Genomic DNA, 70,878 nt, shown 5'->3' on the forward strand with positions numbered 1-70,878 from the left:
CCGGCTAGCAAAATCTTCCTGGTTAATGACCGTCCGCCTGGATGTCCACCGCACGAACCTTGGTGCACTTCTCGAAGGATGTACTCGGCATCTTCCCAGCTGACGCATTTTAGGAGCGGACGGGAGAAGGCCTTCTTGTAGAGTTGATCTCCTATGAGGGTGAATCGACTAGCCCTTCTCTTCAGTAAATGAGCTTCTTCCCGGTCGGATGGGGTAGCTCCCGAGCGCAAAAACTCCACAATAGTTGTCCTCCAGTCGTTCGGGTATGTGATGCCCTCCATCCGATCGACATGTGCTACTAAAGATACTTGCTCGATCGGCTTCTGAGAGCCGACCGGGGATAACGCGCTTGCCAGCTTGGCCAATTCATCCGCCACTTGATTCTCCGCCCGGGGGATCTTCTGAATAATCACCTCCCTAAAGTTGAGCTTAAGTTTTTCAATAGCCTCCACGTAGAGCTTGAGCCTTGTACTATTTATCTCGAAAATCCCTGAGATTTGCTGAGCAGCCAACTGGGAATCTGAATAGAGGATGACCCGGACGGCTCCAACGTGTCGAGCGGCCTGCAATCCAGCAATAAGGGCTTCATATTCTGCTTCATTGTTGGTCGCTCGGTAATCTAGCCGGACGGAGAGCTGCATCCGCTCTCCTTGTGGGGACAGCAAAACTATGCCAATTCCGCTCCCGTGTCTAGTGGATGATCCATCCACGAACACTTTCCACACAGCTTCGGGTTCCGGGTCCTACACCTCCGTCACAAAATCGGCTAAGGCTTGTGCTTTGATAGCCGAGCGGGGTTGATATTGGATATCAAATTCGCTTAGCTCGGTTGTCCATTTGATGAGCCGTCCGGAAGCTTCTGGATTTAAAAGCACTCGTCCCAACGGGCTATTGGTCTTGACGATAATCGTGTGCGCCAGGAAATAAGGACGAAGTCTCCGAGCGGCAAGGATCAGAGCAAAAGGCCAACTTTTCGAGTCCGGTGTAGCGGGTTTCAACATCTTTCAAGATATGACTAAGGAAATATACAGGTTGCTCCTCACCTCCCGACCGGACTAACACTGATCCCACAGCATGCTCGGTTGAGGATAAATAAATGTGCAACGGTTCACCGATAGTTGGCTTGGCTAGCACAGGTAGGTCTTCAGTTCTTCAAAGGCCCGATCGCGATCTTCATTCCATTGGAACTTTGTAGCTTTGTGGAGGATTTTGAAGAACGAAGGCTCGGCCCCGGAGATGAAGCGTGATAAGCGTAATTCACCGTCGACCTCATGACTTCCCTCATGTTTACAGGCGGTGGCATGTCTCAAGAGCCTTCACCTTGCTAGGATTAGCTTCAATACCCGTTCGGTCACAATATAGCCCAAGAACCTCCTTTGGCGCCGAACAAACACTTATAAGGATTTAGCTTGACCCCGTATTTTCCGAGTGTATGGAAGGTTTCTTCCATATCTTTGCATAAAGTGGCCGCTCGGAAGGATTTGATGAGGATGTCATCTACATAGACCTCCAGGTTGTGTCCGATTTGCTCATGGAAGACCCTATTCATCAATCTTTGATATGTTGCTCCGATTCTTGATCCGACGGCATCACCGATAGCAATCGTCCGTCCGTAACGAAGCTAACTTTCACGATCTTGGCGAGCACTGATGATAGCCTTGGTAGGCGTCCGAGATACATATAAGCTCGCATCCGATCGTAGAATCTACGAGCTGGTCGATTCGGGGAGGGTAGAAATCCTTGGGGCTGTGTTGGGATCTCTGAAGTCGATGCATACCCTCCATTTGTTGCCCGTTGGAGACGAGCACCACATTGGCTAACCACTTGGAATTGAACCTCCCGTATGTGGCCGGCCTCTAAGAGCCTTTCTACTTCCGCTCGGCACTGAAATCTCTTCTCCTTTGTTTTATTGGCCGGGCCGGACGTGAAGCTTATGTTGGGCTATGAGACACAGCAACTCATGCATCGACCAGCGAAGACGTCATGATTCATCCGGAGGCATTTGACCACTTCTTCTTTCTGTTCGTCGACGCAATAAAGGTTGTAGCCTCCGATCGGCTCGAATGGATCCGAACTCCTCCCTTTCATCATAAATTAAAGCGGGAGGTTTCTATGGCGTGTACCTCGATCCGTGGATTCGGCTCGGACCATTTCCACATAGCACTTCCGAGCGGCTAACTGATCTCCTCGTACTTCACCGATTTTGTCCTCGACCGGGAATTTGATCTTCTGATAGAACGTTGACACAGCAGCTCGGAATTCGCTTAACGCCGGCCGCCCCAGTATCACGTTGTAGGATGAAGGGGAGTCGACCACCACAAAGTTTGTTGTCCTCGTTCTCCGGAGCGGTTCTTCCCCTAAGGAGATAGCCAGTCTTACCTGTCCGACTGGAAGAACCTCATTGCCCGTAAACCCGTAGAGGGGGGTTGTCATGGGCAGCAGCTCGGCTTGATCGATTTGTAGTTGATCAAAGGCCTTTCTGAAGATGATGTTGACCGAGCTGCCAGTGTCAATGAAGATACGGTGGATGGTGTAGTTGGCTATCACCGCTTTGATGATAAGGGCATCATCATGCGGCACCTCAACTCCCTCAAGATCCTTGGGCCCGAAACTGATCTCGGGTCCGCTCGCCTTTTCTTGGCTGCAACCCACCTCATGGATTCTGAGCTGCCAAGCGCTTGCTTTCCTCGCCCTGTGTGAATCTCCTCCGGTCGGCCCACCCGCAATAATATTGATTTCTCCCCGGGAGGTGTTGTTTCTGTTCTCCTACTGCCTAGGTCGCTCATTGGACCTTCGAGAGCGATCTTCATGCCTTGGAGGGAAACGCTGTTCGGGAGATCTCCTATATGTTCGCCGACTGGACTCTTGATGCCGCTACCGGCGGTCGGGTGAAAGCGATCTACGAGGGCCACCCCGTCGTACGGGATGGGTGATTGAAGGCAAGCCCCGATAGTCGCGGGTGTTGTGGGAGTCAGTATTATGGAAAGAGCAAAACATTGGGGTTCATACCCTCTTTTTCTTCATCCTTGGCCGCTCGGCCGCTACCTCTTGGACCACCGGGGACTTCGCATGATGTGTCCGGGATGCCTCTACTCTTGGTCCTCTTGGTGGCTGATGGGCAGCGGGCTGCTTTCGTTCGGCATGAGTTCCCTTCCGTCGGGCAGCCTCCGCCTCTTCCACATTTATATACTCATTCGCCCGGTATAGCATGTGGTCGTAGTCTCTGGGCGGTTTACGAATGAGCGTGCGGAAGAAATCCCCTTCCGCGAGGCCTTGCGTGAATGTGTTTACCATCGTCTCCGAGGTGGCTGTGGGGATGTCCATCGCTATTTGATTAAACCGCTGTATATACGCCCGGAGAGATTCTCTTGGTTCTTGTTTGATGGTGAACAGGCTGACGCTTGTCCTTTGATAACGTCGGCTGCTCGCAAAGTGATGAAGGAATGCCGTTCGGAACTCCTGAAAGCTAGTGATAGAGCCGTCCGGCAGCCTCCGAAACCACCTATGTGCAGATTCCGATAGAGTGGTGAGAAATACCCGGTACTTTACGCCATCAGAGTACTAATGCAAGGTGGCGACGCTGTCGAACTTCCCCAAATGATCGTCGGGGTCGGTCGTTCCATTGAAAGCTCCGATCGGCGGTGGTGTATAGTATTTTGGTAACGGATCCCGATGTATGGCTTCAGAGAATTGTCGGTGAACCTGCTCGGGTGGTGCGTCCGCTCGGGGAGCTTTGCCCTTCCTATGATCCCGAATGGGAGGCTCATCGGATGAAGATCCTTGCTCCCCGTGGGCGGGCACGATTTCTGGGGGAGTACGGAAGAGAGCCCGAGGGAACCCTCCTGTTGAAACATATTCCGGGCGGTCTGCTGAAGCCGAGGTTGTTTGCTGTTGCGCTCGCTCAGCTTGTGCTTTCTCCTTTTGCTACGCCACTATCTTGGCTGCCCTCGCCTCGACTATAGCGTCAAACTCTTCTTGTGAGAGTGCCACGGTATGTAGTCTTCCAGCATCGTCCATTGCTTCTGCTCGGATGCAGATGCGTTCCCACAGACGGTGCCAAATTGATCCTGTCCGAATCAGAAGTCAAAGGACGCTGGGGATGTGGCGCTCCCTGCTGGATCCTCGAGTGCTCCGGCGAACCTGCAACAAAACCGAGCCGGAAGGTGTCCGGCGACGCCTCCGACGCTCAAATCAAGCGAGGAATAACAAAGAGGTGGCTTGGAGATTGAAGACTACCTCCGGTGAAGAAATGGAGACCTTATATAGACCTCTCGAAGGAGCCTGGGTCAAAGCAATCACCGCCGACCATGCCGAGGTATGGGTCTGTCAAGGGCATCCATAAGGCCATACCACTTCATATCAACCTCTCCATGATGTGACGGCGAGATCCTCCATCGTACATCTTGTACATAATCATCAAACATGCCTTTGCTGACATCCCATATCCCGAGCCGAACGAATAGGCCGCTCGGCTAACCTTTGTATCCTCGCCCTTATCCTGGCCGAACGGACCACCCGCTCGGCCCTTCGGTCCCAGCCGGGCAGACACCCGCTCGGCCATTCAGTCCTCCCGCCTTGGCGTCGGAAACCCAAGTCCATGGCTGGGTTATCTCTGGCTCCGCTCGGACCTGCTCAACTACTTGACGCGGCCATTACCCGCTTAGTCAGCCCTCCATCCGTCCTCAGGCTGGGACCCTTCAGGAAGTGGGTCCCCCATTCTTACCGCCGGATCAAATATCTAGCTCCAAGAATAGTACCACTCAACCTTATCGTCATGTCGGACTAAGTCCACCTGCAGGGTTTACATGACAATCCTTATGAGCTCCTCTTGGGGACATCATCAATCTAGATTACTAGGACACAGTTTCCTTCTATAATCAACAACACGCACTATAAATAATATCATTTCCCAACTTATCGGGCCTCTTGATTTATCGAACTAAATCTCACCTATTGATAAGTCAAAGAAATAAATACTAGATATATATGTTTGTTATTATATCAGGATTAAGAGCACACACTTCCATAATAACAAAGGTCTTGTTCTTTTATTCAGTCAGTATAAAAAGAACTTACCTTAAATGGTTCAGCTCAATACACTCTGAGTGTACTAGTGTAATTTTATAGTTAAGATAAACTAATACCAAATTACACTACGACTATTCCAATGGTTTGTTCATTTCTATCTTAGTCATGAGCTACTGTTTATAATTTATAAGGAATTGATAACATGATCTTCTGTATGTGATACCACACACCATGTTATCTATAATATAAATTAATTGAACAACCACACTTAGCATATAAATGTAGACATTTGACCAATGTGATTCTTTATTTCAAAAATAAATATTTACAAAAAGCTAGGTTTTTAGTATATACTCTAACAATCTCTCACTTATACTAAAAGACTATGTTGTCATAAATGTTGTCATACATCTGATTCTCATTCCTTCAACATGCCGATCGAAAGTTTTCACCGAAAGGGCCTTAGTGAAAGGATCTGCCAAGTTATCCGTTGATGCAATCTTAGTGACAACAACTTCTCCTCGCTTTACGATGTCTCGTATCAGGTGGTACTTGCACTCTATGTGTTTACTCGCCTTATGGGTTCGTGGTTCCTTCAAGTTTGCTACTGCACCACTATTATCACAATAAATTATGATGATTTTGGGCAAACCAGGAACATCTGGAACTTTCAACTTTTCTAATACATATAGTCCCCCTACCTACGAACATCCTTTCCATCCATGCCACTAATGCCAGTAGAGACTTCTTCGCGAGAAGTAAATGTCACAAATCTAAATCCCCTGGACCGCCCAGTTTCCTTGTCCATGATAAATCGAGCTTCAACCACTTCACCAAAACTAGTAAATACTTCTCTTAAACTTTGATCATATGTGTCATATGAAAATCCTCCAAGAAAAACTTTTGAGGATAGCATCCACCTTGCTGCTTGAAATAATGGACTGGAAGTTACAGATTTCTTCTAGGGATTATCAATTCTATTTGCAAAAAGGCATCCTTGCGTTGATGATTTGTAGAGGTCGACAGCTCAGCGTAACCAAAACTTAATAGTCATGTTTTTTAGTCGTCAAGTGGACTTAAAAAACTCAAAATCTGATTTTTACTGTTCGAAATGTATCTCTGGATGTGAAGAACATTCTCTCAAAATTTCATGGCAATCCAACGGTTGAAACTCAAGAAAATATAATTATTCTACAGCCACCTCAAATAATTCCGAAAATAAAACTATTCCACGATTCACTAAGAGCGGAGATGGAGAGATGGATTTACTCGGAGGCCATGAGAACTAACCAAAGAATGCAAATAGAATGTAAACGGTAACAAAGTGAAGGAGAGAAAGAGTTAGCCACAGAAGGAGACTAGTAAATTATATTACAAAAATTTAGGTTTACATAGCAAAAAGAAAATATAAATAGATAATAAAACCTAATTCATCATATATTAACAGTATGTATGTCCATTTATACGTTATGGTCCAGATCAACCAACCGGATCCATCGCCGGCACGGAATTGCAAAAGTCCACGGCAGAGGTGCATCTATTCTGGAATGGCGATCAGCTCCGGCGAGAATTTTGGCCCTTTGATGCCGTTCCTCGGCGACCTCCGTTGCCAATCCTGCTTCTCCTTCTTCACCCGCCTCCGATCGGCGTTATCCACTGGAAAAAACAGCGGGGCCACTGCCCGACGATCACACAGCCCCGCAGCGCCAATCAGCGCCGTGCTCGCCTTCACCGCCAGGGCCGCAAGGTCCTCAGCGCGTAGCGGGTAGTTGAGCATCGACCGCGGGAGCACGAAATAGAGCTGCCCCGAGCAGAGCTCCTGGTTGACGCTCACCGCCGACAAAAATCTCCCGATCTCCATCTCGTCCGCGTCGCACACGAAGAAGCGCGATGAGTCCTTACCCAGAGCACTCCCCGCCGTGACCGACCGGTCATACTCAAGGAGCCCCCCATCCGGCAACACCACCTTCGCCGTCCCTTCCATCTCCGTCATTACAGCGGCGTTGCACGAGGCGCAGCCCCCCATTGCCGATGAAGATGAGAACCAAATGCCGACGTATCGAACGGCCGCCTGGTCGAGGTAATCGCTGACCTTTTCTTTGTTCTCTATTTCTGATTCTTTTTCGCCGTTTAATTTGTCCGTGGAGGCGATGCGATGCGATGAGATGAAGCCCGCGAAGCGCGAGCTTTGATACAGAGAGCGCGACAAATTTGTCGCGTGTCGAGAGTATGACAGCCTGGCGTGTCATTGGAACAGCTCGTGTTGTGGCGTCTAGTCCACATAGTCACAGGACACCGAGAATCCAGGAAGACCTGGTTGGGCGGATAATGACAACGATACCCTCCGAAGAAGCTGACTTGGTCAGCTTGTCTTAATACGGCCAAGCAAGCAGTTGACAACCGGCCTGTGCCGATTAAGACGGCATACGCGATCAGCATTGGCAGATAGAAACTGGCTCCCCGTTTGGGGGTGTCTTGGACTCGTTTAGTTGGCGAGATACGTGAAGACTGAAGTCCACTAAGCTTTCGTGTGATTGTAATCTGGCTGGATCCTGGCCGACTCAATCTAGCCCAGGTCCATACCGAGCGGGGCTCAGATTGGTCTGCTTCAATTTGGTTTTTGAAAATGGTGATGATGGTGGCGCAGGTTGACTCTGTACGGCCGTGGTGTAAGCACGTGTACAGTGTGTTGGGCGAGGCACCGGCAGGGACAAGGTTGACTAAACAATGCGCCACATGGTTTGTGATTGATCCCGGCCGCTTACCATTTCTCGAATTGAATCGGCCCCCTTGTCGCCGAGCCGACCACCGTTGTTTATTTATTGGCCCCGTCGTTAATCAAGCAACGTAGAATTCGAATCTTTTGATGGGTTTTTTTTTTCCGTGGTTATGTTCTGTGTTCTGTGAAACTTCCTTAATTATATATATATAGACGTCGGTGACCAGTGGGCAGTGACCATTAGCCATATTGGATCGTGTGACCAGCAATGTGATAATTGACAAATGTAGGACCGCATCACCAACCGGGCAACCAATGAAAAATTACACACGTGTTATATGCTGGGATACGTGGATGAGACTTGAGAGAGAGACTACTCTTTTGTTGTTTGCTTTGATCTTTTGGGAAGATTAAATGGTATTTAATCTGCAAAGAGAGTTATCATTGGAGCTTTAGGTTGCTTTAAGAACATGGGTGATGGAAGTTGAATATGGCTAATGAATTACGCATGTGAAAGCCAAAGGCTAAGGTATTTTAATTGTTTCTTAAAATGCATGACAGCCCACAGACACTGACCCAAATTTGATCAACTAAATATTAATTGATAGAAATTGATAGAAGAGACTAGGAATGCAAATTTGGATCATCAATTGATAGAAGGGTACGTCATTATAAGATACCACAACCTGAGTGTGCTGGCTCTTGAGGTCTGGTGATTTCGTGCCTCATAAGGATGACCTTCAGCTTAATTAGTGATCGATGATACTAGATGTGAGATGAAGAAATTCCTTAGATCTGAGACACGATTATAAAAACCCCATCTCTGTGGTCCAATTTCCTAAAAACCGGCTTTAACAATCTTAATAAACCGTACGAAACATGGAATTGTACGAACTCTGGCTATCACCAATTTCTTCTTATAAATACATTAGATTACTTTTGAAATGTATTCTTATATATTCTTATTGAATTTGAATGCATAGGCACAAACAAAATCTAAGGCTCCGATTTTATATGACGTCTTGCTCATTGTCAATTTCGAGAGAAAAAAAAAATCATTCATTCATTGTTGGTCGCACACCAATTTCTTACACACGAATTAAATCGACAGAGGAGCGACGTCACTCCTTGCAAAATTTTTTGAGAGATCTCCGATACAATGTTAGCGCTTTCTTCCTGCCGTTATTATGTACAATGTTACGATGGTTTGTCCATCGTCAGCTCAACATTAATGATGTCGAAAGCCCACACCGATCGTTCCATGCAATCCTTGTTCCAGTACTCGTTGCCCAACTCTTAATTTCTAGCTCAACCAGCAGCTCTCCCGGCCTCTAGGCTCTAGAAGAAAATACGATCTCCGATTTGCCCTCCACTTCTTCTACTCGGCAATGGCGCTCAGATGCGGCGCAAATTTCCTCCCTCTACCAGATCTTGCCCTCTTCTTCCGCCCTTTCTCCCGGCTTCTCCGATCGCCGGCTCCCTCCTCCACACCTGCCGCCGGGAACACCAGCGGCGCCACCGCCCCCTTGCCGCATCTCCCCACCAGCGCGGCGCTCGCCTTCACCGCGAGCGCCGCGAGCTCGTCGGCCATCAGCGGGTGCTTCAGCATCGCCCGCGGGAGCACGAAGTAGAGCTGCCCCGGCAGGAGCTCCTCCTCCGCCCCCACCGCCGACACCAACCCCTCGATCTCCATCTCGTCCGCATCGCACACGAAGAAGCTCCCGGCGTCCTTCCCCAGGACGCTCCCTGCCGTCACCCGCCTCGGGTACTCGTGGAGCCCGCCGTCGGAGAGCACCACCTTCGCCGTCGCTGCGGCCGACCCCACGGTCGCGGCCTCGCTCGAGTGACAGTTCCCCATCAATCGCCGCCGAGGAAAAGGCAATGCCGCCGAGAATACTAGCTCGAGAAGGGGGCCTTCGTCCGATCGCCGATGCGTTGCTCGACCTCTTGGGATGCGAAGCTAGTTGAGTTTTTATATATAGCAGAGCAGGCGTGGACTATTTTGTCGTGCAGCGATCGACTTGACAGGCTGTATCGCGGATCAAAACACCCGAGGGTCGGGTAACGAGCAGTTGCTGGGGCTCCGAATTAGGTGCTCGATTTAGTAGAAATTACATGACCAGGGACTGGCCACTGCCCAACGCTACCGTGTCGCAACACGGTGCGCGTGCGAGTTCGTGAAAGGATGAGTCATCGGATGGGCGAATGGCGAGGTGTCGGCGTTCCCCGGCTTTGCAGGAGAGGGCTAGTTTGGTAAACTTGGAAGGGCGAGGAGTGATGGCGTGGCTCGGCGGCAGCCAGGCTAGCTGGCAGGAAGCACAGAAACGACCAGGCTCCTCGGGAGTCGCAGGCCGAAGATGAGTGGGCCACGTGGCTGGTCCTGCAAATTGGAAATTAACTTGCCTCCCTTGTCCCGCCACCCACCGGCTCTCCAGTGCTCCATGTTTCTTAATTAATAATGTAACAAACGACTACACGACTAAATTCTCAAAATCTCGTCGCTCTCATGCGAAAGATGCGTATCTGGTGTTTCGCGGTGAAAGCTGTCTTGGTCGTCACAAATGATCATGGGCCTACGTGCCTGATCGGGTCGGCCCACAAAGATGATGGCAGTGAAAGCCCAACAACCTGGGCCCAGAAACAACTATTTGTGCCCGTTCGTGTTACAGAACTTATTGACAACTAGGGAAAAGTCTCCTTGACCAGTCTAGCCGATCACTTTGACATTTAGGTGATTCATCCTTTTGGACAACTTTTATGAATTTGACCAGATATTTTGAAAAGCTGAAAATTGTGTATCCCAATTGTATTCTACAAATACGATACGTTTCCTACTGAATTAATTATATATTAATTGTTTAATTCTTCATTCTGCTTTAAAATCCTTCTCACTTTTTCAAATTCACGTGTTTTTCCATCAGCAGAATAAGTAAGCTTGGTCAAACAAAATTAAATTTACTTAATAAATATAACTATTGGAAACATTAGACCGCGCCGAATTTGTAACGTTAATTCACCTAATTAAAGATATAAAACAATTTAGAATGATTTAAGGGGTTTTATGTTGTCGTTGCATTGTGTCATATTAAATGTGATGCGAGGACATGCATCATATCGAATACTAGAGAAATTCCTCTTCCTTTTTCATTTATTCGGAAGTTTTTAAAATGCATCAATTTTAACATGGGCTAATTAATCGATTGGAACGCCTTAATTTTAATCATTTTTTAAAATTAAGATCTTATTTTTAACATATAAATAATTTGTTTATTGACATAATATAATATCAATGTCATATTATTATTTTAACAATAATTTAAAAAAATATCCTTCTTCAACCTTGAAAACGTTCTAAATATTTCTAAATTATGCTTTGTATTGGACCACCGTATCCATTTTATTTTTCAACATCTATCACTGTCATTATCCTCTCATTGTACCTCAAGTATAATCTTAACCTTTCACAATGAGTATTTCTAGACAAGATCACGATCCTTCTATCTAAGAAAATCGACAGACAAATAATGGTGATAGACTAATTGATCAAATTGAGAGAAAGTATCTTATTCAAGACTATTCTATAATGAATACAATTTTAATATTTTATCATATGATGACCTTTTAAATCTTACAACATTAAAAAAAATCCTAAAAATAGAATTAAATATTGAAGATTATCTTCTTTTTAAGATTCGATTTTTTAAAATACGTATATCGAATATAAATAGATGTTATTTTAATAATTTTTATATTAAATTAGACGTGTCTTTAGTCTTTACTTAATTCAACCATGCACTTTTATCAAATATTATTTACTTTGTGATTTATGAATGCTAACATCCATAAAGGCAAAACTTTTGGATATTCTTTTATTTAAAAAATTAAAGTTTAGGGCAACATAATTTATGAATAATATATAAAGAAAAAACAAACAGAATAACACGTTCTTTTCGTGCAGCAGTGAGCTGTCATTTTAGATCTGCCAATTGCGTGTCCTGACTGTTTTTTAAGGACCACTTGCACAATTTGCTGGGGTTTGTCGGCACGTGCCCAGGGGCATAAAACTCTTCTGCGTGCAGCTTTAGGCAGAAGCAAGCAATCGATGCAGGATCCGTTTTCCAACTCAGGGTCCGCACCTTCAACAACCATGAAATAATGCTGTATAATTGTTGTCCCCGCGAAACTTCGTATACATTACAGTTTCATAGAGATTTTCTACGCACAGACAAATATTTTCTAGCGGAGCTTGCAGTTGCAGACAAATTAAGATGAGGGTGGAGAAGGACTGACTCAGTGATCGATGTTTTGATGTTTAAGAAGAAAGTGACCGTTTTGTTTAACGTAGAGGATAACTCACCTCATGAACGGAGATAGAGAGGAGGGGGCCGCTCATGTTTAAGGAGAAAGTGACTGTTTTGTTCCCAAAATAGATTTTCCTTTTTGTTACTGTAATTTTCTACCACGATAACTATTAAGAAGAAAAAACTTAGTGATTTTTTTTTTCTTTCAAATTTATGGTTATATTTATATATATATGGTAGCCCACTTAACGGTCTCACATAGTTGGTCCAACAGTCATCTGTAAGGAGGTAAATTAAAAAATTATAATTAGTCAGTATGGAAAGTGCTATTTTTTTCCTCGGTTTTATCAAGATTCGAATCTTTACTTTATGGTATGGTAGCAACTTTGCCCCGCACTAGTTAATGCAATCCTATCCCAAAGCTATATATATATATATATATATATATATATATATATATATTTTATGATTGCATGCAACAATGATGATTTATAAAAAACAATACCACAACTTAATTATACCAGCTACCATTATGACGTTGATTTTTAAAAACATTAGGCATCAAGGTGTTTTTTTTCCAACAATACCAATGATATGGATATGTCCTAAGGACCGGGGGGAATTAGAGAGGAAGAGAGGGTTATTTTAGTCAAATCATTGTTTAGGACTGGGAGAAAGGGGATGCACTATTCACGCGCGAACGGGGGTCCGTGTTTTCGCTCCGCCGCCAGGGGACTTAACCAATGACTCTCCATCACACTCCGCTCTTCGTCGGCGCCAATTGCCGCTCCTCTCCTTTCCTTCTCCTCGACACCATCTCCCCCTCTCCTCCTTCTCGTTTTCTCCTTAGCCGCCACTAGAAACCGAGGAAGAGGCTTCTTCTTTGTCTCTCGCCGCCGCCACCAAGGAGATCCGCCGCCGGCGACCGCCTCTGGACCACCTCCTTCCTTCTCCACGTCGATGCCACTATGCCATCTCCCTCGACGCCTCTCTCCTTCACGCATGCCACCACCCTCCTCACACGAACCACCGCTCGTCGCCGCCCATTCCGCCTCGCTCTTGCACACGCTGCCTCACAATGCTGATGTCGCCGTCGTTGCCTCACCTCACGCTAGCAGCTGCCTCCACTGCCGGATAGGCTATCGGACACTGACATAGGGCGTCGGTGCTACTTCCGTCGTCCCACGACACACGTCCGTTTTCCCTCATGCGTGCCATCAACTCCCCTTCGTAGGCTTCCTCGCTCCATATCCAACAGCCACCTTCCAGCGACCCATCGCCTTGGCCGACACATTACCTCGGTCCGACATCAATCCAGCGCCCTTGCCCTTAGGCTCAATCACTACAAAAATTCCTGCAAATAACGATAGGATTACCGATTGAATTTAATTCAGTCGGCAAATGCCAACTGAATTAAATTCAATCAGAAATTACCGACTGGATTTAATTCAGTCGGAAACTATCGACTCAATTTAATTTAGTCGGAGACTACCGACGGAATTGGTTATTCCGTCGGTAATTACCGACTAATTTTTTAAATCAGTCGGTAATTTCCGACTGAAATAAATTCAGTCGGAAAATCGCCCTAGGGTCAACGGATTTACAAGTTCGGGGTTAGCGGGTTCCTGATATTACCAACGGAATTATTAATTCCATCGGTAAATGCCTCTGGTTAACGAGTATAAGTTGACTAGTTTTAATTTAACGGGTGCGGGAGGAAAAGTTACCGACAGAAAATTAATTCCGTCGGTCTTTACCAACCGAATTAAGTTTCCGTCGGCAGTTATTGACGAAATTAAGTGTCCATCAAAAAATACCAACGGAAGATTGATTCTGTCGGTAACGTAGATTAAAATTAGGGCACGGGAGCTCCCTTTCCTCTCTGCGCGACCCGTGCTTTTTCCTCTCTCGGCGATTTTCCGACTTCAGCGATCTCCTCTCCGCGTCCAGCGATCTCGTGCCCTCTCCCGTTCACTGTGATCCGCAACCAGCGACTCAGGTATGCTCCTCTCTCGTCTCTTCCTTTTCACACCCACGACGCCCGTCGTGGCCTGCCGCGGCCTGCTTGCGGCAGGCCAGCCGCCGCAAAGCGCTTGTCTACGGCATGTCGGCCGCCACAGGGCGGCTTCTGGAGGTCGACCGCCGCAGGTGCTTGTCTGCGACATGTCGGCCGCCACAGGCCGACTACTAAAGGTCGGTCGCTACAAGCGCCTACGACGCCTGCTCGCAGCCAGTCGCGGGGGCCTGCTCGCGGCCCCCGCAGAGTCCTGTTCGCGGCTGGCCGCTTTAAGCGCCTACTCACGGCTGGCCGCAGGGGTTGCTTGCGGCCTACTCTTGGCTAGCTGTCGGCTACCGCAGGAGTGCATATCGTGGCCATTGTTTGCTGCATGTTCATTATTCTATATATTAGATTTGTTTTACTTTCATATATGTATGGTTATTTTATTTAATGATGCTCTAAGCAACAACATGTGTATATTAGTTTTATTTATTTGCTGTAGTGTAGAGGAGATTTTCGATAATATGATACGAAGATCGTGAGATGAAATTGTGCACATAATGCTTTATTTAAACTTATTTCAAGTGATACAAGTTTAATAATGTTTCAAATTATAATATCATTAGGTAACAATGTATATGAACAAAACTTGGATGTACAATCGATTAGACAATAGTTTATCAGAGATGATTTTATTGCTGAAGTTGACAGTTTGTGAACTTTGCTAAAAGTCATCTAGAATGTATGAATGGTACTGAGTTACGGTGTCCGTGCAATCATAAAAAATGTCAAAATAAATCTTTTCGTGATGAGGATACTGTAAAAATACACATATGTAGAAATGGTTTTGTGTCAAATTACTACAATTAGTACTGTCACCGAGAGCCTTATTTATATGAACTAATTGGGCCTTCTAGTGGTTCGTCTTCTGGGACTACTGTTACCACTCCTAAAGCATCAAATAATATTGATATTTCAAGCAATCAATGGTTCAAGATGCGATGAATATAGTTGATTATTCGAATATAAATGAAATATCAACCCCTGAATATCACCAACTATATGAAATGTTAAAGGCTAGTGAAAGAGAAGTGTGGGAAGACATTCCTTCTGGTCATTCTCAACTATCAGCTACTGCAAGGTTATTGAATATGAAAGCAGAACATCATTTTTCTGAAAGATGTTACGATGACATTTGTCGATTGATGTCAAAGTTGCTCCCTGCTGATAACATAATGACTGATAGCTTCTATGAAACAAAGAAATTGATTAGAGGTTTAGGTTTGCCCGTAGAGAAGATTGATTGTTGTATAAACAACTGCATGATATTTTGGAATGAAAACAGTGATCTGAATGAATGTAAAATCTGTACTCACTCTTGCTTTAAGCATCGTACTCGCATACCAGGGAAGAAGAGGAAAAATATTGTTTAGAAAGTGATGTATTATTTTCCATTAACTGATAAACTTAAACGCTTGTATGCATCTGCAACTACAGCTGACCACATGATGTGGCATCATGAGCATGAGCATGAGCACGAAGGAGGTATAATGTGTCATCCTTGTAATTCTCCTGCATGGATATCCAAAATATAATCCAGGTATTTTTTTTTACATGTAAAATTAGTTATATATTACAATGTTTGAGTTATATTACATTTGCATAGATTCATTCTAATCATAATCTTTTGTATTTGACTTTTACAGGATTATATTTAGATATATGTATAGGTGATGTATCATGTTAAGTATTTTGAATATTTTGTATTTGCCGTTCACTTATTTACTTTTAGATACTTATGATTGTAAGCACTTGACACTTGGATTGTATTGTATTTTGGAAATTTTGTATTTGCCGTTCACTTATGTTTATGTATTGTATTGTATGTTGTATTTTGGAGATTTCGGATTGTTTTATATTGTGATCTTGTTGTATGTTGTGAGTATATTGTGTGGATTGTGATATATGTATAAATTGTGTTTGTGATGCCATCGCTTATGATGGCTTGTATTTATATTAAAATTGTATATGGGAAATGAGTAAAATTAGAGCAGTTTTTTAATTTTTTTTTCAATTTTTTACCGACGGAATTGTGGTTTCTGTCGGTAAAGTATCGGTAGCACAGTAAATTTTACGATATATTCCCGACGGAATCTGTAATTCCGTCGGGAATATTTCGACTGAATAAATTTCATTCGGAAATTTTTGTTAGTTGTTGTTTACTTTTTTATCGACGGGACAAGTTTTCAGTCGTTAAATTTATCGTCGGAAAATGTAATTCCGTCGGTAATTACCGACGGAATTGTATTTCTATCGGTAAATTGCATTGCCAACTAAATGACTCCCGATGTCATAAATTCCGTCGGTAATCTCAAATACCGACGAAATATTCAGTCATTATTGATAATTATTTTTGTAGTGAATGTCGGTCTAGCCCTTGTTTCCATGTCGTTCATGCATTGTTGATGCGATCCAACCTCCCCTGAGCTACCGTCGTAATGCACCTTGCTAGCGTGTTCTAGTTTCGTGCCAATGTGGTGTTCTGGCCTTCGTGTTGTTGTCACATCTCGGCCTGCGTGCCGCTATCATCTCCTAACTTGTGTGACGATATCATATCTTGGCCTACGTGCTGATGTCATATTCCGGTGTATGTGTTGATGTTAGGTCCCGATCTGCGTGTCGTGTTCCATATCCAGGTCGCGCTCGACTGGGTGCCGTCAGATCCAGCTCTTTATCTTGCTCGGAGTCATATGCTCTTCCGGATCACGACAACTCGAGCAGCGTCCCGACTAGCTCACCGATCTACCCGAGGGCGCCTCCCTGGGCTAGGGTATGTTCTCCGTTCATATCCTATACGCATTTCATTATTTTATATCTTGACATGTTACTTATATATTCGTTGGATCTGCCTCGAGCATCGGGATACTAGAGGTCGTGGCAATCTGGTCGCTGGGTATAGGTAGCGTTGACCAAAGCACTTTTGACGACTTGGTCAACATAGAAATCATCTCAGCATACACCCCCCATCGCGATTCAGTCAACATTTCATCTACCTCATTCGAAGGTCCGTCTGACTCAGATTCTGGACAAAATCAACTAAGGTGATGTTTTTATTAGCAATACTTTGATGTTGGTGTTGTTTTTTTAAAAATCAATAATACTTTTATAATACTTTAATAAAATAGTATCCCCTTGATATTGATTTTCAAAAAATTTATTTTTAAAACTAATACTATTGCGATTATTCCATGCAACTAAAGGAGAGAAATAATTTTTTTTTATTATAGATAAGAGATGAAATTTTCCATAACACTATGTTAAATTGTCTACATTGGACAGGGCCGTCTCAAGATTCCTTGAGGCCCTAGGTAAAAAAATTAAAAAATAAAATTTTTTAATATATTTTTAATTTTCTTTAACATTTTTCATTTAGATTTGGGATCGAAAATAATAATTTTAAAAAAATATTTTTAAAATTAGTTATTAAAAAGAATTAAATATTATTTTTTAAAAAAACTAATTTTTGATATAAAATTTAGTTTTCTGACGGGTATTTTGATAATAATTTTATTTTTTATTAATAAAAATATTAAATTATTTAATCTTTTTAGTTAGAATGTCAAATACACTTTATTAATTTTAATTTTAAAAAATTTATTTTTGTTAATGTATTTTACTTTTATTTTATGATAAAAAAATCTCTAATTTATATTATTATCGAGAAATAAAAAGAATGAGCAGAGAAGAAATATTATCGGCAAAGGAAGAGAAGGACGTTCTCTGCGAGTATCATCGGTGAGGAAGGAGAAACATGTAAAATTGCTGATAGAAAAAGAAAAGAGCACAATGCACTGATGAGAGAACTATTAAGATTTTTAAGAAATATTGAGGAGAAAAGAATTCATTAGGTTTTATAAGATTGCTAATTACAAAATAAAATGGGAATAGGAGTAATAATAATAATAAAAGAAATATATCAATTTAAAAGTGAATTATATTTAAGGCATAATAAAATCTCATATAAAATTATGGTAGACAATTAATGAGAAAATAAAGATAAGTACAAGGTATAAATAGGAAGTGTAATCGATAATGAATTAATTGACAAGGTGTCATTAATGAATTAGCAAGATATTTATAATTAATTAATATTAATGATATTAATTTAATTTTTTTAATATAATTAATTAATTAATAGTCCCAATAAAATTGAGGCCCTGAGCATATGCCTTAATGGCTATCTGATGTCATCTTTGATCGCTGCAGGATATATACATTGCGACAGTGAGGCAGTGTCGATCGTTCCAAATCCAAACCTCCAGATATAAATATGTAAAACATGGACTATTCCACAGTAGCTTTCTTTCGTTTTGTGATTGTCGAACGGTTAATATGTCTCTGTATCGATGCCTACGTTTTTTCGCTGTTGTCTTTTCGATCGAGGCTATAAAAATGTCCCCATCTAAATGTTATCGCAGCACTAAAATTCTGCAACAATTATTAGGTTTTTCATCCCTTCAAATGCAGTTTCTCCCTGAAAACACCTTCTTGTTTCATTTCTCCTTCTTCTCTCCCATCTACCATATTATTGTTATATATATATATATATATATATATATATATATATATATATATATATTCAAGTATTTGCACTTTATTTTTTTCTATTCTAAATTGTACTTTAAACTCATCGAGAGTTTGATTGCGAGGGGGAAAAAACAAATTAAATATATTGATAGTGGACAATAGAAGCGAAGTACAGCACTAGATGCAGCAGTTTCCGTGAATAAACTTCAACGGCCAAGTTTGGGTGAGGCGTCAGGCGAGAAAAGGATCGGTTGGAATTTTTAGGTGGGTGCGAGAGATAAATTTAGTAGCAATAATCTACACCGATTAGTTTTTCTTTTCCCAAATTTTCACTCTGGTCATTTTCATATAATCTAATTTTAGATTTTCTATATCTACTTTTTTTGTCCCACGCCTTACAGTTACCATTCTAAGTTGCATACTGACCTCCTGCCTGGTCAAATTGTGTTTTACTACCTGGAGGTCAAACACGTGCTTCACCGACGACGTGATCTCGTACAGCCAATCAGCGCTCTGTTCCACCGGGGGCCCCACCTTCGGTCTAATAATTTACTTTTCTTTCGTGTTTTAGTTTAATTTTTTTTTTCATCGTAACAAATAAAACCACGTCTTTTCGTATTTCTATTTCTATTTTAATTTATTATGGCCAAAAATAAAGCAATAATAGTCACGTTATTAATTGAAACTTAGTATATATAGTCCACCTTGCCGGATCTTCTTTTGCCACCACCACCACCACCACCAACTCGATTACTCCAGCGAACGGACCATGGCGACGGCGTCCCTCCCCTTCTCCGCCCTCCAGCCGCTCTCCTACCGCGGCAGCCACCGCGTCCGCCCTCTTCCGATCACGGCCACTGTCTCCGACAAGTCGTCCGTGCCGCCCTCCACCAAGCCGTCGAAGCTCCCTCTCCGCAAGATCCCCGGCGACTACGGCCTCCCTTTCGTGGGCCCGATCCGGGACCGCCTTGACTACTTCTACTTCGAAGGCACCGAGGAGTTTTTCAAGTCGCGCGTGCGGCGGTACGGCTCCACGGTGTTCCGCTCCAACATGCCCCCAGGCCCCTTCCTCGCCGCCGACCCGCGCGTCATCGTCTTGCTCGACGCCGCCAGCTTTCCCGTCCTCTTCGATACCTCGCTCGTCGAGAAGCGGGACGTCTTCACCGGCACCTTCATGCCCTCCACCTCCCTCACCGGTGGCTTCCGCGTCCTCTCCTACCTCGATCCCTCCGAGCCCAATCACGCTCCCCTCAAGCGCCTCCTCTTCTTCCTCCTCTCCAACTGCCGCGGCGCCGTCATTCCCGAGTTCCGCCGCACCTACGGTGCTCTGTTTCAGTCCATGGAAGCAGAGATCGCGGCCAAGGGCAGGGCGGATTTCGGAGAAGGCAACGACCAGGCGGCCTTCGACTTCCTAGCCCGCGCCTACTTCGGCCGCGACCCCAAGGAATCCGCTCTGGGCAGCGACGGCCCCGGAATCATCACCAAATGGTTGCTCTTCCAACTCAGCCCCCTTTTGACCCTGGGACTCCCTTCCTACCTCGAGGACTTCTTGCTCCACTCCTTCCGTCTGCCCCCCGCCCTCGTCCGCGGCGACTACGACCGCCTCACCGCCTTCTTCCGCGATGCCTCCAGTCGCATCCTCGACGAGGCCGAGCAGATGGGGATTTCGCGAGACGAGGCGCTCCATAACATCCTCTTCGCCACCTGCTTCAACACCTTCGGCGGCATGAAGATCCTCTTCCCTGCCATCATGAAATCGATCGGCCGTGCTGGCGCGCGCCTCCACGGACGGCTGGCGGAGGAGGTGCGCACCGCGGTGCGCGAGGTCGGCGGCGGCGAGGTCACTATGCGAGCCGTCGAGGCCATGCCCCTGGTGGCCTCGGCCGCCTACGAGGCGCTCCGTATCGAGCCGCCGGTGGCGCTCCAGTACGGCCGCGCGAAGCGCGACCTCGTGCTGACGAGCCACGACGCGGCCTTCGAGGTGCGCGCCGGAGAGATGCTGTTCGGGTACCAGCCGTTCGCGACCCGGGATTCGCGGGTGTTCGACCGGGCAGAGGAGTACGTGGCGGACCGGTTTTTGGGGCCGGAAGGGGCGCGGTTGCTGCGGTACGTGGTGTGGTCGAACGGGCCGGAGACGGAGTCGCCGACGCCGGAGAACAAGCAGTGCGCCGGGAAGGACTTCGTGGTGCTGGTGGCGCGGCTTCTGATGGTGGAGCTCTTCCTGCGCTACGACTCGTTCGAAGTGGAGGTGGGAACCTCCACGCTGGGTTCTTCCGTCAAGTTCACCTCGCTCAAGAAGGCCACCTCTTGAGCGCCGCCGCCGGCAGTGGCAATTTTGTGATTCTCATCGAAGCAAACAGGTGCTAATTGGAAGCCTAAATGGCGTTGACGAGGGTGGTCGTTGGATCTAGTGGCGTAGCGGGAGGACGAGGGTGGAACCCGCACGACGTCGAAATAGTTATTTATATAAAATTATGTTATCATTTATTTTTTTAAAAAAAACGAAGGGTTTTCTCCCTAAACGACCGGTTATTATCCAAGGTGCGTATTAAATAGATTAAAGTTTTGGACAACAAGTTCGGAGAATCTTCACTTTTGGATTATTTTTGGCGCACATAAAATTTTCTTGTTATTATTGAACAGAGTCGATATTTAATTGTAAAGGTAAGATCCGAATTGCCGCCTTCATTTTGGGGCTACTCATTATGCCCCTCTGCCAAAATAAAATTTGTCAAATTTATTCATGTTTAAGTTTAATTTGTATATATTTTATGTTATTAAATGAATATAAATCCACCAAACTGAATAAAAATCTTTTTTTATTTACATTTAAATTAAAGAAACAGCAACTTAAAATAATGTGTCCCCCCACTAAACCACGACTAAATGCACTATGGCCACCATCTGGATTCTGACAGGTGCTTCAAATGAAAGCTGCTGCCATTATTTGGAAGAGCAGCAGTCCACCTATTTAGATATCTCCAATTTACAATCTACCATGTTTTTTTTTAAAATTCTCTAACTCTATATGTTGGCGTAGTATCTATATCAATTTTCTTACTTTTATATATAAAATTTAAAATAAATAATATATTTTATTAAATTTAAATAATCATGTTTTATTATACACTATATTAATTATCCTAAAATTATTATTATCTTTAATTTTTTATTATTTTTTTCTTTTTTTAATTTTTATTATTATATTTATGAAACGAGGAAGGAGAAAAATTAAAAAAAAATATTATTTTATTTTGAAAGTAAATGTTTCATTCCTTAAATTTAGAGAATCGTTATTTATCAAATTTAAATTTAGAAAATATATAAGGTAGTTGATATAAAGATTTTTTAATTATTTTATTTAAAATTTAATATAAAATTTTTTAGATAGAATAGTTGATATAAATACTCTAATATTTATATTTATATGCATGTTTATTATAATAAATATTGGGTTAATTTTTAATGAATATAAAAAATACTTGATATATAATTTTTTCATGCAAAATACACCGTTTAGTGGCCAAGTGGCCGCTTCATTTTTTTTTATCATATTCCATGCTTTTCTAAAAAGAATAAAGGATATAAAAATTAATTTTTTTTTCAAAAAGAGTAAATTCTCTTATCCAGTGATAAGGAGGGGTCCGGGTCAACGAGATGGTCAATGACATGGTGAAGGTTAAAGTTCGATCGGGTAACCCCCTCTCCCGCTCAGGAGGAAGAGGGTCTGGGTAGATACCAGTACAGCTCGGCTCCATACCGAACTTCCGACGCTTAGGACAGACGAAGTAGGTACCGAGCGGCCAGCCCGCTCGGACGCATATCTACGAAACATTGACGACCGAGTAGGCTACATTCGGACACAGCTCCGGCCTACATAACGTGGAACTAGGACAGTGGGATGTTGGCTGAGCGGCCATTCCACTCGGCCAGAGAACAAGGCCCGTCGAACGGTCGAGGGCTGGCCGAGCGTCCATCCCGCTCGGCCCACTAACAGACAAAAGGAGGATCAACCGATATCCTCATAGAAACTCGCTCCACCGACAGACGACATGGTTGGCGGATGGATAGGCAGAAGATCGTACGGTGGAAGCTTTCACTGTCTTGTCAGATATATGCTCGGGTCGTTAAGGTATGGTGTCAGAGATACTTTTCTAACACGTCTCTTCAAAGTATGTTTTGAGGAGCGTGCATGTATCGAGGAGCGTGCACGTGTTCTCAGATAGTCATATATAAAAACCCCCAAACTTCGACGGAGGTATGCATAATTTCTACTGTAGCCACAGTTACGCTGTCATTTTGCTTCCTCGTTTCTTCTTCATCGCCGGTGTTTGACTTGAGCGTCGAAAGACCATCGCCGGGGAACCCCTCCCTGGCTCGGCACTGACGTTGCTATGGTTGCAGGCTTCATTGACGAAGAGTCCACCACCAGTCATCAGGAGCGCCACGTCCCTAGCTTCCATTGCCTCGACTCTCGGACAGGATCATTCTCTATTGTGTTAATTGGCTAATCCTCAGAATGATCGGTTTACTCATATGAAATTTTTTTATCGATCATCAAAATAAATCGAAAAGTACTCCCAACAAATAATTAATCAACCTAACATTTGCAGATCAATTGCCAATTACAAAAAAAATTCAATATAAATTCTCCAACTCTGGTATATATAAGTAGTTGAAAATAAGGATGAGCATTTTTTTTTCTCTCTTAGCCTCCTCCATTACTGTCTTGAGATGCGAACAATCAAGAAGTTCCCTGTTCTTCACCAGTTCAAAGAAGCAAAGATAGATCACCCTTTCTTTTATTTTCAATTTATTATGGAGTAAAACCCTTCTCATATCACCCCTGAAGATTTTAATTATCCCATTGGTGCAGAAAGTGATTAGCCACTCCAGCTTCTTAGCCGAACACCAGAGCATCGCATGAGGGATGTAGCTTCATCGCATTGCATTCTTTGTCGAATTGCAGGAGCTAGCTCTGAAAACTCCGTTTCTTCCATATCAGTTAGAAAAGACGTTCGAGAGGGGAACAAAAAAAGAGAGTTGGTATCTCGTTCGTCATCCTCATTGATTTCAATAATGTTGTCAATGTCATTGTCTTTGTCAGAACTTACTTCATTTTGCAGTTGAAGTATTGGTTGTCCTCATTGATTTCTATAGTGTTGTCGCTGGCATCGCTATAACTTCCTGTTGGCGTATCATCTGAAAATTTTGTAAGAAACAAAGAAAGAGTGAAGTTCTACCTGAAATGCAACAAATAACCACCGTGGTAATAAATAGATGGACATAAGAGTAGGAAAAAAAAAACAATCAAAGAAGTTTCTTTTTCTTAATTTTCTGGATTTCTGGTGGTTGATCATATGGTCCTGCAGTGAATTCCTGATGATCTGCCCATCGAATAATTCTGAGTTCCAGCACAACCTTTCTGCCTCCATCATGATCTCTACTCGAATTTCACCTTTGTTACAATCTCCACGAGCTACAAGCTCCTTCCATGAGCATGAACATCTTCTACCTTTATAGCAAGATTCCATGACTCTCCGGAAACCCTCAAGTAACCTGCTGCTGCTTCTTCTTCTGCTTCGCCCCTATGGTGAGTACTAAAACTGTATCATTCCAACCACTAGTCAAAACTCAGTTGACACTTCAAACCTTATTTCATAAGTTGTGCCATTTTTCAGGGATAGTGCTTGCTTGCTTGTCTGAGCTGCATTTATATCCGTAAGTGGGGAAAATTAGTGCATTTTTCAGAAATTAAACACTCCTATTTATTCCTGAATAACAAGCTTTGACAGTGTGACTTGTTTCCAATAAAAACACTCCAATTGCCAAAAAAAACACTGCTCTAAAAATATATCCAGTTGCAAGACTTGCAAAAGAAACAATAAAAATTAGTAGGCTGGCGAAGTACACCAACTTCAGCTACAACACACAAACAAGTTGCACATTTGACATAGCGACTATTCTTTGATCTGGCGATGCATATTCTCATCTTTCCATCCTTTTTTATTCCAATCAGCTCAATAGCACATAAATCCTCCTCCAAATTGTTATCAATGATGAGTTTACTCCATGTGCAGTGCATGTAACCCTCAACAGTCCCATCTTCTTCTACTGGTGCATCTGCAGAATACCTATGAAGCATCATCACGATCACGAAGATACACAGATCAGAAACTAGCAGGAATGGTCTAACGAAAAAAAGGGAAACATAATCAATTATGAATTGTCAACTGCCGCATCATATACCAGACTATATACATGACAAACAATTTATTGATCACTAGTTTGCAGATGAAACATCATATGTGCTGATTGATTTCAAGTAGGGATCTATTGGTAAGGCTATAAATGTGTGCAATTCTAATAAGTTGAATGATTTCCAAGACATGATTGAAAAGAAAAGGAATAATAATTCATTTGGCTTAGCAGTAACAATCTTTCTGAAACTTTTGTCTGCTTCTGTTACTACTGCAAAAATAAGGTATCTTTTGGGATTTTGAAAGCCAATTTTAAAGCTTCCTTTTGCAATGACAGTAGTAACTTAAAGGAGCACTAAATAATTCAAGCACATAGTAGCAATCAGCATTTGCTCCATTTTATCCTGATTTCTGCCAATACATTAAACTCTAACAATCATTAAGAAGAGATACATATTTCTTGGAAAAGAATTCAGGGTAACACAGTACAAAAACAAACTAAGGATACTAAAGAGAATGTAACCACAGGAAAAACCCTTAAAATGTCCAAGAATTAAGCAACGACTGAAGGTAATCCACGAAAGTTAAAACTGAAAATATCTTTTCCTGACAGAATGAAAGATGATATGGAAGAACTGATACCTTCCTATTTTCTTAGAATATATAGACATCATAAGAAAGAGAAGAAATTCCATTTGTAACAACCCTGTTATATTACATATTACTTGGAAATCTCTACATCAAGCAAAAACATGGAAATCTAGAAAAAAGTGAAGAATGAATAAGATTCACCCCTGCACTGTTCATTCAGATAAGGAAATTCTTGAATAACACCGGAGGTGCTACATACTGATTTCTTGCCAATCAGGAGAACATGCAGAAACTATGTTTGTCTATGTTTCTGAAGCCTCTTCAATGGTGGATAATCTATCCGTCTGAGAAAATGCAGGATTCAGAAACTTGGCCACAAATGCCCACATTCTGTACACATCCTCAAAGTTAGTGAGGAAACCAAGCGAAGCAGTAAGAACCTCCACTCTAATCATGGCATTTTTAGTGTTGTTCTTACTGTCTTGTCGATTGTTTGTGGGATGTTGTTGTGAGGAAGTATTGGAGAGAACTTCTCCAGGTAAAAAACTCTGATTGTCCATAAGGCTTATATGACTAAGGAAGCCAATGCCCAAGGAAATATCACTGTTCTCAGCAAGCTTTTGAACAATTTCAGGTTTGATCACTGCCCCATTGCCATCCTTTACATTGAAGGCCACAGCTGCACCCCTTTCATATTTGATCTTTGGACCATAGATTTGGACAAGAGGCAAATCATTGCCCATAGCTGAAACTGGTAATCTCAACTGCAGTAACGACATCACTAGCCAGTTGATCAAATATCTTTGTCTTAGAGTTGTTTTATTGAGACCCATCAAGTTCACATGATCTAGATGTCGACAAACAATTTCAGGTTCTAATCTCCCCCACTCTTGAGCATCATCATCATCATCATCATCATTATCCTCAAGAGTGGCACCAACATCATGGTCGCTTTCATCATCAAGTCTGTGGCCAGAAGTTTCTCCAACATCAAAATTGTGATAAGAAAATTCAGTAGTTTTGTTATCCTCTATGCTGAAGGATACCCTCCTATCCATGCTGGAGACTCTTTCATTCTCTTGCCCTCTTACCAGTTTTCCACCTGCAAACCTGTTATTATTTCCTTCTCTCCTTCCTAAGAGTCGAAACTCACCTTCCGTTTCCCTTCTTATGGCGCTCTCTTTCAGTTCATTGTGAACTTCGGGCCATATTTCTGAGGTCGAACCATTCTCATAACCATTGGAAGAAGAAAACTTAACAGACTGCTTTCTCGTTGCTTCTTTTACTTTAGGTTCTTCTTCTATCTCAGTCACTTTCTGGAAGTGAGAATGTGCCAAGCTATTTTCAGACAATCCCTTGTGTGAGCCATGCTTTACACAATCTTGTGCCTGAGAAACTGAGAGGACTGCTGCATCAAAGGATAGAGCATGATCATCATAAATAGGGCTTTTCGACATATTAGAAGAGACCTTTTGCTTATGATTCTTCTTTCCAGTAAACCATGAAGGTGGTATTGGAGAACCCAACTTTGCTTTGTTCAATTGCCCTGAATGGTCAGATCCATATGGGCTCTGACCCAAATCAATCCAAAAGGAGTTGTCAGATGATTCATCCTCACTAAAAACAGGGCTCTTCATGACCTCCCCAACAGAAATGCTCTCTGTATCCTCAAACATTGTGCTAGCTCCATCATGATCAGAGTTATTATCCTGATCCATCTCACTTTCAAACACATCTCTCACTTGAGCTGATGTAAATGCACCTGAAAATGCAGGTAACTGGGATCCTTTGTGAGTCTCAGATGTGAAAGATTCATCATTAACATTAATGTTTTCATCCTCAGTCCCATCCAGCGCATCGAGACCATCCGCTGAGTCACTCAAATACTGAGGGAACACAGGAACAATCCTCACCATGCCTGATCCAGTGCCACCATTCTGGCTCTGCAAGGTTCCTATTACAGATTTCTTGATCAGGAGGCATCCAAAACCTGTAGGATCATATCCAAAAACTCGATAAAATGAAGTGATGATGAAATCCGGACGGAAGAGTGAAAGGCCGAGAGAATCCATGTCCTTTGGACCCAAAGATCCAGCATCAAGCAACACATGCCAATTATTCTGCTGAGCCAAAGCCATCCACTGGTACGAGTACTTTGCTCCAGTCACTCTGGACTGAACTGGGAAGGCAAAAAGGCCTACAGCCGAGTCCTTTTTCCTCCTCCTCCTCTTGCATGACATTTTTTTCCTCAACTCCGTGGTGCATATCTTGAGAGTTGGCCACTTAAATGTTGCACTATACACCTTGGCTCCCTTCTCCTTAGCACTCTGGGTCATCCAATTAACAGACTGGCTTTCATGATCAAACATTGTCAACAACTTCTTGTTGGTATGAAAAGGATATGTCTCAGAGAGTAATTTGAAAGCTGAGCCTCTACTGGAAGTGAAAACTAGACTATACTCGTTCTCGGGAATATTGAGGTAGTCCATGATTCGCGTCTTGATGTCATCCTCAACAGTTCCTTTCTCACCCCCACCGTACAGAGCATGGTTGATCAAGTTAGCAGTAATCTCAGAGAGGCTAAATGCTGAAGACTCCCAGCTTTGGAAGCTCTGAATGTAGGAGAACAAACCAAAGCCACAATAGTCGAGGCATACCTTAGCGGAGGCGTCTGCAAGGTGGCAATACTCATTAAGTCTCAACTCATCGATCTTGTTGGAGGACTGGTACTTGGGGTACATGGTAAGGAACTCCGATAAAGCCTCTGCCAGGGTGAGAATGAAATCAGCAGAGGTGAATGTGCGATCGGCGGTGAGAGCAGTGGCCTGGAGGAACTCCCGCTGGGCGTTGAGGAGAGCGAGGGATCTCGGCCGGTTAATGGAGCCTTTGTCGGTGTTGTCTGAGATCTCCGGATCCATCCCCGCGTCCAGGGACTTGAAAAGGGAGCCGTCCTCGGAGGCCGCCTCGAGAGCCTCCCGGAGCTTGTTTCCCTGCAGCTGCCGAAGCATCGAGGACCCCCGCTTGGACCCTTCCTCCGACAAGCCCTTGCTGTCTCCGCCGCCACCGCCATCCCGCCATCGATTCTTCTTGTCAAGAATTAGGGCGGCGCATTGGGAGATGGGTTTCCATAGAGAGAGATGCATCTATACTGCTCGTCCAAGCCTTTCCATCTAACAACCTTTCGACGGCTATCTGAATCAGATCAAAGCCCTATAAACCACCGAAGGGTAAAGATCCCAGCTTTCTTTCGAAAACAAATTTTGAGGCGATCAAGATGGGAATTTGAGATGAATGGAGGGAATGAAGAAAAGAAATCCTCTAAGCTAAGATTCAGCGAGCTTTCACTGTTGGCGATGGTAAGAGGAAGGTAAAAAAGGGGAACATTCAAATCCAAACCTCTGTGATTCCCATTGGAAGCAACCCAAAGACGACAACTTTGAGAAGACGCCAACCCTATTTAACAAAAAGAACACCAAAGTTGAAAAAGAGAGAAAGCAAAGGAGGAAACCGGAGAGAAGAGCGGAGAAACTGAAAAGAGAGCAAACGACTACAAAATGGAGAAGACAGCCACGAGATTCACCGCCCAAATCCCCCTTTCCCTTTTCTTCTCCCCGATAAGCCGAAATTAATCAGCCAGATACCTTGGATTCAAACAAAATAAAGCTTTCGTAGAAAGAAATAATTCAACCAAACCTCCACAAATTCTCTTCGCCCACCAAAGGAATCCAACGTAAGAGGTATCTATCTCCCTTCACAAACATCGCACCGACGATCGCCATGCTCCAGTCAAGATCGAGATACTCTCTCCCTCTCCCTCTCCCTCTCCCTCTCTGGTTATCTCCACCGACCCTCTCACTGCAACAATATAAAAGCAGCCACCTTTCCCATTCGCTCATTTCTCTCGAGGTCAACCCATTACAGGCCATGTATTGATTTTTGTTCTGTTGCTGGCTTGATGATGCTACCCGACAAAAACCACCCCCACTCCCTCCCCTCCCCTCCCCTATCAATTCTTGACTCAGTAAAAAAACACACACAATAAAATGAAAATAAAAAAATAAACAATGAAATCAGAGATTAGGTTCGGGTTCTTGGATGCGCTTTGGAATATGGATACCTGATAACAGAAACAGACTGCTCATTGACTTCTCTAACTACCCAGGTCGCTCTCAACGCCAGTCATCATCATTGTGGGGCTCTTTGCTAACGAAATTGTGGCTTTTCTTAAAGTCAATCGGCATCTGCCCTGTTCGGTGCCAAAATGGCGCTCACCTAATCACTGCAAATTGATTCGGCACTAGCATTTTCTGGATCATCAATCTCTTCATGCTTTATTTATTATCTTTGTTTATTTTAAGGTGGGGCTGCAACTAGTATGTATAAAAACGTATGCTTTTGAAAACCATCTTAATGCAGGAAACAAGGTATTCAGCTTAACTACAAAAATTAAGGCAAGTTTTTCAATGGTTCATTTGAGATGTTTCTGAGAAACAAAGCGTCAAGATTAATTATATCACATTAGACCATGAGGTTGTATCATAAGTTTGATAGATTAGGTTGGTCAAAGTTGTGACATCGGGAGGAAACTTATTATCCAATTTAATATGTATTATTATAAAGCAAAGTCAGACTTATCTGCACTTACAAGACAAGATTGGGCCGCAATCTAATAGATCTTCGTTTCAATTACCATTGGTTTTCTTGTCAGCTATGGATTTCATAGTTTGATGCCTTTGCTCCTATAGTTAATATATATTATATTTCGAGCAATGGAAGTCAATTTATGTGTGTGTGTTTTTTTTTTCTTCATGAGATTGGACAAGTAAGCTAGTTTTTCAACAGATGAATTTGACATTGAGAACGAGAAGGTTGGGAAGAGTGAGCAATGGAGATGTCTTTCAGATTAATAGCTGACTGTTAAGTGATTAAAAGTGAGAAAATTTTATGTCTATGGAGAATTGATCCTAACAAATATATCATTCTCTAAGTAATTGGAGACCCCATGGGACAATTAACTAATGTATAGTTAAATATTGAGCAAGTCAATACATTGTGCCTCATTTCATAAGCGAAAAGATGGCGTTAGCGTATGGTTTCATGCGTTGAAGGAAACCAAGGTTTCTTTGTTTTCCCCCAAATATCCTGTCCTAGATCTTGGCCTTACCGTATTTTCTTTTTGAACCATGTACAGTATTGTACACAAGGTTACAAAATACTCATTTCATATATGAAAATATTTTACTGAACCATGTACATAAGTCTATGAAATACTCATTTCATGTAAGAAAATTTTAAAATACCAAATTACGTATCCATTTCTGATTTTACTCTTATCAGTCAACTGATGTTTTAGAGCAATCGAATCAATTTAGTTCCGGAACAAAATATTTGATTTTTAATCAAATCAGTTTGACTGACTTTTTTTTAAAAAAATTTATTTATTTTTTTAAAATCAAAATTGATTTTAGATTAAATTAGTTGATAGATCAAACGATCTCGGATTTATATAAAACTATGTGTTTGTCTATCTCTCTTGATTATATCCATGCTTTCAAATGTCAATTTGACGTTTGGTACCTCAGTTGTTTCAAATATATTCGTATTCAAAAAATTATTGCTTTCAATTTATTGGGTCAAATTAAAGTTTGAGAGCATGGAGATAATCAGAAGAGGTAGACGAACATATCAGAACTTGTTTCATGTCAATCTAAGATAATTTGGTCCATCAGCCGATTTTGGACAAAAATGGTTGATGGATCAAACGACCTCGAACTGACATGAAACTAGTTCCTATGTGTTCGTCTACCTCTCCTGATTATATCCATGCCCTCAAACTTCAATTTGATCCAATATATTGAAAATAATGATTTTTTGAGCACGAATTAAATTTTACAAACATATTCGTGTTCAAAAAATCATTGCTCTCAATATAGGTTAAATTGATGTTTACGAGCATGAATATAATTAGATAAACGAACATATAGGAACTTGTTTCATGTCAATCTGAGGTCGTATGGTTCATCAACCGATTTTGAATATGAATTGAATTTTTTTAACTATTTTTGAGTTTAAAAAATTATTTCTCTCAATATATTGAGTTAAATTGATGTTTGAGGGTATGAATATAATCAGGAGAACTAGTCGAACACATAGAATCTATTTTCATGTAAATCCGAGGTCATTTGGTCCATCAGCTGATTTTGGATAAAAATGGTTGATGGATCAAACGATCTCGAATTGACATGAAACTAGTTTCTATGTGTTCGTCTACCTCTTCTGATTACAACAATGCTCTCAAACTTCAATTTAACCCAATATATTGAGAGCAATAATTTGTTTAACATGAAAATATTTGAAACTAGATATCTCGGATTGACATGAATTGACATAAAATAATTTTAAATATTTTCGTGTTCAACAAATTATTGCTCTCAATATATTGGGTTAAATTGAAGTTTAAGGGCATAGATATAATCAGGAGAGATAGACGAACACATAAGAACTAGTTTCATGTCAATCTGAAGTCGTTTGATTCATCAATCATTTTTGCCCAAAATCAGCTGATGAACCAAATAATCTCGGATTGACATGAAATTAGATTTTATGTGTTCGACTAGTTCTCCTAATTATATTCATACCCTCAAACATCAATTTAATTCAATATATTGAGAGCAATAATTTTTTAAACTCAAAAATAGTTAAAAAATTCAATTCGTATTCAAAATCGATTAATGGACCAAACGACTTCAGATTAACATGAAACAAGTTCTTATATATTCGTTTATCTCTTCTAATTATATTCATGCCCGTAAACATCAATTTAACCTATATTGAGAGCAATGATTTTTTGAACACGAATATGTTTGAAAAATTTAATTCATGTTCAAAAAATTATTATTCTCAATATATTGTGTCAAATCGAAGTTTGAGGGCATCGATATAATAAGGAGAGGAAGACGAACACATAGGAACTAATTTCATGTCAACCCGAGATCGTTTGATCCATAAGCCATTTTTACCTAAAATCGACTGATAGACCAAATGACCTCAGATTGACATAAAACAAGTTTTGATATGTTCGTCTACCTTCCTGATTATATCCATGCCCTCAAAATTTAATTTGACCCAATATTATATTGAGAACAATAATTTTTTGAACATGAAATTATTTGAAACAACTATGTACCAAATGTCAAATTGATATTTGAAGACATGGATATAATCAAAAGAGATAGACAAACACACATAGAAACTAGTTTCATATAAATCTGAAATCGTTTGATCTATCAACTAATTTAATCTAAAATCAATTTTAATTTAAAAAAACAGAAAAAAACAAATCAATTCAACTAATTTAAAAAAATCAATCAAACTAATTTAATTAAAAATCAAACATTTCGATCTAGATGCAAATCGATTCGACTAGTTAAAAACACCAGTCAAATGATAATAGTAAAACTAAAAATAAATACATGATTTGATCATTTTAAAACTTCCCTATGTAAAATAAATATTTTGCAAACTCAAGTACATGATTTGGTAAAAACAACTGAAATATCAATGTTCCAATAGTTCCATTCCTGTATTGACCTCTTTATGATTTGGTAAAACTCAAGTACATGATGTTTTATTCCCTATAAATTCTCAAAAATGAGCATCCCTATATTGACAACAAAAAAAAAAGAGTTTGAAAAAAAATATATCAAATTTTCAAATAGTTTAGAACTATATTATATTCAAGCGGTATGTTTCTTCTGGGATCGATGGCTAATGTAATTTGATTTTCTAGTACTCATGACCAAACTGTTAAAAGCTTCCTTTCATAAACAACTTAAATCATGGGCAGTTTCACTACAAATTATGGGCCAAATTCCACATTGGTTCCGAAATGCCATTAGATCAAGCCAAGCACTACCCTTACTGCACATATTACTGACATCTTTTACACCTTTATAAATAGAGAGCTTACTCAAAACAGCTGCCTGAAGGATCTGCATTTTGGACAATCCAAGGATGCATCAAGATCTTATGGAGGGAGAGCCTCTTTGATGAGTCCTTCACAAGGAGCTTCAGATCCAAAAAACAGAAAAAAGCAGTCTGAGTCTCAGAAAGAATTCAGAAGTCACCCGAATTTTGTTATCGCATGAAAATTCAAGTCTTGACCACATACCTTACTAATGAGATCCTTGGCTTCAGCAGAAATATGAGGCTCAGATGGGAACTTCAAATCAACTTTCATGATCCTGTTTGATTTTTTTTCACTCAGAATAACACCGAGCGGAGATAATCAGGAAAAGAGTGAAGCATTTAAATGTTTTACCTCCGGAAAGTGACATACTCATCTTCAGCTTCAAATGGTGGAACACCATAAAGGAACTCATAACAAAGAATACCTAGAGTCCAATTATCAACAGCGTGATCATGTTCCTTCTTCTCTACCATTTCTGGAGCAAGGTAGTCGATGGTGCCACACATGGTGTTCCTCTTAGAATTTGATTGCACGGCCCAACCAAAATCAGCAATTTTAAGTCGACCCTGCAAGAAAACCAGTTATCAAACATTAATAGATGTAGACATTGATACTGAAGATGTTAGCATTCCGTTTATCAATTCTTTTAATCCCATTCAGGTGGTTAATGGAGGAACTTAAGGCACAATGATAGTCTAAGCATCCAGAGTTGGTTATGTTACTATGAGAGTACAAATAAATCTTAATGTTCATAATCTCATGACTGGGTGCAGGCATGCTTAGACTACCAGACCAACTATCTCTATGGTATACTTTTAGATATCAAAACTATTCTGAATAAATTAGTATTTTTTTTAAAAAAAAATATTTGAACTTTATGATTCACTATTTAATAAGATCTTAATTTGACAACCTTGGCTATAACTGGTTACAAGGCAATATGTGAAACATTTAATTGGATGCGGGTTAAGCACAAAGCTATATCTTGACCCTCCATTTTCTTGTTATCAGAATAATAGATCACGGACAAAGTTCCTAATGTGTTTGCCATAGCAAACTGATTCTTTTTGAGATTCAAATGTCAATATTCTGCTGAAGTGTGAAAATATAATAATAATGAGAAAGTTGACAAAAAAAAAAAAATTCTGCAAGGCAAGGAGAAAAAAAGCGATTAGATCTGTGCAGTATTTTCTGCAAATAATCTTGTGGCTACGGCTCACAAGGTTTTCTTATTACCATAAATCCTATCCGAGAGTCGAGGCGGAGGATGTTAGGGATGTGACGCTCACGTTGACTGGATGTGGACTTCGAACGACTGAGACCTGTAACCACAAAACATCAGTGCCAAGTCAGGGAGAGGTACCTCGACATTGACCCTCCGACGCTCAAGTTAGATCTCCGACGAAAGCAATAAGGAAGCGAAGAGAAACGAAAATGACAGAGTAATAGTAGCTACAATAGAATCCAACATATCTCCGTCGAAGCTTGGGATCCCTTATATAGGGCTCCCGGGAACGCGTGTGCACGCTTCTCGAGGCGTACACACCTCTCAAAGATTTCCCTAATAAGATGTGTCAGAAAAGTGTCCCTGACACCATACCTCAACAACCCGAGCATATCCCAACAAGACAGTGGAAGCTTCTATCCTACGATTCTCTGCTTGACCATGCCGCCCACCATGCTGTTTGTCGATGGCACAAGTCTCTAAGAGGATAGCGGTCGATCCTTGTTTTGTCGGTTACTGGGCCGAGCGAGATGGCCTCTCGGCCAACCTTCCTCAAGCTACCTGCCGCTCTGCCCTTCGGCCGAGCGGCGTATTAGCTCGACCCACATCCACTGTTCGCGTCGAGCGGGCTATCCACTTGGCCTATGCTTTGCTGGTACATAGGTTTTCTGACTGTCGGAAGCTCGGTTCGATGGTCGAGCTGTGATACTATCAGGTCAGGTCTTCCAATCGGGTAAGTGAATTGCCCCCGAGCGGATGATGGTATGAGGGCATTGACTGCCTTGACTTTGACCTTCCACGTGGTCATGACCCCCTGCGAGGCGGGGGCCCCACCTTACCACCAGATCACGTGCCTTCCCCTCAAGTCTAGTCGAAGGAGACTGTAAGTCCGATTGACTCGACAGTTGGGTCTGGGGATCGGTAAGCCGATCGGCCGAAATATTAGTTAGCTCCGAGTGTCGGTCGGGCCGAGGGTTGACTCTTAAGGCCGATCGGCGCCCCACGTGTTCGCACTTGGAGAATTCTTCATTCGCACCCCTGGTCCGAGAGCAATCAAAGCTGGCGTCATCCGAATCTTCTCAAAATTCGTGCAAATCACCTCATTAAAACCGAGCACATGCCCAAGCTTGATAATGACGCCCCTTAAATGCCGCCCTGTGGGAGCGTGCCACGTGTCGCCGCCACAGTCGCCGCACGTCCGAGGCGACAGCTACTGATGTGACGCTTGACGGTTTGAATTCAATGGCCGAATTTGTGCTTTGATCGCCGAGACCTAGATCCGACTGCTCCGGTCGGTCGAGTCCTATCTTTATAAAGTCGCAACACCGCCTCCTTTTTTCACCTTACGTCTTCTTCTTCCTCGAGAGCACTTGTCCCTAAGAGGATAACGGTCGATCCTTGTTTTGTCGGTTACTGTGCCGAGCGGGATGGCCGTTCGGCCAACCTTCCTCAGGCTACCTGCCGCTCTGTCCTTCGGCTAAGCGGTGTATCCGCTCGGCCCACATCCACTGTTCGCGCTGAGCAGGCTGTCCGCTTGGCCTATGCTTTCCTGGTACATAAGTTTTCTGAGCGTCGAAAGCTTGGTTTGATGGCGAGCTGTGATACTATCAGGTCAGGTCTTCCGATCGGGCAAGTGAGCTGCCCCCGAGCGGATGATGGTATGAGGGCATTGACTGCCTTGACTTTAACCTTCCACGTGGCCATGACCCCCTGTGGGATGGGGGCCCCACCTTACCACATGATCAACCACAATGTAACCTCTTCAAATGATAAGATATAACAGAGAGTCAAACTTCCTTCTTTTCTTTGATTCCTCCTCAAATAGTAAATCACTACATTGCATAAACTCTGATGTTTATGCAAGCAAAAATGTTAAGAAGAAAACTATGACACCTAGATTGTAGTTTCTTTATGGGTGAATTAATAGTCCAAATTCAGAGGCAGAAACATCTCATTAGTATTGATGGAAGCATTACTGACAGAGGGATGGAGGGAATTAAACACCAATGCTTCTCTGCAGTTGTCTTATGCAGGATATGACCAGTCTCTGTATTGTTTTCGGGGACTTTAAGCTTGCAGGGAATTATTCAGTTAGATGAATTAATGGAAATAAGAAGCTTGATTTAAGTTCTAAAGCGTCACAAGGTGATAGTGCAGTCAGATTCATCAAATCATCATGGAGAATAATACTAAATGGCATTTCTGGTATATGGGATATTGCCGTCAGATTTGACAAGGTTGAACTTCTATTCATACCTAGGATGTCCTGAATATTCAAAGATTAATCTCAACGAGTTAAGACCAAAAAACAAAGTGAGAAAGTAATCATAAAATAGAACATTTCTGTGATCTTAGGTAGGACCGATTATTTCTGTAAAAAAAAAGTGTTACAGGACTTTTCTTTTGTTTCCTGGCCTATGCCACAGTAAAGTTCTTTGATTTACATAGCTCATTTTTATATGATCATAGTTTTGAATCTTAATAATTTCCAATATGTAAATGGAATATTTGTTATTTTTGAGAAAAGAACTATATTTCCGTGTTTCTTGTAACTCAATTATATCAGAAGTTTACTTGACACAATGACCTGCTAAAACAATGATCAGAGGGAGTTGTCTATATTTTTAATGAATTGAACCTCAACAATTCTCAGTGATATACAAATTCTTTCAGAGAGTTCCACTAGCATCCAGAAGCAATCATCAACTCAACAAACTAACAAATAATTTTAAGCAATACCGACATTCTAAATATTTTAAACAACCATAAAGACTGGGAAAATAAATTATAGTGAGTTAGTGACAAGTAATTGAACAAGGAAATGTGCACCTCAATATCTAGCAGCAGATTCTCCGGTTTGATATCCCGGTGGATCACATGCTTCCCGTGGCAATACGCCAGTGCTCCCGCTAAGCTCGCAACATACTACCAATTTGAAAAAGGAAAAAAAAAAAAAAACTTTGAATCATCCACGATGCAGCAAAAGGATCTTTAAGTAACACTAATTGTTTCTTTCTCGGAACATTTCTCACGGTGGCAGTTCTCTTCTCAGAAAAATGATGAAGGCTCTTGAGTACTTTGTAGAGCTCGCCGCGGGCTGCATATTCCAAGACCAAGAAAACGCGCGTCTCGTCATGGAACCATGCGAAGAGGCGCAGGACGTTCGAATGGTTCAAGTTGTGTTGGATCTCAATTTCCCGCCGGAGGTGGGAGTGCGATCGGTATTTCTCCAGCTTCGCCTTGAAGATCACCTTTAGGGCAACCACATACCCGCTCTGGACACAGTTCCGACGCCAATGGCATCGCCAGGATGAGAAAAACCGTATTTTTTAAAGAAATTCGGAAACTAGAGGAGTGAAAACCCTAAACAATACTTGTTTCTCCCTGGCGAGGTAGACCTTCCCAAACTTGCCTTCTCCTATGAACTTGCCAATCTCGAAGTCTGCGATGCTCCATTCCTCCTTCGCCATGGAAGGACTTATCGAAATCGAGGGAAAAAGGAAAGGAGGCGGACTCTGAGGGCTCAGGCGGCGCAATCGAAATTGGTTTTTCAAATTTGGGATCAGAGATCGGATCTCGGGTCGCGGGTCGCAAACCCGTTAACCTACGGACGTGCCAGAAGTTACCAGATTCCGGTTTCAAACCCATGAAGCAAAGTGGCGTCGTTTCTACTCCCTGTTCTCCGCCTTCGCCGGCCGACTATCTGAAGAGAAATCCCTTCGCTGCCTTATACAGAAGATCTACGGTGAGCTCTTTGTCGTCGTCCTCCTCCTCACCCGTATATTTTGATCTCCTTTTCTGGTATCTTGAACTTTTTCATTCGTTAAACCTGCAAAATCGTTTTTTTCCTACTCAATTGCTACACTCCGCTTCTCTATGTTCTTCAATCTGTTATTACTTCTTGTTGCTCGCATCTCTGTCGGAACAGTTGCAATGCGATGACGTTCCAACCATCTACATTAGGATCCCTCAGACTTTCCTGGAATGATGATGGGGATGTTTTGTTCCTCTTGCATGCAGCCACTTCGTCGGGGGCCCTTACGCGATGCGGTTTGAGCATTGGGTATCCGAATGTGTTCGAAGAATTTTAAATACGAGTTATTCAGAACCTTCCGTATCGGGATCTCAGAGCATCATTATAAGCGTTGGGTATCTGTAAGGTATTCGACGAATTTTCTGCACGAGCTATTTAATTAAGAACTTTCCGTGGATGAGAGTGTTCTGAATCGGGATCTCAAAGTTGTTGGATTGAAGTACCTCAATGTGCCAATTGAAGCTATGAAGTCCCCCAACGAGATGGCTTTCTGTGCTCATGAGAAAAAGATGGGTGGTCTACTATTATTGCAAGTACTTAAGGGTGCAGCTGAATACTTTTCATCAGACATCAAGGCTATATTGTTACTCCGGTGATTTGTTTTGGTCAGATTTGATATTTGTTTTCCAAAAGGTTTATGAATTTCGCTCCGTGTATTTTTTGACATTTGGTCTGCTTTCCTGAGGGCTCCTTGGCATCTGTTTTGATTGAGCTTCTCCATATTGCTCAAGTTGTCTGCATATTCACTTTGCAAATGGTGGTATTTGGATGTTATTTCTGTGGCATTAAAGACCTTATGTAATACCTGAAGATCTAACTTGGCTATAAATAGTTCACATTCTATGTGCCTAAATGAACAGGTACTTCTCTTGTTCATTATTAGATCATTATCCAGATATGGTTTCTAACATGTTACTACCCATTCTTTATCTTTTGTCTACAATGTTTATACAAGGAAACAATTAGGGTGCGTTTGGTTTGCATGTTTTCCATTTTCATTTTTTGGAAAACGCGCATTTTCTATAAAACAGAAAATGACTTTTTGTCATTCTCTATTTTTCTAGAAAATGCTAGCTATTTTTTTAGAAAATAGACATGAAAAAATGCAAATCAAACACCATTTTTCAAAGACGCGTGTTTTTCAGAAAATGAAAATGAAAAACACACAAACCAAACGCACCCTTACTTTTGGAAACAATTGGGAAATATTGTACCTGCTTATTGGCTTCAAGGAGACAATAGTAATAAAAGGCATAGAGACAATTGTTGAGTACAAAATATACAACAAGAAACACAAATAAGATTACAAAAGAAATTGAAAACGACTTTACAATGAGGAACCTTCCTTTGCTTATTCTTTTCTTGCTTTGGTTGGCCTCTTGATGATTAGAAAATGCAGCAGTACTTCTCTCTAAAACCTCAAGAATCGCCGTTACAAAATCTTCACGAAACCCTCTTTTCTACGGATGCTTTCGGGCTGGAAAACGTCTTTCGATCGATTGGGGGGGGGGGGTTCAAATGCTTCTCATAGTCATTTTGTGCTCGTCGATGAATGCGCAACGGATCTTCAATTCAAACTTGGTCGCCACATGCACTAAATTTCGATTTTACTTGGTATTCACCTCCTTTAGGTGACTAATCTAAGGACGCACTCCTCACTCACAGCTCCACTAGTAACTTCCTCCTTCTTGGAAACCTTCTGGAGGTGGAGAAGCCTCTTACAAGTTTGAGTACAAAAAATACAACAAGAAACACAAATAAGATTACAAAAGAAATTGAAAACAACTTTACAATGAGGAACCTTCCTTTGCTTGTTCTTTTCTTGCTTTGGTTGGCCTTTTGATGATTAGAAAATGCAATAGTACTTCTCTCTAAAACCTCAAGAATTGGCGTTACGAAATCTTCACGAAACCCTCTTTTCTACGGATGCTTTCGGGCTAGAAAATGTCTTCCAATCAATTGACCTTACCCCCAATCGATAGCCATGTAGGATCTAATCGTTCAAACCTACAGAATAACTCTTTTTTGCCTAACCAATCGATTAGTGAATCATACAATCGATTGATAGCTTCCAATCATTAAGTCAATCGATTCCAAAGCCTTCTGTTCTCACGAGAAAACACTCCTAATCCATTGACTATGCTGAGTCGATAAACCCAATTGATTCAGCATCCTTCTGTTCCCTCATGAAAAACTTACTAATCAATTGACCAATTGATTCAGAGTCTCTCGAGAAAACATAGTCAATAGATTACTCTAATCGATTTCTTTGGGTTAATTGATTACTATAATCGATTGCCCAACCCTAAATTGGAATTCAAGTTTAGAGTTTACCAATCGATTATTGTCTCTCACTAATCGATTGATAACTCAGAATTCAGTCTTTCCAAGTTGAATTCGCATTTTGCCTGGCAGTCGGTTGACCTCAACCTACCAGAACTTTCTTTGCCCAACATCCAGCCATTCGTGACCTGTTGGGACTTCCCATTGCCTAGCATTCGGCCAACATTGACCTGCTAGGGCTTCTTCACCAAGTGTCTGATTAACCTTTGATTCACTTGGATTTTTCGCTTGCCAACCTTCTCGTTGGACGCCACATGGATTGCTTCTCGTAGTCACTTTGTGCTTGTCGTTGAATGTGCAACAGATCTTCAATTCAAATTTGGACACCACATGTACTACACTTCGATTTTACTTGGTATCCACCTTTTTGAGATGACTAATCCAAGGGTCCACTCCTCACTCACAGCTCCACTAAGAACTTCCTCCTCAAAAACCTTCTGGAGGCAGAGAAGCCTCTTACAAGCTTGAGTACAAAGAATACAACAAGAAATGCAAACAAGATTACAAAAGAAATTAAAAATGACTTTACAATGAGGAACCTTGCGTTGCTTGTTCTTTTCTTACTTTGGTTGGCCTCTTGATGATTGGAAAATGTTAAGTATAAAAAATTTTAAAAAAAAACACCCATGCCTACCCACGTGCACGCCCCTTCCCCCACCTCCTCCTTTTTCTTCCTTCCTCTTTTCTTCTCTTCTCCACCGAAGCCTTAAACCCTCTCTTCTTCTTCTTCTTCGTTTCTCTTCTCCAGCGGCGACGAACAACAGGGCTCTCCCTGTTCTTCTTCTCCAAGTGCAACCCCCTTCTCTTCTGCTTTTCTCTTCTCCAACGGCCACAAGCAACAAGTTTCTTCTTCCTTGCTGCTGTCCTGCTTCTCGGCAGCATCGTCGGAGCTCCTCGGAGTGTGCCGGAGCTCGCCGGACCACTAGGAAAGGGGGGAAAACAAAGCCTTAGTTGCTCTCTCCTTTTCCCCCACCAACAGCAGCACCTTACTGCCTTTTGTCTTCTCAAACCAGCAGCCCTATTTGCTGTCTTTTTCTTGACAGCACCGCCGGAGCTCGCCGGAGCTAGCTGAGACGGCCAACGACAAACCCTAGTTGCTGCCCTCTTCTTCCAGCAACCACAGTGATCCATAGAAGGTATATTTTATATACCTTATGTTGATCGAATTGTGGTTAAGATGGGTAAAGAATTAGATAATAATGGAGGTGTCTTTTAGGAATGTGAAATGGTACGAGAAAGCGAGATCAAAGTTGCAGAAAAAAAAAATTTAGATGTTCATGTCAGGGTTCTTATTAGATAGTATTTTGACTATTTGAGTTATGTTGTATTATATTTGTAGATACGAGTTTGAGTGGAGCGCGGTGACCTGCCGACACCCGCAGATTTTGCTGTATATAAGGTGGATACATCTACTCTTGTATATTTCCTTGTGCATGAATAATATATAAATTGTATTATGTATATGTTGTATCATTGTTTTCAAAATGGGGATTAAACTGATATTATAAATAGCGAAATGAGTTAAAATATTAAAATCATTGGAGGGTAAATAAGTGATATTATTTCTTGTTCATATGTGGGTTCATATTGGGATTGATATGGGAAGGGTTGTTTTAAAATTACAGAAATATTGTGAATTACTCTTCTGTTGATACCTTGTCTTTTTGACTTGCTTGACCTTTCATACTTCATGCTTTTGATACTCTATATGTTGATACTTGTAGCTTTTTATCTGTGAACCCTATAATGATAAATTAATAGACTTGATACGAAAATATTACCTTGATTGACCATTTGTTATGAAGGGAATAATTATAATAAATAGATAAAATGAAATCCTTAAAGTGAAATAAGAAAGATTGTAAATGAAGAATATTAAAAAGTGGAGACCATGAGCCTAGCTTTGTACCAAAGCTTTATACTAGAGTACTGGACCGCCCACATGTTATTGTGGTAGGGCGGTTGCCCGTGGTCCAGAGTACCTGACCGTGCACCCGAGGCGTGGTGGCGTGATGTAGCCCTCGGTCAGTGTTTATTATGTCTTCCACCGGTGAGGGCTGATAGCCCGTACGTCAGATGACGTATGCGACAGTTTTATACTCTGAGGAGGCATTTAGCCTATCCATATGATATTACACTCTGATGATATTGGCTCCGGTGATTCACTTTTTAGTTGATTTATCAAATTCAGACTATTGATATACATGTTGATATTACCATGATAACTTATAACCGAGTGATTAAATAATAAGATTGAAGAATTGATTTTATTAACGATGACAAGTGATGATAAGGTGAAGATCCTAAACTCTAATATAAAAATCTTACCTAAATATAGATAATGAGAAAATGATGATACATATATATGTATAAATGTAGAACTTTAAGAATAATCCTAAAGTTGTAACAAAAGATTGTGATTTATTCTACTTCCTTGACTTCTTCAATAAGATTAAATTCATGGACATCTTTCTTGAGTATCCACTTAGCCATTTGGCTAACTTTTTATATTCCTTGGCCTCTAGTTTTGCAGACACGGGGATCCTTTTGATATTATAGTTGATTTTGAACTTCCATAGAGTTGCTCAGAGATCTCAACGTGCTGATTTTCTGGTTTGTTTTACTTTTGTTTCGCTGTATTTACATTTTGAAATTTTATTACAGATGTCGTTTATCTGTATAGTAATTGTAGTTTACGAAAACTATGACAGATATATATAAATTTGATACATTTCGTGATTATTTTATTTCTATTTTATGTATGTTCCAGCCGTGTGGGCTGATAAATACATTGTTTAGGTATATATATTGTGATGTATGTATGTATGCTTCATATTGTCACCGGTACAGGGGAGATGCTATCGGATTTTTGTCTGGTAGGGACTCCTCTGGGGGCGTGACAGAAAATGCAGCAATACTTCTCTCCAAAACCTCAAGAACCGACATTATGAAATCTTCACGAAAGCCCTTTTCTACAATTACTTTCGGGTTGGAAAACTCCTTCCAATCGATTGACTTTACCCCCAATAGATAGCCATGTAGGATTTGACCATTTAAACCTGTAGAATAACTCTTTTTTACTTGACCAATATATTGTCGATTGATAGCTTCCAATAATTAAGCCAATTGATTCCAAAGCCTTCTGTTCTCGCGAGAAAACACTCCTAATCGATTGACTATGCTGAGTCGATTAAGCCAATTGATTCAACACCCTTTTGTTCCATCGTGGAAACCTTGCCAATTGATTGACCAATTGATTCCAAACCCTAATGTGCTCTCAAGAAAATACAGTCAATCGATTACTCTAATCGATTTCTTTGGGTTAATTTATTGCTATAATCGATTGCCCAACTCTAAACTTGGAATCCGAGTTTAGGGTTTACCAATCGATTAGTGTCTCTCACCAATCAATTGATAACCCTGAATTCAGTCTTTCCAAGCTGAATTCGTATCTTGCCTGATAGTCGGTTGACTTTAACTTACCACGACTTTGTTTGCCCAATATCCAGTCATCCGTGACCTGTTGGGACTTCCCATTGCCTAGCATCTAGTCAACCTTGATTTGCTAGGGCTTCTTCACCAAGTGTTCGATTAACCTTTAGCCCACTTGGATTTTTTCTCTTGCCAACCTTCCCGTTGGACTTTCCTTGCCTAACCTCTAGTAGGACTTTCCGTTACTTAACCTTCAGTTAGGATTTTATATTATCTAACCTTCCGTTAGAATTTCTCAAGTCAAGTATATGATCCTCCCTTGATCTATTTGACTTCTTTTTCACATATTGTCAAACATCTAAACCCAATCTGAGTTAACTCGAGTTTAGTCAAACTGGTCAACCTTGATCCGAGGACGATTGCACCAACAATCTCCTGCTTTTCAATGTTTGACAATATTTTTAAGTTAGACTAACTCATTAGCCCAACTTCCTTCTTCTCATGCCAAAGCATGAATGAGATTTCCTAACTTAAACTCTACGTTCTTTCCCTTTGACATACATTAAAAAAACTTCTCTCAAGATTCATTCCTCTTATCATTCAAACATTACAATGGAGGTTGCCTACCATCCATTGTTCCCAATACTCAACCTTGAGCATACATCCATCATCCCTCTACAAATTTCTCCTTTCTTACCCAAATCATGCTTTTAAGGTGAGCCTCCCCTCAAAGTATGTTCTAACCTTTATCATTGCACTAACAATGATTTGGAGTTCTTAAATCTTTAGGAAACTTGAGGTTAAAAATTCAACCTTGAATCTAAACCTCCTTAATTCCACATTAGTCCCCTTTAACAGTTGCTTTCTAATTTTCACCAAGTAAATATTTATCTAAGCATTTCAGAGGGTTAGAGATAGTTAAATTACCTAAATGTGGCTTAACCAATTGAAATAAAATAGGTCAATCAATTGATATCAATTACCATTTGATTACTGCCCTTGCTAATCAATTGGTGTCGCCGACCAATCGATTATCGAGTGTGTCACTCGATTGGTTCCAGTAGCCAATATACTAGTATTTCTGATATTTCAAATTCGATTTCAGTTTGAATTTTAGAAAATCACAAGTAATTCTATGATTTTTGAAAAATCATGAAATTTCAGGTAGACATTACTTATGTCATACTATTATGGAAAAATATTTTTCTATAAAAACACATATTATTTTCAAAGAATGATACAAAATTAAAAATTATTAAAAACTTTAATGTTTCACTCTAATTTTTTATCTAACTAACAATGGTGATTCCTATCAACAAATAGACTTCATTAAGGTTTTCCAAAATACTTTTGTAATCATTTTCAAAATTAATTTCCAACCATAATCTATGGGTTAAATACACATGACTTGTACATTAACTTTTCCTATGATTGGCCAACACAAAATATACGTATTTTGATGAAACTACAACTCAAATAGATGCACTAAATCAACATCTTGAATTTTATTCTTCCTCCTAACATCTCACTATTTAATGTATCTCAATACACACACAAGTTAAATCTATAGTTCTTGTGAGATGATAAATTGGTTTTCCTTAAACTAAGGGATTATGCATCTTTATTTAGGCATTTTAACTTTGATCATCCTACTTAGTATGTTAACTAATATTATTGCTCTTAATTTCAAGAAATTAAAACAATACATGATAATGATTATAACATACATCAAATACATACTTTCAAAGGAAAGATTATCATAACTTAATGATGCATGTATGACATATAGCATTTTTCATAACAATATGAATGTATGATATAATATCATGACATGTGATAGGACACACAAACATGGTAGTTGTAGCACAAAGAAAATACCAAGATTTGCTATCTAAGTTTCAATAACTAATCACTATGCCAAAATCACAATTTGACATACACAGCCCTTTCATCCTCGAATGTGTCAAAGTCCCAACTTAACACACTTTTAAATTTCATCCTATTTGCGTCAATTTGATTAATCTCAATACCTTAAATTTTTATTGGCACATTTTAAACTCTTCAAGAGTAAAAATTGAATTCCCAATTTCAAGATATCATAACACTTTGAAAATACCCTAAAATGTCAACTTCACCATGGTTGAGTTAACTACTCGTCCAATTAGAGTTGACATACTCCAAACCCATTTAGTGTGAAGAGATCACACTTTCAATACCTATTAGTGCTCCTTGGGTGTACTAGTGCTCACTAAAGATAACTTCCCTAGATACTTTCTTAAGGACTTTCCTAGACTTTTTAGAAGTCTTAGTCATACTAGTTTCCTCAAAGTCAACTCTCGGGATAGCCTCTCTTGTAACCTTTACTTGACTTTTAGATTTAGAATTAGTTCCATAACTATATAGAATTCTATGGTATGAGACCATATTTTCCTTAGACTTAGGTTTGTATCTCAAACTTTTTTTGCCCTTAGATGACTCTTGTCTATCTAAGCCTAAGTTTTGCTTTTTAGACCCTTGACATTATTTGTCATTTTTTCTAGGTCTTGTCTAATTTTTCAAGTTTTGACCTCAAAACTCGATTTTCAATCCTTAAATCCTCAAACTTTGATTTTTCATTATTGCCTTAGACATTGTTATTTTTAGGCATATATTTAATTTGCTTAGGGTTCTTGCTTAAATTATTTTCTACCTTCCTATCGTAAGGTTGTTTTAGTATGATATGATTTATAATTTTTCTTAGAATTATCATACTTCCTATTTTCATGACAGCGAGCACTAAGATGATAAAATCTATTTCCAACATGTTTTTTTATCATAGCTCAAAAGAATTGCATTATTAAATGATACCTTAGGTTTGCTTTTAGGAGCTCCCCCTTGATTTGAGTTTCCTCCTTTGCTTTTACTTGAAAGCCTCCTCTTTGGACATTTATTTTGATCATGTCCTTTGTGATTACACAAGAAACACACAATGTGTTCTTTACCTTTTCGTATTAAGGAGCTACCTTCTCTTAGCGTCTCCTTCATCTTAGGTACCACTTTAATTTTCTTCTTGACTAATTTTGAAACTTACTCTTATAATATGTTTTTTCTCTGCACTCAAAACATATTATATGATTTTTATCTCTATGTATTGGAATTGTTATACCTTCTTTACTCGTAGATGTGACACATGATCCTTCTTCATTGGTTCCGGAAGTAGAGACTTCTCGTTCCGGTGTCAATGAGCTCTCCTCAATCCTTGAGGTGGATGCTTCTTCAATTTCTTCCTCGGATGTTGAGCACCTCTCAACTTGAGTGCCCCTCTTTGGAATTTTTGTTACTTTCCATTGAGGGTGGATCTTCATGGAGTTTGACCAATTTACTTCACAACTCACTTGCATCCTTGTAATTACCTATATCGTTAGGAATTAAATTAACTAAAATTTTAGTTACCTTGTGATGTGGACGCCGAGGTGGACGCCTTTGTTGAACATCGCTATAATTGGAAACAAATTAATTACTACCTAATTAACTATTAGAAATAAATTAGCTATTGCCTAATTAGTAGAAAATAAATAATGGCCTAATTTAACTACTGCTATAGTAGAAAACAAATAATGACCTAATTAGCTTTTCTATTTTTGATTCCTTGTTTTCCTTTATGGTTAGTCTTTCATAATCTTGTCATGTTTGACTCCTTATATAAGGAGTGTCATTATTAATAAAGGAAGAGAGAAAAATTGAGTAATTATGACTCTATCTAGGACAAGTCTTCCCCCTTGAGTGATTTGGACTTTGTCTAGGACGAGTCTTTTTCCTCCTTCCTTTCCCCCTTACGTGTTGCATGACCAAGTACGGATCCGGATCTCGACCTGTGACTCGATCCTATACTCGGGACCATATCAACATGGTATAAGAGTCGGTCATGGGTGACACGGATCCTATCACATCTAAACTCGAGGCCTTCATGAAAAGATTGATGTCACAACAATAAGTTTTCATGGAGCAGATCACTTCCCGCCAGTAAGGACTAGAGGAGCAGATTGCCGAGATTTCCCGTACTGTTCAAGATGCTAGACGACGACCTTTGCACACTGCAGACAGCCCTACCAGCGTAGAGTATGACCCTTCTAGAGACTTAGAGGTCAGACCTGAACTTCCAACCAGCGGCACCATGGCTCCGCGATACTCAAAGATGGAGTTCCCCACCTATTCTAGAGAAGGGGATCCGTTGAGCTGGGTTAAAAGGTGCGAAAAATTCTTTACCAACCAAAGGACCACAGAGGCTGACAAGGTTGGCCTTGCTGCCTTCCACTTGGTAGGGGAAGCCCAACTTTGGTTTGATCAGGTAGAGCAAGAAGAGCCAGAGATGACTTGGAAGCAGTTCAGAGACCAATGCCATATCCGCTTTGGCCCGCCCCTAAGCAACAACCCTTTGGGAGAGCTAGCAAATCTGAAGCAGACAGGCTCTGTAGAAGACTAGCAGCACCAATTTCAATCTCACCTCGCTCGGACCTCCGACCACAATAACAAGTTGACTTATTCACTGCAGGGCTAGTCGAAGATCTCCGTATGGACATCGAACTGCAGAAGCCTAAAAACCTAGGCATTGCAATGAATATGGCTAGGGCACTAGAACGGAAGCAGTGCTTCCATCAAGGTGGGGGGATGTTGCGCACGAATTGGGAGGCGAGACCACAACCAAGCTCAACACCAGCAGTGGAGGCCCTCCTTTGGCGAAGACTAGGACCCCGAACATCAGCAAGGAGACTCCACCTGTTTCATTTTTCAAGCGTCTGACTCACGCCGAGATGGTAGAACGGAGAGCCAAGGGCCTTTGTTTTAACTGTAATGAATCATACTCCACGGGTTACAAGTGTAAACGCCTGTTTTGGATTGAAGTGTCTGATGATGACAGAGAAGGTGAGGAAGAGGGGGAAGTGAATTCAGAAATTTTCCTTCATGCTATTAGTGGCGTTATACCCCGCTTTCGAGCTTGAGGACAAGCTCAGTATCGAGGAGGGGAGTGATGATGTGGGCATCGAGGTGGACGCCTTTGTTGAACATCGCTATAGTTGGAAGCAAATTAATTACTACCTAATTAGCTATTAGAAATAAATTAGCTATTGCCTAATTAGTAGAAAATAAATAATGACATAATTTAACTACTGCTATAGTAGAAAACAAATAATGGCCTAATTAGCTTTTCTATTTTTGATTCCTTATTTTCCTTTATGGTTGGTCTTTCCTAATTTTGTCATGTTTGACTCCTTATGTAAGGAGTGTCATTATTAATAAAGAAGGAGAGAAAAATTGAGCAATTAGGACTCTGTCTAGGACGAGTCTTCCTCCTTGAGTGATTTGGACTCTGTCTAGGACGAGTCTTTTTCCTCCTCCCTTTCCCCATTACGTGTTGCATGACCAAGTACGGATCCGGATCTCAACCTGTGACTCGATCCTATACTCGGGACCATATCACCTTGTCGTTTATTTCGGATTTTTGGAGTTGCTCCTAAGTCCACTTCTTCTTCTTCTTCTTGAAGAGTTTTCCATTGTTATCCATTGTGGCTTCAAATCTCTCCATTAGAGCAAATCATTAATTTATGTTCATCATGAAGAAGTTCTCAACCCTAGCCTTTCATTGGTTGAATCCTCCCAATCCGAAAGCTGGAGGTGCCCGAATATCATATCTAAATTCCTCCCGGGGGTCCATTTTGAAGTTTGAGCTCCTTTAATGATAAGTCCTTGACTTTTGAAATTATGGCTCAAAATGTCAACTTCTTCTTCCTCTAGCTCTTGCTTCTTCTGGCGATTAGTCTGGGATCTCACTCTGATACCACTTATTAGGATTCGTATGAGCTAAAAGAGGGTGAATAGCTTTGATTGCTTCTCGTAGTTGCTTTGTGCTCGTCGTTGAATGCGCAGCGGATCTTCAATTCAAACTTGGATGCCACATGCACTATAATTCAATTTTACTTTGTATCCACCTTCTTAAGGTGACTGATCCACGGGTCCAGTCCTCACTCACAGCTCTACTAAGAACTTCCTCCTTTTCGAAACATTCTGAAGGCGGAAAAACCTCTTACAAGCTTGAGTACAAAGAATACAACAAGAAACGGAAACAAGATTATAAAAGAAATAAAAAAACTACTTTACAATGAAGAACCTTGCTTTACTTGCTTTTTTCTTACTTTGGTTAGCCTCTTGATGAGCACTTCTCTCCAACCGATGTTAAGAAATTTTTATGAAACCCCCTTTTTTAGGGTTACTTTCAGGTTAGGAAATGTCTCCCAATCAATTAGTTTTACCCCTAATTGATTGTCATGTAGGATTTAACCATTCAAACCTGTAGAATGGTTCTTGTTCACCGAATCGATTGACAACTTCTAATCGATTAAGTCAATCGATTCCGAAGTCTTCTGTTCTCATGAGAAAATCTCCCAATCGATTAGATTGACTATGTTGAATTGATTAAGCCAATCGATTCAACACCCTTTTGTTCCCTCGTGAAAACCTTGGCAATCGATTATCAATTTCGAACCCTATGTGCTATCGAGAAAACACAGTTAATCGATTACTCTAACAATTTCTTTGGGTTAATCGATTACTCTAATCCAACTCGGAATCCAAGTTAAAGGTTTACCAATCGATTGATAACCCTGAATTTAACCTTTCCAAGTTGAATTCGCATCTTGCCTGGTATTCAGTTGACCTTAACCTATTAGGACTTCTTTTGCCCTACATTCAGTCATCCGTGATCTATTGAGACTTTCCATTTCCTAGCATTTGGTCAACCTTGACCTGCTAGTGCTTCTTCACCAAGCGTCCGATCAACCTTTGACTAACTTGGATTTTCCTCTTGTCAACCTTCTCGTTGGACTTCCCTAACCTAACCTCTCGTTAGAACCCGTTGCTTAACATCTGGTTAGTACTTCTTCTCAAGTCAAGTATCCGGTCCTCTGTTGACCTACCTGACTTATCTCTTATATATTGTCAAACATCTAAACCCAAGTTCGAGCCAACCTGAGCTTTAATCAAATTGGTTAATCTTGATCTGAGGACAATTGCACCAACAATAACAATAGAAGTTAGGAATTGCATGGAAAAGTTTGTTAACTTCCTAGAAATAGAAATAATGATGCATTATTAGGCTATATAGAGACAAGCACATGAAGAACGAAGCTTTTAACTAGTGACGGATCCAGGAATTCAAGCATGGAGGGACGATTTTTACATGTAATAAAGGGTGGTATCCTCTATCTCCACTGGTGAAACTTTATAATATTAGGGGTTCCACCGCCAGCAAGGAGGGGCGACCCCCTAGATCCGCCCCTTCTTTTACCGAATAGAAAATGGATTGCAACGGGAGAGTTGGGAGATTTTACAGGCTCCAACCCAATTAAGATTAAAAAATAAAGTTAAACAAACGGATTAAGAAATACCCATTCACTTAAAAGACTCGAATGACTTAAAATGTAATTGACTACACTTTGAAATATAAAATGTTACCATCCTTAAGAAAAATAACCCAAACAGTAGTGCTAATGATGCTCAATGAGCCATTGTGTGCATTCTTTCTTACAAGCATGGTCAAGTTATTGCCAAGGTAGTTGGTCAGACCCATATGAAGAAGGATATTGTAGATACAAATACTACGGTCATCTTGAGTATGTTTTCTCTTGTCAATATTGTGAAGAAGATGAATAATTGATTAGGAGTTTGAAAACCTAGTCGATACCATATCCCCTTGCAACCCCAAACGTTCATGGTGTTATCTCATGATATGCTCGTGATTGCAATTTCATCCTCTTTGTTAAGAGTTAAGCGGTAGGGGGATGCAATGACACGACATTGCAAAGTTAAGAGCCAAAACAATGATTTATCTTGGAGGTGAAATGAAATTGCTCCCATTTGCCATTTTAGAAGTTAGAACTGCAATAGTTATTTTTTATGAGACAATATTTGAGTTGTAAAGCAAATGATCACCATTAGTGGCTTTCAATATGTTTCTCATGACTGGTAAATCATCCAAAATCTTGTCTTTTTCCGTTATTCAACTCTGTACAACATCATTAACAGTATCTAGATCTTTGATCAGTTCTATTATAAATATAGTTTTCTTTGATAATGATTTTAAATTCTTCCTTAAACTATAAAATCTTTATATTTAGTTATAAAGATGGTGGTAATGGTCCATGGATTTGAGTTTGAAACAAGCTCACTCTCCTCTTGCAGGATCTTCTGGCTGTCTATACATTTCTTGCTGCCAGTCCATATCATTTTCAGAGCAACACCTACTCCACTTATGGACATCATTTTCAGGGAAAAGCTCAAACTCCATTTGGTACTGTTATTTCTGACTGAATCTTTTGATCCTGAGACGTGTTTTACCTACTTAAATAGCCATTTGATGATTTAAAATTTAGTTAGTGCTCTTCGTTTTTTCTGCTTTATAATGCTTTCCCTTTTCAGTCACTATCTATCTATCTTTGCATGCCACTTGCTAATTATATTTATTTGAACTTATTTGACCTGCTCCTGGTTCCTAATAAAATGGAAACTAAACAAATTACTTCACCTCTTTAATTTGACAGTGGACTTGTTCTTAAACACCGATATATACAATGCATGGATTCAGTCAGTATCTATCGCTGTGGAATTAGTCCACGTCAATTTTTTTTTTTCTATCTCACTTTCTTTCCTATATCACTTTGTTTTTTAGCGCCTTCCTGATTGCTAAGAACGGACCTATTGTTGACTAAATCAGCTCTTCATGAGTCGTTGACCAACTTACCCCATACGGTTCGAATATTTAGAAAAGAAAATTTATATTTAATTTATATCAGATATTCTACTGATTAATCTCAGAGTGATGATATTGGAGTTTTTTTTATTGACTATTAGAATAAATAAAAAAAATATTTATAATATTCTTAGATCGACAACTCATTAGTGAAAATTTATCTATTAATTTATTAAAATTGAGATTATATTTGAGAAATTAAAAAGATATCATGTGTTGGACCATTGTTCTCAGGGGTTGAAATGAAAATTTATAGATTAGTTTAGTGGGTAAGTATAATCAATGGCGGAGTCAGCCCGGGTGATCTACCCGGGCTAATTCCAGGTTGTGAGCAATAACCGCCGATTTTGACATCGTCGCCCTGGGTTAATTCCACTTTCTCTCATGTTTTTCACTTGTTTTTCATTGTAAATTCGAGATTCGTCGTCGTCGGCCTTCGGGCTACAGCCGGGGTAAGCCATAACTTGGCTCCGCTCTTGAGTATAATGTATTGCTTTGAATCCACTACTAATTAATAGCCAAATTATTGTATAACTATATAATTGTTTTTTTTTAAATACAAAAAAAAAATAGAGTGCCTGCCTCCTAGCTTTGCATGGTCTGGAAAATTATTGGTAATTGTCTATTCTGTTGTAGACTTTGACCTCATAAATTATGTCTCGACTGCACCCTTTTTTTTAAAGTAATTGCCCCTCAAAGGATTTTCATTTTCAGATTCCTCTAATTCAAAAAAAAAGACCCAGTAAAACATAGAACGCTACCTCTCTAGTGACGTTCTATATCAGTTTATCAGGAAGAGCTGAAAGTGCCCTCATCAGGCTTCTTTTGTTCTTGTTCTTCACAGTTAAAGTAACATGCCTCTCGTTTCATGCAAAGTTCTTCACTTGGAGAAACCTCTAAATTCAAACACGACTGTTAATTTAATTTTGAAAGGTTTTTTAGGAGTTCTTCTAGAATTAAAAATTGGAAGAAAAAAAAGTGGAAAAAGAAAATTGTAGGCCAAAATGATAGGGGAAAAAGTTTTTTTTTATCAGTGTCGGAGAATAAATATCGAGGCAAAGCAACCCTGCCACGTCTGATTTGACCTGGCTAGCATCGTAATAGTGTGCCGTCGTGTGACGTCGCCTGTACTGTAGCTTCGTTTCGTTAAGAAGGAAAGAATGACGTTTGCACTGTCGTGTCATGGTCGATTTTTTTTGCCGTAAAATCTGGGAACCGTATCCGAGTTGATTAGAGCGTTTTACCTAACTACCGACGTCCACGTTAGCCAGCTGGTGTCGGAGTCAATAGCGGTACGAGTGGGGAAGCCGAAAGTCAACGTAGATGATATGTCGTTGCCTTGCAGTTCAATTTGGTTGATGTTTTTTATAGCATTCGACAGATTTTGGTTGACAAGTCCTGCAAGATGCTGAGCACAGAGAAATCGAGATTCATATAACTAAATCATTTTCTTTTAAAAATTTCAAGCTTCAAATTCAATTATTATGGACAAATAAAAGAAGCCATTAAATTGAAAAACGAATTGAAAAAATTATTAAGGTACGTTTGGTTTATGGATATCATAGATAATTAAAATTATCCGCTTAAGATAATCTAAGATAATCGTGTTTGGTTTCAAGATTTTCTAGGTTTTGAAATTTTTCTCGATTCTAAAACATCATCAATCTCGGCATTAAATCCGGAATCAGAAAATCAGAGGTCATTTAAGGTTTTTTTCAATTCCGGAGGTTATATATTTTTTTCTAAAATTACCCTCGGAAGGATCGGAGCGCAACAAGGCAGTGCGATGCGGAAGTTCACTGCGAAGCTTCATGTGGCGTGTAGTGACAGTGGGGGGCGACAGTAGTGGGCAGCAAGTGGTGCCAGATCAGCAACGAGGCAATGCGGCAGATAACTGCGTTGCATTCCTTTACATGTGTAGATCGCAACGACAGTGGACAACGAGGCGGCAGCGATCGACGAAGGTGGCAACAATGTGAGATTGTGGGCGACAACGATAGTGTAATGACCGGAGGTGGCAGCGGTGGGCGACGATGGGCAATGGACAGCAAGCGGTGGCATGCGACGGGCAGCAAATGGGTGGCGACAGCAGAGGAGGAGGAAGATGATCAATCGTATTTTTTTATTTTTTATTTTATTTTTAAACTTTAATTAATTAAAACAATCAACTCCTAACTATAGTTAAAATAAATTAAATAAATATAATCTAAAACCCAATAAAATTATCTAAAAAATTCTAAAATAAAAAAATCTAATTTGATTTAGTTATATATATCACTATTAATAATAATTTTATCATTATTAAATCAAGGATAATATGATAAAATATCACATTAGATTACGTACTAAAACTTCTAAACAAATGAGATTTTATTACATTATTTAAATGAAACCTAATATCCTCTAGTTATATTTCATTCCTCTTAATCTTAGTTATATAATTATTAAATAATCATATAATTAAAATTATACATGATAACTTAAATTAAATACACCTTTAAAAGTATTTTTTTAAACACTCTAATAATAATTTTTCATTTAAATATTGAATAGGAATTAATTATAATTGAGACTCTGAAAGGAGCATATTGTCTCTATTATGATATTCTGATCCTTTTATTTAATGTCTTTCACTGAAAACAAAAAGTAATGGTATGACTTTTTTATATCGGTATATAATAAAAATGACATTTCAAAATATCAATGTATTTTATATAAACACATTTTCATCTCCAAGAAGTTATGTTTTGGACGATAGTCATCCCATTGTCAATCTGGATGGATAAGATCGGATTAATATATATATATATATATATATATATATATATATATATATATATATATATATATATATATATATATATATATATATATATAAAATCCTAGCTCAAATATTATTTAAAATTTTTAAATCTGAATTCAATCTAAAAAATTCAATAATCTGATAAAAAATAAAATTTTAATTATTTTTTCTATAATTTTTTTACTTTTATCTTATTATTATTATTATATTAATATTAATATTAATATACATTAAAACATTTTAAATTTTAAAATAATATTTAATTTAACCTCTAAAAATTCATTAAAATTTAAATTTGAGTCGATCTGAGCCAATTCTAACTCAAAAGAAAAATTTTCAGTCCGAAAATTTTTCAACCCGAATCCGATTTTGAATCTGATTTTTTTTTTCAGATAGATCGTGTTAAGTCATCCGGTCAGATTCATTTTTAATGCTCTGGGCATCATCATGAATTCTTCAATAATTTTTTAAATTCAGATATCTAAATTATTACGATCATATTAACTTAAAAAATGATCCATTAGGATCCATACAAATTTTCTATCGGATAAATCCAGAAGCACCTAAGAATTCTAAGAGACGATTCATTCGAACCTTTGTTTTTTTCAGAAAGCCCATCCATCTATTATCATTGTACCATACTTTCAAGGGCAAAACAAAAAAAAATCTCATACCTTGAAAATATTTAAAGTTGCTCTAATATGTTAAAAAATATATTAAGTAATTAAAATTAAAGTTATTTTAATATTTCTCAAAATTGCTCAAATTTTTTTTTTTATTTGGTCATAATTATTTTGATCAAAATTGTTTTAGTTAATTTTGATCAAAAATTATTATAACAACTTTAGAGATATATAGTGCTTTTTAAAAATATCTTTTAAAATGAGTACCCTCTTTTGGTAATAATAATTTTAACTCATAAAAAAAAAGTGGAATTTAAACGTGAAAAATCTCGTCGAGCGATAGAACTGGAATTGATTGAAGTTTGGATGCTAAATTGGAAACGCTACTCGATAATAACTCCCAACACGAGAAAAAACGTTTTGACCTTGAGCACAAGACTCAAAGCCGCGTTGCTCCAAGTGATAGAGAAATGGAAGAAGAGCGGCGAAGAGAGAACAAGGGCTTCGACGACGAGGACGACCTCTGCTTTCTTCTTCTTATTATTCTCCTCATCGTCCTCCTTCGTTCTTCGTCCTCCTCCTCCCCCTCCCCCTCCCCCTCCCATGGGCGACACTGTTTGGGGTTTTGCTTCTCGTGCTGTTCCTCCGCTAGTGCTTGCTTGAACCTTGTCCGCCTCTACTCTACCGCCGCCCCTTGTCCTAAGTCCACATGCCTTGGTGGAACTGGAAGAGGAGCCCTAGGCATCTCCTCTCGTCTTATTCTCCTTCCTCAGCCTCCGTACCCACCTCCCCGGGGCGCGCTGCTGGCGGTGGCGGTGGCGGCCGCAGCCGCCCTAAGGATCCCTGCGTTTACCCCTCCACACGCTTCCAGCCCCAACCAATCCTTACCCGGCAGACCAATCTCCGCCGTCTGACAGAACACGAGCTCAATGCGTTGTGCCAGGACGCTGTGGAAGAGGCGTCGAGCTCCACATCGGTGTCCGGGTCCCCCAGTAACCTCGTCGCTATTGCCGCCGCCACGAATTCTACTCCTGTCTCTCGCTCTCCCAGCGAACTTTACGACGTCCAGTTGCGATCGGTTTCATCGCCTATTGTGTTGCCGCGACCGCCCCCACATCCAGAGTCCTCTGTTAGAGCTTCAACACTAACGGAATTGAAGTCGGGGCAGGATTTTTGTTTCAATTCCGCAGAATCTGTGGCCGGGCCTCTGCCATCACCCTGGGAGGATTTTGGCAAGACGAATGGTGTTGGTAGAATTGGCGCAGCTACGAAGTCTACATCTCTGGATTCTCTATTTGGGCGGTATGCTTTTTGTTGCCTTCTTGCGCTAAAGATTATTTAATCAGCTAATGATTATTTTTCGCCTTGTTTCATGGTTTCAAGTTAACGATTATTTTTCTTATTAAATGGACGTTGTAGTTCTCTATTCAATTGCTGATCATTCGGAGATGAAGTGAATTCATATGAAATCTTTTCTCAAGTAGTTTGTCTTATGAATGTGGAGATCCCTGACATTCTTGTGAAACCAAAAAGAGATATAAAAAAAAAGTTTCTTGACGTTAACAATAGAGGGGTTTGTTTCATCTTTTGGTCACTTAACATGTTTCTTGTACATAATGGACGGATTATACTCTTATAACCACACCATGGAGCGCAAGGTTTAGAACAACTGCATCAGATTACTTTTCTGCTGTCCACTTTACTCCCTTACTGGAAGTCATGAGCTAATTGTGTTCGTATAAGGCCCAGATGAATAGAAAGCCCCTCCTCTTGTTCCTTTTCATGTCTGTATTTTAATAGAACTGCAAGAATACTTCATCTCTTCCTTGAGCAACTTATATTTCATGCATAGAAGTTATATGATATGTCCACATGCTCCAGCATAATAAAAGACAAATGTTTATCTGGTTTGACAGCTATTTGTGTAAAATTATTTCCTGGATTCTTTGGTTTTGGTACCTGGCACATTGATGATGTCTCATGTCGTTTCATTGTAGCACGTCATCTCATGTTTACCCAGAGCAAGAAGATATACTATTGAATAAATCATCTATTAGAGATCGGAGGCTGCCCCAGGAACCAAATTATGCCAGCACGAAAGACATCACATTGAACATTCCTGCAAAAAGTGTTATCATCAGTGAATTTTTAAGTCCTGCTGGTAGTCCCGTCCATACCCCTAGGCGATCCACTGACGTAGCCTTTTTGGCTTCTTTGATTGGCACCCCAGGTCTCCATGTCTTGTCAGCGCCAGACATCCCTCATGATAGTGTGGCTGCTTTCTCTTCTCAGACTTCACCCAAGAAAATGCAGAGTCCTGAACATTTTCCAGTTTATAGTTTGGCAACTAAAAGGCATATCTCAAGACCTAGAAATCATAGTGCACCAGCATCCCCATTGCACATAGCAATGCACTCAGAGAGCTTGACTGCATGGCATGATAGTGGTGGAAATGTAAACGTCCACCCACTTCCTCTCCCTCCTGGTGCTTCACCTTCCAAACAATCAGCTTTGTCTTATCCTTGTTCATTGAAAGTAGATGTTCCAGTAGTGGCAAATCAATGGAAGAAACGAAAACTAATTGGGAGTGGAACATTTGGGAATGTATATGAAGCCACCAACAGGTAGATATTTATATTTTAAAGTTGATAAAATGGTTTCTTGTGTCTTTATATAACATTTTTTTTATGCTTTTAACAGTTATAGTGGTGCATTATGTGCGATGAAAGAAGTTAATATAATCCCTGATGATTCCAGATCAGCTGAATGCTTGAAGCAGTTGGAACAGGTTAAATTCTTCAAATTATCCTATGACGTTGGCAACTGAGTAATGCCTTTAGTATTCATTTATGCAAAAGGGTTCTTAGCAATTTCATTTTTGAATCCCACAGCCAACTATCATGAAAGCTGTGCTGCAAACTTACTGGCTGTTTTGTGACCTTAGGTTCTAAGTTAATTCTGTATTCATTTTGATCTATTGCCTCATCATTAGTTAACCTTTATTATTACATATAGCGATCACACTTTTTCATGTTCCTTATGTGAAAATTAAGCTTGTTCTATGCCCTGCAGGAAATAAAGTTCCTTAGTCAGTTTAAGCATCCAAATATTGTTCAGTACTACGGGAGTGAAATGGTGTGTATTAATTTGTCATGCTACACTCTATTATTTTTCCTCTTTTTTAACTTTATATATTAACTCTGTTTTTTCATGCAGATTGAGGATCAGCTTTACATTTATCTAGAATATGTTCATCCTGGTTCAGTTAATAAATATGTTCGTACATATTATGGATCAATGACTGAATGCATAGTGCGCAGTTTTACTTGCCATATCCTTAAAGGCTTGGCTTACTTGCATGATAAAAAGATCATGCACAGGTCAGTATCTTTGTAAAAACAAGGATCTCTTTGAGTTATATTGCTATTCTGTTATATGTTTACTCCATTAGTGCACTAACTGCACATACAATGGAATTTTGGTGAGTAACTAATTCCTATTAGATACAGAATTCATCCAAATTAAGGAGGTCCATAACAAATTGATAAATCTGTATGGTAAAAGCAAAAAAGAATAGCAAGGAAATATTTGAGGTTATGGAATGGTTTCCTAACACAACAATTGGTCCTGCAGGGATATCAAAGGAGCAAATTTGCTTGTTGACGTGAATGGCGTTGTCAAGCTAGCTGATTTTGGGATGGCAAAGCATGTAAGTGCTTGGTAGCATTCAAAGTGGAAGGATAAATCATCTTCTTCCATGGTTATCTACTTGATGTTGCATAAATAAGAATGTTCCTTGAGGAATTGTTTACATGAGGAGAGAAAGGATTGAAGGATGAGGGGGAAGCCTGTGGCCTATCTCTCATTAAGGAACTACACTTTGGAAATTCTAACTCTAAACAGGGTCTAAATATGGTATAACATCAGGGAATTTATCATGATAATCATCACATATTCTGACTCATGAAGAAACTATAAATCTAGAACAAATAATATGGCACAAACCCACTATGCCTATAAATGCCTTCCTCATGCGCTAGTCACTATTCCAAGGGCTAGTAGCCACCTGTGATTTACCTCATCCGTGTTGGTCCTGGGACGGGTTAGCGGGGGCGTTGGGGTGAGTGTAGTCGCCTTTTTGCCAACTTATTAATACTGGTACCTCTAACAGAATTAACAGGACGATATTTAAATGATCTATGCACATAAATGATATTCTAGCATGCTATTGACTAATATGTTGATTTCATTGTTCAGCTAAATGGAGCAACAACTTGTCATTCAATGAAGGGATCTGCATTTTGGATGGCTCCAGAGGTAACTACTTCTCTTTATTATAGCATCCATTTCTTTTTCTATAGTATTTTTTTTATGGGTGCAATGAAATTCATCTTTAATTACTGTCGGTGGAGTCTGTGAATGGTGATATGATACCTGTGATAGGTTTAGGTTTGGGCTTGGGTATAGGTGATCTTAGACATTATAGTAATACTATATTCAATGCAAAGTTTCTGGCATTAGTTAATTTCTTCTTTAAGATATAAGGTCTGTCTCTTGCTCTAATCAATGAATTTTTGCCATCCCTGTCAACACTTTCTGATTTGATTATGATTTTCAAGTCAGCGAGTTAGTTAATCAACTTAAAATCTCCCTGCCCAAGGAGTAAACTGCTTTGAAAATGGTTTCTGCTAGCAGAATTTATCAAACCTAGTAGACTCTCTCCGGCTTCAAAGTATTACTTTCCATATTTAAGTTTAAATCGATCCATTTCAATTCAGGTACAGCATTTATCACTATATAGATCTCAAATTACTTTTTTGTTGCAGATGTTAAAGGCCACAATGAACAAAGAAATTGTTTATGATGTTTCTGTTGACATCTGGAGTTTGGGTTGTACAATCATTGAGATGTTCACAGGGAAACACCCATGGAGTGATCTACATGAGGTCTTTATTCTTTTATGGCTATGTTGTTGACATGTTGCAGCCTTTTCAGTTTAAGTTTCTTACTACTAGTCATCCCTTTTTTAGACACATTAATTATTTCCTATTTTGATTTTTTATGGAACTTGTACTATAGGTTTGTTGTGTTCAATTTCTCATGTATGTTGTCAGACTTTAAAATTCAGACATATGTATAGAATTTGACGACACTAACTCCTTACTCAAATAAGGCTGACTGAGGCTAAGGGAGTACGTAACTTATTCTTGACTGACAAACACTTGACTGATTCTTGCTTCTATTTTTTGGGTTTCAAGTTTGGTGCTAAACATTCGGTGAGTCTGCTGCAGAATAAGCCACCAGTTGGGAGAAGGCATGCACATTCTAGGAGCTAATGCATGTTCGGAATTAATTGCTCGATCATACATACATAAGATAAAACAATTAATGTGATTGGTGAAGTAACAACTTATCCCAAAGAAAATAAAACCTTGTTTTTCCAGAATTTTTTTGCTGAAGAATCAATATGTTATGGTTCTCTGAGGCTGTTCCTTGTCTCTGTCCTTGAGAATTTCTTGTGCAAAAGGACAAACAATTTTTTTAGAATGCACTTTATGGATTTTCTTACTTCATTTGGTGATTTTATTTCTATTACAATGTGCATGTGAATTATATAAAGCAATTCACCATTATTTTTGTAGCTTTCATATCTTTTTATCCCTGCGGATCTGAAGTAAATTTATTTATGATTAACACAGGCTCAAGCTATGTTTAAAGTCTTGCATTATCATCCACCAATACCTGAAAATTTGTCCAAGGAGGGCAAGGACTTCCTCCAGCGTTGCTTCCGAAGGAACCCTGCAGAGAGGCCAACTGCTAATTGGTTGCTCGAGCACCCCTTTGTACAAAACGTCCAGCAGCACAGCCTTAATAGTCCTGTCCAGCCTATTACAGAGATCAAACCGACTGTATGTCTCATTCTTCCTCTGGATACTTCTAAATCATGCTATTTCAGCATTTTTAGATAAACTGAAAAAATATGTTTCTTCTATCACAGGATTCTACTCATAGCCCAAGCAATAGAGGCACACCCAAACATTGCCCATTTGTGAAAAGGAAACCTACAGCCACTCGGTAAGCTTGCTATATGTGATCCTGACTTGATTTCTTTTGGTTTCGCATTTTGGGCTCTATTTAACATTGTTTTATTAACAGTGATAATGGTCAATCTCCATCTTATCCTGAGAAATTCGAGTCAGCTGCATCTCATCTTTCATCTCCTTCCATCCCCAAAAGCTTCGCTAGTTTATCCCCTCCCTCAAAATTCACAGCATCAAATGCAGCTGGCTCTTCAGCACCTACTCAACACTGGGCTTTGCCGAGTGCAAGGAAACTTCAGTCCTATGCACGACACAGACCTCATGAGAAAGATTATGCAACTTCCTTCTAAAATGGAGTGGCTATTTTCCATAGGATGGGTGTCTGAGACTAACAACTAAATAGCTAAGATCATGTAACCATTTGTGATATAATCTCTAGTCCAACTCACATTCCTACTTCCTAACCATAGCCAAACAATTCGTCGACAAAGAATTCCCCAGCCTTGAGCTGTGCTGAAGTATGAGAGAAAGCTGGTTTTTGTATATTGCAGTGCTTGCCGAGTCCATCATTATTTATTTGAATGCATCATGTATGATAGTGTCAATTTAGGTTTAGAACTCATTTGTTTTCTTGGATTTCATAATGTATCATGCCCTTCGTCTAATACAAAAGATTAAAATGCCCACTACCAATTGCTGGGACATTGGCTATGGACGCGTAGTGTGTATATGATTTCTGTCTATGGATTATTCTCCCGGGTAATTCCTTTACTATTTGCTTTCTTTTAAACAAAATACTCTCATAGTACTGATTGTATCTGCATCCCCAAAGAACTGCAATCTGTAAATAGGGAATAGGATTTTGGTAGCAAGTCCAGGATTAAAGGAAGACAAGGAACAAGAAGTACAAATGAGTATTATAAAGAAAAGTCTGATTAATTACTCAAATCTAACCACTCAATTACGCACACGAATAGGTTCCAAAATCAAAATCTCATATTACATTTTACTGAAATAAATCCCCACTCGCAATCTCCAGAAACCGTGGTCATCTCGCCATAGCTCAAGAAGCCATGGAAAGTTGAAACCTTATTATCAAGCCCCAGCTAGCTAGAGGATCTACCAACAGATGCTACGAAGAAAACGTAAATTACCAACAAACTGCATTCTCTCTGCTAAACCGCTTTGACCAGCACAAAGAGAGGCCTGCCACCCAGTTTGTCACGTCCCTGTCAACCCAACAAAAAATGTCATTCATTTTGTCAATGAAAACCTCGCACAAATTAAATGGCGGGCGAACAGTTTTTTCCCATCTAAATTGGGCAGAAAACAAAGGGAAATATTAGCTACGGAAATCTTTCAGTCACTTTGTTTCAGCTGCCCATTCCTTCCCTCATACTCTCATAGGAAATACAATCTAATTGTTTCTTTCAGGCTTTTATCATGCACTCAGTTAACAAACCTTCAGCTCTGGCAATTCAATGACACAAGCACACTCGACCACTTCAGCTCCAACGCGATCTGCAAATAACAGAGAATCATAATCAAAATACAAATGACAGTTTGATTGGGGCATTTATATATAAACGAGAAAACTAAAGAGAGAACCAGTGGAAGAAAACCCACCGAGGAGCCTCATAGCAGCAGCTAATGTTCCCCCAGTTGCAATTAAATCGTCAATAACAAGTGCCCGATCTCCTGCCTCAACAGCTCCTACATGCATCTCCATTTTGTCTGTACCATATTCTAACGAGTATTCCTCAGAAATAACTTCCCCTAAAGCCCACACAAAAATTTTAGTAGATTATCTACACAATGTAGCGATAATGGAAACCTGATTGGCCAGGAAAGAAATATACCAGGCAACTTCTTTGGCTTTCTCATAGGGACAAACTTTGCTCCAATAGCCAATGCAATGGGAGGGCCAAATATAAATCCTCTTGCCTCAATACCTGCATGTATCAAGTATATCCAATCAAGAAATTGAACCAATTACTGATATACTTACTGCCATATCGATGAGAAATCTCATTTCAGTATAGTGCTCTTATGATAATTTAATTTGGAAAGTAGGAATACATTGAATGATATAATTTGATACGACATAATTTAAAGCTGATGAGAATAAATTAGGCTCCATCGTGCAAACAAAGAACATAATATGAAAGCAATTCATGTTGGATGCCTCAATTTTTCCAGTCTCCGCCTTGTACATAATTGAGGCGCCCAGACACAAAGCTAATCATCAGAAAAATATACAGAGATAAAGTGCTTAATATTGAGGAAAAAAAAGTAATAGTGGGTGATTACTTTGCTCATTCTCTATAGAAAAATCTTGGTTTTTTTTAGGTTAGTTGCTTTCTTAATCTCAGTTAACAGGGTAGTACCATCCTGACTTAATCCGCTTGGAATTCTACGAATTCCTAATAATTCTTTAACTGAAAAGAACAATGAAGAACAACAATATTCCTAGTCATGAGTTTCAAAAACCAAAGGAAACATCACATCCGACCAAACAGCAAGTTTACCTGCGACCACTGAAATTTCTTTATCTCTGTATCTCTCTACGAACATATCGATCGTATCCCTAAACGCCTCAGGATCCAGCAACAGGGTCGTAATATCCTGAAACAAAATACCTAAACCCAACCCAATCCAACCGATCAGACACCAAAACTACCCATCGTAACAGCTCTGGAGCCCCGGTCAGAAAAAAAGGCTCCGACTAACGGAACTACAAATTTGAAGATCGCTTACCCGGCTTGGGGAACTCAGGGATGACGCGTATGGAGGAGGCAATCCGCCGCAGGCGGTGGTCCTCTGCTCCGTCGGAGGCCATGGATCGCTTGCAAATGAGGGGAAAGGGTTTAGCGAGGCGAAGAAGGGAAAGGTAGGGCCGCGACGACAGCGACGGGAAAAGAAGGGAGAGGAGACCGAGGTTCGTGCGGCTTTGCGGGAGAAAGAAAGTGGAAAATTACGGCGAAGGTAAAGCCAGCGTTGCGTTATAAATGCCAACTTACACTTGGATCTTCGACCGTCCAAAGTAACGGAATGTCCGACTGAATCCAGCGAGGTCGATAGGTTTTATGGTGCGTGGTTTGATAATGCTCTCTTTCATAAAATATCATATTTTATCTATAGGATTAATTTATTATGAACTTTGAATTTTTATGAAATCTATGAACGATTTTATGCGAATCTATCTATCTGTCTATCAGCAAGATTGCCCCGTGACGTCCACATCAGACTCCCAATTAAACTCATCGATTAGTTATCCTCGACTTTAAAAAAAACAAAAAACATAATTCTCCACCTGTTCCTCGACCCAATCCCGACTCCACCGCATCAGATGCTGACTAGGATTCTCAACGTCGTGCCATGCATGCATCTCCAAATTTTGATCCTAGATTCTTAGTCAAATTCAGAACTCACCTGTATTCGAATTAGACTTCATACATTTACGTATACGTATCTAACTCATATTCAAGTCAATATCTTTATTCAATCAAAACAAAATGATCTAACTCTAGATGGGCGCAGTCAGAATTCAAATTTAGATGGGTTAACCATCGACAATAATTAATATAATTAATTAATTAATTTAAAAATATAAAAAAATATGTAAATATTAATTTTCCTAAAATATGGAATATAAGTATTTAATATTTAATACAATTGAAATTGTGCTATTCTTTTTATAATCAAACTTATTTATTATCACATCCTTATCAAATTTTTTTAACTAACTCTCAGTGTATATATATATATATATATATATATATATATATATATATATATATATATATATATATATAGAATATCTTCAAAATATATTCTATAAGACTACGGTTAGAAAATATAAAATTTAAGTAATACAAACAATTGACTTTCGATCAAGCTAAAAGTACATAAATCAGGAACATTATTAGTTGAAGTATCAAAAATTGTGAGTAAACATGATAAATTGAGTAATTGACTATCATTAAATAAGATTTTTTTAAGCATGAAAAACAAATATATTTGACATCATATTAATATATGTTAAATAAAAGTATAAGACGTAATCTCTATTTGCAGACTTAGACTTATGTTGCTCGTTGCTTGGCAAGGCAATGACCTCCTCGCGTGCGGCCACTAGCGAAGCTGTTGCTCGTCACATGATGAGGTAGTGTTTGCCTTGCGTGCGGTCGCTTCGCGGGTGATCGCACGTGAAGTGGTTGCTGGTCATTTGGCGACAGTGGCGTAGCCAGAATTTACAATCAAGGGGGGTGAATTCAAGCTAACCATGGCACGATGTTGAGGTCATGCCTGATCTCGCCACCTCGCTGCAAGGCCGTAGCCCAGGCAAAACCTCACAGCGAGGTCGCGGCCAAAGCGAGATCTCTCCCTGTGACGCTGCTGCCAAGCTATCGCTAAGAGAGGAGAGGAAATGGAAGAAGATCGAGCATACCGATGGGACGATGCATACTGGTGCTAGAGATCGAAGAGGAGAGGATAAGAACGTGCTAGAGATTGGAGAGGTAGTCGATCAGAGAGGAAGATTTTAGGGCGCTAGGAAGAAAAATCGAGAATAAAAATCTTAATTAGAAAAATAATTAATGATGGAAACTTAATTCAATCACTAAAATAGCAACGGAAACTTAGTTTGTTGCTAAATTAGTGACCATAATTTATTTCGATTTCTAATTAGCTAAGGAAATTAAATTTCATCGTTAATTGTGAGTTTTCTTGTAGTGAATTATATGATGAGTTGCAATAAATGATATGATTTAATTGATCAAATTTTTGAAGGCTCGCCAATGAAATTAATCATCTTCATATAACAAATCAAACAATGTTTGACTAGCAAACAAAAATATAAATATATGAAAAATTAACATTTTATGGTTTTCCAACACTTAAATTCGTAATCGAACGAAATAAAACAAGAAAACTTTACCTTAATCAAAAAGCGTTTGCTGTGGAGTATCGGCGAAGCGACGATGACAACGCTAGTAGCAAACGATATCAGTGCTAGTGATAGTGGCGTTCGGCGATAACAACATGGACGACAACGACATCAATGTGCGACGGAGGATTTTGCGGGTAAAATTAGGATTAGGGAAAGGGAAAGAATAATAAGGGGATTATAAGAGGAAGACGACCACGGGAGTGAAAAAAGGAAAGGGGATTAGAAGGAAGAAGAAAATACGGGAAGGGAGAGGGGAAAAAGTACATGCAATGAGAGAGAAAAAAATATCGAGAGAAAGAAAAAAGTTGGTTGAGAGAAGAAGAAAAGGTTTGGATTCTCTTATTTGTTTTAATTGAACAATTTGTAAAAAAAAATCTTGATATTTTTAGAATTTATAATTAAATTATTTTTAAATAATTTCACTGTATTATTTTTTCCCTAAATTTCAGGAGGGGCGGCCGCACCCCCTTGGTCCTATGTAGCTACGCCCCTGCTTGACGAGGTACCCTCGACTCACGAGCGATCATTGCTCATTGTCCCGTCGACTACCACTCGAGCGGCCGATGCTCGTTGGCTCTTTCTCAACGATGCAATTTTATTTTGCTAAATAAGAAATAAAAAATCTAGATTACTTTTAAATAGTGAATTTCCCATTTACTACATAGAGTAAAGGAGGCCGTGCAACAAGTATATTATTTTGGTAAAAAAGAGAGTTAAAATTAATATATTTATTAACTTATAAATATATTTATAATGACTTATAAAATTATCATTCTAATTTGATATTAAAAAAATTATTTTTGAATTTGATATTTTAAAATTGGTCAGCTCATGGAAATGATCCATTAATGGGTTTATATGGGACTGGTGTATAAAAAAAATTCAAAATTATTAATTATATTTTCAAAAAAAGGAGGTGGGGCTGGAGCCCACTCTACCCAAGGGTGGCTCCGTCCCTTAACTCTATAGTTTATTTGTGAAATATATAGTTCATGTTTTTACATATTCAACTAATTGATTATGAATGATCACTAAACAAACAGGGGCGAAAAAATCTAACGAGTAGGGCGGTAAACTAGTGAAGCGAAATTAAATTTTGAGGTGTTTAAATTTATTTGATAAGATAATCGAGTCAAATTAAGTCAAACATAAAATCAATCAAGCGTTTGAAATGATTATTGAAGCTTGACTTGATTTATTTTTGATGAGCTTAATTTGAGTTTGATTTATTTAGATGTTATTGAACTTTCAATTCAAGTTTAACTTAATGTTGATTTGTTTAAATGTTATCAACCTCTCAATTCAAATTTATTTGACTATTTGAAATTTTTCCTTATTTAATTAGTCATTGTGTTTGATAATTTAAACTTATTAATTTATTTTATTTTTTATTATTTAGTCCGTTGATAAGAATTTTATTAATAACAAGCTAAACACATAATTTAAATTTATTTATTTAATTTAATTAGTTATTTAAATTTATTTATTTAATCGATTTTGTATATGTTACATGAATATAAATAAATTTTTACCCAACCAACCGAATACGAAACTGGTTCCTGAAGTTGGATTCATTTACTGGCATAATAATTAGATAGTTGCACATAGAAGAAGCATAGGTGTGAATTTAGAGGAACAAGAAAGTGAATCGGACAGATGTTGCACATGCATATAAAATGCATGTGGGCGGCTTCTCTACGGAAACAAGGAACACATGGAACCTAGAGCTAGCGCAATTGATCACCCTTTCTAGATGTTGAATTCAAAATTAGACTCTTCCTCCTGCGACACCAACCTCTGCTTCCCGCGTTACCAAATTGACAAACTAACTCTACCCACAGAGCCAAAACCTATGCATCACTCTGACGCCTCAGTTACTCTACGTGACAAAGCCATGAGGTTCAGACATTTCCACCAAACTCACTACTCTCCTTCCTCTCTCGCTCCAGGCAACTCCCTCCCTCCTTCCTAACATTGACTTCTACTTACTCTGTTCTATTTTCCTTCACTTTATCAGAAATAAATTAAAGTAAGCTACGTCGTCTATTTGATCGTATCTGTTCTCGTCTATGCACTCTACGATCCACACAAGTAACCATTCATTATATTGTGAGATCGTTGAAGTCAACCGTAGTTGTGACAGTTCAAAGTTAAGCAGCTGAAAAGTCCAACTGCTCGTCCCGACTTCCTATATACCATCCACCCATCCGCGTCTCATTTTCATTATTAATTTCCAATCCTCCGAATTCAATGGCAACCGAGATGGCTTCATCTTCCACAATCCCGCCGGAGATGAGCGACGAGGAGTCCTCGCTTCAGCAAATCGAAGAGTGGGCGAAGAAGAAGCGCTCCAAGCGCAGCCGCCTCTTCGATCGCCGGCCCACAGAAGAAGAGTATCTGGCCTGGTGTCTAGTCATGCTCGCCCGCGGCGGACCCCGCCCGCCCCTGTTGACCGAGACAGTTGCGCCGGCGAAGCTGGAGCACAAGTGCTCCGTATGCGGAAAGGCCTTCGCCTCCTACCAGGCCCTCGGAGGTCACAAAGCCAGCCACCGGAAGCCCACCACCGACGAGCCCCCGCTCGCCGCCACGTCCACCGGATCTTCCTCGGCCGGCACTGCGGGAGGAGGAAAGGTGCACCGGTGCTCGGTATGCCAGAGGACATTTCCGTCAGGGCAGGCGCTTGGCGGGCACAAAAGGTGCCACTACGACGGAAGCCTGGTTAGCGGCATGGCGACGGCGTCGGAGGGCGCGGGCTCGAGCCATCGGGGATTCGATCTCAACATGCCTGCTCCGCCAGAGATCGAGTTCGACCGTGTCACGCGTTGCTTGACGGCGACGGTGGCGACCGAGGAGGAGGAGGAGGTGCTGAGTCCGCTGGCTTTGAAGAAACCCAGACTCCTCATTCCGGCTTAATTGATCCATCGAGCTAGTGATATATTTATTTATTTATTTATTATATTTATTATATTTTTAATTGAAAATAAATTAATACACATTTCAAATTAGTTCTTTGTAGAGAGAATTATTCATTCATTGAATTGATTGTAGTACATGCTTGATGATGAAATTTCATCATCTCACTTTATTATTTTTGTATTGTGTAAGCAGTAAAGTTATCTCCACAAACTAAACTAATCATGGCACAAAACCAATCATATATAGTTTTAGTTGTGCTTAAAGTTTCGAGTCAATCTAGACGCCTAAGATAAGGAACAAAAAACAAAGAAAAGTATGGATCGGGCAAGGATTAGGCAGATATGATTATGGTCGGGCTTGGTGGTTAATTAATTGGGGAAAGAAATACTAATTAACGTTGATAACGCTGAAATTAATGGTCGGGCTTTTAAATTAAGCAGTGACCTTTAGGCTTTATTGACGCAGAAATTGTATGACCTTTAACTTGCATTAAGTGGGTCCGAATAAGATTATATTGCTTTCCATTGTTCTATGAATAGAAAATGACTCCAGGG

The 70,878-nt window shown here is 40.0% G+C and overlaps 8 protein-coding genes and 1 long non-coding RNA gene across 11 annotated transcripts; 4 read left to right on the plus strand and 5 right to left on the minus strand.

Annotated features, from left to right (window-relative positions):
• Window positions 1-6,458: 6,458 nt before the first annotated feature.
• On the minus strand, window positions 6,459-7,269 carry LOC121991574. Its single transcript, XM_042545590.1, has one exon. It carries the CDS (start codon window positions 7,052-7,054, stop codon window positions 6,566-6,568), a length of 489 nt encoding a protein of 162 aa, XP_042401524.1. The 5' UTR covers window positions 7,055-7,269; the 3' UTR covers window positions 6,459-6,565.
• Window positions 7,270-9,125: 1,856 nt separating this feature from the next.
• On the minus strand, window positions 9,126-9,605 carry LOC122041390. Its single transcript, XM_042601048.1, has one exon. It carries the CDS (start codon window positions 9,603-9,605, stop codon window positions 9,126-9,128), a length of 480 nt encoding a protein of 159 aa, XP_042456982.1.
• Window positions 9,606-19,347: 9,742 nt separating this feature from the next.
• Window positions 19,348-21,385, plus strand: LOC121975446 (allene oxide synthase 1, chloroplastic-like). Its single transcript, XM_042527106.1, has one exon. The coding sequence runs from the start codon at window positions 19,404-19,406 to the stop codon at window positions 20,943-20,945; it is 1,542 nt and encodes a 513-aa protein (XP_042383040.1). The 5' UTR covers window positions 19,348-19,403; the 3' UTR covers window positions 20,946-21,385.
• A 3,258-nt stretch (window positions 21,386-24,643) lies between these two features.
• On the minus strand, window positions 24,644-29,325 carry LOC121975453. Of its 3 annotated transcripts, none has more exons than XR_006110329.1 (2): window positions 25,633-29,325; window positions 24,644-24,768 (listed from the first exon to the last, which is right to left on the minus strand). XR_006110329.1 is itself a non-coding variant. In XM_042527119.1 (2 exons), exon 1 carries the CDS (start codon window positions 28,566-28,568, stop codon window positions 25,728-25,730), a length of 2,841 nt encoding a protein of 946 aa, XP_042383053.1. In that variant the 5' UTR covers window positions 28,569-29,325; the 3' UTR covers window positions 24,644-24,768; window positions 25,685-25,727. The 3 variants fall into 3 exon arrangements, 2 of the variants coding, with proteins under 2 accessions (XP_042383053.1, XP_042383064.1); XM_042527119.1 differs by having other exon boundaries at window positions 25,685-29,325; XM_042527130.1 differs by lacking the exon at window positions 24,644-24,768 and having other exon boundaries at window positions 25,529-28,878; window positions 29,119-29,325.
• Window positions 29,326-33,220: 3,895 nt separating this feature from the next.
• Window positions 33,221-38,142, minus strand: LOC121991663 (serine/threonine-protein kinase Aurora-3-like). The gene is made up of 6 exons (XM_042545693.1): window positions 37,994-38,142; window positions 37,652-37,894; window positions 37,449-37,544; window positions 33,746-33,960; window positions 33,596-33,668; window positions 33,221-33,492 (listed from the first exon to the last, which is right to left on the minus strand). The coding sequence occupies exons 1-6, from the start codon at window positions 38,087-38,089 to the stop codon at window positions 33,391-33,393; spliced, it is 825 nt and encodes a 274-aa protein (XP_042401627.1). The 5' UTR covers window positions 38,090-38,142; the 3' UTR covers window positions 33,221-33,390.
• Window positions 38,143-38,239: 97 nt separating this feature from the next.
• Window positions 38,240-38,926, plus strand: LOC121991746. Its single transcript, XR_006114721.1, has 2 exons — window positions 38,240-38,364; window positions 38,640-38,926. It is a non-coding gene; the product is annotated as an uncharacterized LOC121991746 (long non-coding RNA).
• Window positions 38,927-56,827: 17,901 nt separating this feature from the next.
• On the plus strand, window positions 56,828-63,168 carry LOC121975467 (mitogen-activated protein kinase kinase kinase 5-like). The gene is made up of 11 exons (XM_042527143.1): window positions 56,828-57,718; window positions 58,414-59,040; window positions 59,117-59,204; window positions 59,489-59,551; window positions 59,633-59,796; window positions 60,050-60,125; window positions 60,674-60,733; window positions 61,243-61,362; window positions 62,116-62,325; window positions 62,415-62,491; window positions 62,573-63,168. Exons 1-11 carry the CDS (start codon window positions 57,126-57,128, stop codon window positions 62,805-62,807), a joined length of 2,313 nt encoding a protein of 770 aa, XP_042383077.1. The 5' UTR covers window positions 56,828-57,125; the 3' UTR covers window positions 62,808-63,168.
• Window positions 63,169-63,374: 206 nt separating this feature from the next.
• LOC121975475 (adenine phosphoribosyltransferase 1-like) lies at window positions 63,375-65,434 on the minus strand. Its single transcript, XM_042527154.1, has 6 exons — window positions 65,215-65,434; window positions 64,986-65,096; window positions 64,317-64,409; window positions 64,084-64,233; window positions 63,920-63,978; window positions 63,375-63,686 (listed from the first exon to the last, which is right to left on the minus strand). The coding sequence occupies exons 1-6, from the start codon at window positions 65,294-65,296 to the stop codon at window positions 63,633-63,635; spliced, it is 549 nt and encodes a 182-aa protein (XP_042383088.1). The 5' UTR covers window positions 65,297-65,434; the 3' UTR covers window positions 63,375-63,632.
• Window positions 65,435-69,522: 4,088 nt separating this feature from the next.
• LOC121975481 (zinc finger protein ZAT10-like) lies at window positions 69,523-70,512 on the plus strand. Its single transcript, XM_042527168.1, has one exon. The coding sequence runs from the start codon at window positions 69,659-69,661 to the stop codon at window positions 70,319-70,321; it is 663 nt and encodes a 220-aa protein (XP_042383102.1). The 5' UTR covers window positions 69,523-69,658; the 3' UTR covers window positions 70,322-70,512.
• Window positions 70,513-70,878: the final 366 nt, after the last annotated feature.

This window comes from Zingiber officinale, chromosome 1B, assembly GCF_018446385.1.
Source record: "Zingiber officinale cultivar Zhangliang chromosome 1B, Zo_v1.1, whole genome shotgun sequence".
Taxonomy (NCBI): Eukaryota; Viridiplantae; Streptophyta; class Magnoliopsida; order Zingiberales; family Zingiberaceae; genus Zingiber; species Zingiber officinale.

Coding starts and splice junctions, on each gene's coding strand:
- LOC121991574 (XM_042545590.1), bottom strand. CDS start 7,054: ATGGGGGGCTGCGCCTCGTGCAACGCCGCTGTAATGACGGAGATGGAA.
- LOC122041390 (XM_042601048.1), bottom strand. CDS start 9,605: ATGGGGAACTGTCACTCGAGCGAGGCCGCGACCGTGGGGTCGGCCGCA.
- LOC121975446 (XM_042527106.1), top strand. CDS start 19,404: ATGGCGACGGCGTCCCTCCCCTTCTCCGCCCTCCAGCCGCTCTCCTAC.
- LOC121975453 (XM_042527119.1), bottom strand. CDS start 28,568: ATGCATCTCTCTCTATGGAAACCCATCTCCCAATGCGCCGCCCTAATT.
- LOC121991663 (XM_042545693.1), bottom strand. CDS start 38,089: ATGGCGAAGGAGGAATGGAGCATCGCAGACTTCGAGATTGGCAAGTTC. Junction 37,895..37,993: donor ACCTCGCCAGGGAGAAACAA/GTATTGTTTAGG, acceptor AACTGTGTCCAG/AGCGGGTATGTGGTTGCCCT. Junction 33,669..33,745: donor GAGTATGTCACTTTCCGGAG/GTAAAACATTTA, acceptor AAAATCAAACAG/GATCATGAAAGTTGATTTGA.
- LOC121975467 (XM_042527143.1), top strand. CDS start 57,126: ATGCCTTGGTGGAACTGGAAGAGGAGCCCTAGGCATCTCCTCTCGTCT. Junction 61,363..62,115: donor CATGGAGTGATCTACATGAG/GTCTTTATTCTT, acceptor TGATTAACACAG/GCTCAAGCTATGTTTAAAGT. Junction 62,492..62,572: donor AGGAAACCTACAGCCACTCG/GTAAGCTTGCTA, acceptor TTTTATTAACAG/TGATAATGGTCAATCTCCAT.
- LOC121975475 (XM_042527154.1), bottom strand. CDS start 65,296: ATGGCCTCCGACGGAGCAGAGGACCACCGCCTGCGGCGGATTGCCTCC. Junction 65,097..65,214: donor CCCTGAGTTCCCCAAGCCGG/GTAAGCGATCTT, acceptor GGTTGGGTTTAG/GTATTTTGTTTCAGGATATT. Junction 64,234..64,316: donor AAAGCCAAAGAAGTTGCCTG/GTATATTTCTTT, acceptor TGTGGGCTTTAG/GGGAAGTTATTTCTGAGGAA.
- LOC121975481 (XM_042527168.1), top strand. CDS start 69,659: ATGGCAACCGAGATGGCTTCATCTTCCACAATCCCGCCGGAGATGAGC.